The following is a 72089-nucleotide window of genomic DNA, read 5'->3' on the forward strand; positions in this document are numbered from 1 at the left end:
ACACACATATATTTCCTCGTGCTATCAGCTGAGAGGGCCTGGAGGCAATGACACCCCAACAGCAATGAGCACACCCAGTGCCCAGATCTTGGTTCCTAATACCACTCCCCAGGAAAAGGAACCATCGCTCGTTGGAGAAATGGCTGATTCTAGGACTCAGGCAGGAAATCAGCAAGCTGAACCTGGAGCATCTTGTAGGGCCAGGAAGTAAGGAAGTGCTATAAGCAAACAAACACCCCACAATGACGGGGATGTCGAAGGCCAAGGGCATACAGGTACCAACTGAAAAAGCTTCCAACAGCCAAAGCTGGAACAATTTGAGTCAAAAAATGAATACTGGTTTATAACCCAAAGTATAAGATACATTATCAGTAAGTTCATACTGACATAAGACTGAATAAATAAGCAAATGGGGGAAAACCAGACAAATCTTCCATGCATAATTCCAAATATTTATGTAGCTACTCCACCCCAAGGAGGTGGAACCCACCTCCCATTCCTGAAGTGTGGGCTGTGCATAACAACTTCCTCCAGAGTACAGAACAGAAAGGGAGAGAAAAGAGTTAATTTCAGAGTGGGGAAACCTGACACACACTAATTCATTCCGGTGATCGAGGTAAACATCAATAATGACAAGTCATGTTCATAGTACGTGCCCTTGATAGGCAGTAAAAATGGCATTACACTTTTGTGGTCTTCTCCCCCCACCCAGCCCCCAAATTACCCAAGTCTAACCATGAGAAAAACATCAGATAAATCCCAACTGATGACTGTTTTACAAAATACCTGACCAGGAGTCAACTGTCACAGTCATCAAAAACAAGGAAAGTCTAAGAAACTGTCACAACCAACAGGAGCCTAAGAAGATAGGCTAGCTAAATGGAAAGTAGTATCCTGAATGGGATCCTAAAACAGAGAGAGGATTTTAGGTAAAAACTAAAGAAATCTGAATAAATTACATATTAATAATTTATAATAATATATAACCTATAAAGAACATAGTAACCTGTCAGTATTGCTCATTGTGATAAATGTGCCACACTCATATAAGGCATTATTAGTGTATAAGCGGGTGTACAAAGGAACTCTGTACTGCTGTCACAGTAATTCTGTACATCTAAAATAAAAAGTTTAAGAAAACTGGGAGAGGAAGAACTAATCGAGCTGGGGAATCAGCTAGCTCAAGGTCAGAAGGCCGCAAGGCGCCATCACTTCTCTGTCCTTCCCCTGCAGTTCTGTCTGGGAAGCTGTCCTCTTGTCTCTCTTTCCAGAGGGCAATCGTGACTCTTCCTTCAAGATCCACAGCCCAAGTCACCTCTTCTTTAACTGCAGTCTCAGACTTTGCCACTCCTAACAGATCTGCTCAGTCATCTGTGATCTGTGGGCTCACAGTCAGCAAATTCACTGCCAATTTATTGTTTACCAGATACGTGCTAGATGCTGGGACCAGAGAGGACAACATTTAACCTCAAAGAACTCAAGTCGAGTGACGTATCTTATCTCAGCACCATTCACCTTGCACTGTTTTTGCTTTTGTGTGTGTGTGTGTGTGAAATAAACTGTGAACTCTCTGAAAGCAAGGATTACTACCGTGTTCATTTTTTCATGCCCAGTGCTAAAAACAATACCTGCACCCAGCAATTGACAAAGAAATGCTTTTTGCAACAAAACGAAGAACTAAACTCTTTCGGTTTAGATAGGGACTGCTTCTAGGAAAAGCAAACTGAGAAGAATCTGCAAGGTTTTATACTAATAGGTGATTTTTAATTATCTGCAAAAAAATTTCCCCCGTTTTTAAAAATATCACTCACATTTTGCGAACAGACAGATTGTATCAGCAAGAAGTGAATGCACCTTCAAGCAAAAGAGAAACAACTGTACAGAAAAGGCTGTACAGAAAAGCGACACGTCACGGACACGACCAAACTTTTCCTCCCACCCTCCTTGGCACGTTGGCTGCTCATCTGGACCAAATGGCTGCCATGGCTCCAATGGGAAAGTAAAAAGCATTTCTAAAGCTACCGAAACGCACACTCCATTCCCACTTAGAGCTCACGGGCCAGAATGGTCACAGGGCTGCTCCTGGCTCCAGGTTAAGAATTTAATTTCTCCAGCTTTTAAAAAAGAGGCCTAAGGGCGCCTGGGTGGCTCAGTTGGTTAAGCCACTGCCTTCGGCTCAGGTCATGATCCTGGGGTCCCGGGATCGAGTCCCGCATCGGGCTCCCTGCTCAGCGGGGAGTCTGCTTCTCCCTCTGACCCTCTTCCCTCTCGTGCTATCTCTCATTCTCTCTCTCAAATAAATAAAATCTTTAAAAAAAAAAAAAAGGCCTAAGATAGAAGTTTGGGAATAGGTACTGGGATATGCATTGTTGCCAGTCGACCGCTTTGGTTCCCCCCCCCAAATACTCATTGTTCTTCCCATATGTACACTTTAAAAGCATTCACCCGACCTAGAGACAACGCCAAGTCTCTTCCAGTTGCTGATTCCAGCCCAAATCTTGGGAGTTAAAGGCAGTTTTTTCCATCAGAGCCAAAGGTGGCCGGACTTGGTAGCCACACCTCCAGCTACACTGCCAGGTGACCTGCCCTGAACACAGGACCTAACACACAAAGGCAGACAGGATGTGGAGAGCGGCCCGTTCCAGGCCCAAGCAACGTGCCGACGAGCGCACCTACGGGCTCTCTCACCTGAGCACTGTCTTACTGCAAGCGGGTCCCCGGGCGTGTCTGTCCAGTCCCCGCTCCCTTGCCTAGTAATTAAGGCTGTTGTCTTGAGCAATTGAAAACCATCCTTTCAAATGGGAAAGCAGCACCTCTAGTCCCATTTTCGCAGGACTACAATCTGCAATGTGAACTCCAGCTAAGGCTGCTCCCGGGGCCCTTGGCGGAGCTTCAGCGACCAGAGGTTTCCCTGCACCAGCCGGGCTCCAACTCAGAACTCTCGGGCCACTGAGATGCAGGCGGCGAGCACAGGAGTCTTCCCTTAGCGAGGCCGGCTTTATAAATCTTTTGCAGGACTTTGCAGCTTGCACTGACTCAACACTTCTGGGATACTGCTTTCCACGTATGACTGACTTCATCTCCCTAACAATCCTAAGCAGGTGTGATTATCATTTCCATTTCCGGCCGAGGCACCTGGACACACAGCAAGCAGAACCGGGGTTTGAACCCACGCAGCCTGGCACCAACATCACAGCTGCCTAAGTGGTGACCAACACATGCTAATGCTCTGTGGTTTCCCTCTTATTTCCCCTCACACCAGTCTGGTCTGTTACGCTAAAGCACAGTAAGTTTGGCAAAATGTCTTACCACCAAATAACTAGGTTCACCATTTTCGCCAACTAACTAATCCTGTCCTGTCCCTTCCTTAAGATCTGTCATTTGTGGGGCGCCTGGGGGACTCGGTCGTTGAGCACGGTCCTGGGGTCTTGGGATGGAGCCCCGCGTCGGGCTCCCTGCCCCGCGGGCAGCCCACTTCTCCCTCTCCCACTCCCCCTGCTCGTGCTCCCTCTCTCGCCGTCTCTGTCAATTAAATAAAATCTTTGAAAAAAAAAAAGATCTGTCATTTGTGATTCCAGGTATCAACTTGTTTCTCAGTCAGTTGTTCTTACCTGCAACTGAGAGAACACGCTCTGGCTTAAGAAGGAAAGGAATTTACAAAGCAAAAACAAACAAACAAAAAAACGAAAAACTAGGTAGGAAACAAGAATCTCCAGACTGGCCCCAGTCATACTTGTAGGTTTAAACAGGCCAAGAACACTGCCAACACCGCCAGACCACACCTCGAAACTGCTCCAGAGCCTGCCCTGCCACTCCAACACAAGGTCTCTGGCACCGCTGCCCCGAAGGCCACGACACTGGGCCTGCCCCGCCAGGGCGAGGACGGCTTCTTCAGAGGCTGCCACACGTGATGGGCAAAACAAGGCCAGGACACTGCCCCAGCTGCCAGACAGGCTGGGAAGGCAAGTTTCTGGTCTTGACCTCAGGGAGGTGGATGCAGGCAACTCCCTGAACACAGGAAGAGCTCGCTGATCACAGGCAGACCAGGAGTGACAAATGTCTGGGAGGCTGAACCTAATTATTATAACATAGCTTCAGTGATATTTTAGTTTATATGGAAATTTTGACCTTGCAGTTAATACTAGAAATTAACTTCAAAGTTCTCAAGCACTATCTTGCAGGAGACAGAAATATCAGAAATTCACTGCCAATAACACACTGACTAATGCAGTCATGGAGAAGTTCAAAATTAATAATCAGAGAGGTTGGGGACAGAGATACTAAGTTGTGCCCATACTAACAAAAATCGTAGGCGACTACACTTCTCTCAGTGGATCATGAAAACACTGAAAAAAGCCACCTGAATGCAAATAATGATGTTACTATAAAGCACAATTATACAGGCATTAGAGGCATTTTCGAACTTACACTTTAAGAACATCAAGCTGTCATCATAAATACAGATGGTCTCATCAGTTTTTCACCTTCACAATGGTGTGAAGCGTGACACACATTCAGTAGGAACTGTACTTGGATGTGGATCTTGTCCCAGGCTAGTGACACGCAGTCGGATCCGCTTTTGTGATGCTGTGTGGTGAGCTGCATCCAGTCAGCCAGCCGATCCCACCGTTCTGTTCTTCACTCACGTGGCCGTCCTCAGGAGTGACACGAGACACTCAACACCTGATTATCCAACAGGATTCCTGCAAGAGGACTCGGCCCACCTGGAGGCTGATGGGAGTGTTGTGGGCATGTTTAATTAAGGTGGGCCAGGCTAGGCTAGGCTGTTCGGCAAGTTAGGTGTATTAAATGGATTTTCAACTTACGGTGGGTTTATGGGCATGTAACCCCATCATAAGTCGAGGGAGGTCTGTACATAGCATAAGCACGTTTAGGTACTTGTAAGCCCACGGTGGCATCCACATTCAGTATTTGGTCCAGGTGGTCAGGTCCACAGGAAGACCTGCTCAAGTCTCAGGGCTGCTGTTGATTTTTATTCCTGCAAAATACTCAAGTATGTAATTCTTTTACCTTATATTCTTTAACCCAAACTTATTTTAGAGAATATGTGCGCCTTTATCACAAAAACCGAGTCTTAATTCAGCTTCACTCAGTAAAATAATACCACAAAAGAGAAAATGTTATTCTTTTATTTATGTTAAATAAAAACATGAGAAAATCCTTTTGTAAAAAGGGTCAGAATATTCCTTGTCTCCAAACCATGGATGCAAAGAACTGTTGAGTGCTTTCTTCCCCCACAGGGTCATAACACACTTCCATGTGGTAATCACCTAGAGACAACATAGACGTGTGTGCTCTCCAGCTGCCACTCTGGGAAAGTCACACGCAGTACGTGGGCAAGCAAGGAACAGAACACAGGCACAGTATATTCTGGAAACACTTCCTGTGCTGGCAATGAACCTCAGTACCAAGTATTGTCATCTGGCTTTGTTTTTTGGGGGTTTTTCTTGTGGTCCTGCTACATTTTTAAGCCACACATACCACCACACTTCAATGGTACAATTTTTCACAATTCCAGAATTCTATCAACTGGCAGTACAGGTTAAGTAGCTTATGTGGAAACATTTTATAAATTTAAAAATTACATATGAGAACTAACACTACTGCGAATTTTGCCAGTAGAAACGTGACCCCCAAGGAGCCACAGTTTCCAAAATATTACCGGACACACGTTTACAATGTACCTGTGAATTCTAGAATCAACATGTCATTTGTATTTCAGAGACTATAGGTGAGTCTCTGAAAACAAATGCTAGATCCATGGTTTTTACACCCATCTACCCCTACACCCACCACATATCCCACAGTCTAACTTCACCAAAGATGATTTATCCAAACAGTCATGGTAGGTTGGCAATTCTTCAACCTTAGCTCATGTCACAAAGAGTTTTCTATGACTGGAGTCAATAAGAACTTCTCTGTTAGAGAAAGCAAACATTTTCACCTTTGGCAGACTGCCAAGATGATGCTTTATTATAGAATTTATGAAGCTACAGTTTAGTAACTTGCAGGTTTTATTAAAATGAATCAAAAAGAAAGAAAAGCAAAGGATAACAATACAACCCCATATCCCAAAACTTTCTAGGTTTTTTAGTGCAAGAAATGCTGTATCACTGAAGCACTTGAGAATTATCATGAAATCCTAGCAAAAAATGTAATCACCTCAGAAGTGGTAATAAAAAAAGAGAAACAACCAGAGAGGCACACAGATTGTTTTTTTTTTTTTAAAGGATTTTTATACTATATTTAAAAAACCACAAAATAAAAAAGGGATCAATCAACATATATCTTAGAAGTCCTTCCAAGAGTCTCTGTACGCGGCAGCCACACAGGCCAGCTGACGTCTTTTCCTTCTCTGCTCAGCCTGCAGCTCATTTAAGGATTGGAGATGACTCGTGCTCTAGTTCTTAAAATCAGACTTGTTCCGCCAAATCCAAGACCCTGAACTTATCCAAATTGTAGAAACATGCTTTTACCACCCGTCCACCAAAATACCTCCCATTCAGATCAACAACGGCTAAAAGACAAACAGAAAGAGTATCAGTTAATACAGGTATCCTTTAAGGCATTACAAGAACATATTTTAACTGTAAGGATCAAGATCACAAATTCCACTTTTTTATTCTTTACATTTAGCTCTACCACTTACCTTTAATTGCTGATTCAACCCTCTCAAATTCTAAAAATATTCGTACTGCTTCATCATCAGGGGCACCAGGAATCTGGGAAAGAAACAGAAAGTGTCGTATGTGAAGTTATCAACTGAGATAGAGTTGAGTATGTTTTCTTCCTTAATTGATCTTTGTCACAGTAAGTATTGCAATGATCATCATATACAGACAAGTCAAATACTAAGGAAATAAGTACGATTTGTTTGTCATCAAAATTTGTTAATGTCTGGGGTTTTTTTTTTTTTTGAATGTCTGTTTATGAGAGGCACCATGTTAGGTGCAGACAACACAGAGCTAACTAAGCTGGGCAGTCTTTGACCCTGAAGAGGTCCTATGCCAGCCGACACCTAAACAAATCATTATGCAGTCAACAAACAGAACATGGAATAGAAGAGAAGCACTAGTGGGATCAGAAATTTAAGATGAAGAGATCTGTGTTCTAACTGCCTCTCACATTCACTGAAATTCCTGTTGGGCTTTTCAAGCCCTGCATTAACATGGCCCAGGTAAGCACAGCGCCGCGTTCCCCCCCGCCCCGCGTTCATTCCCAGCACACCCAACCATTCCACTCGGTAGCCCTCCTTAGTCTCCCAGAGGCTGTGACCCCATCAGGATACCTTTTCCTCCTATCCAAATCCTACCCATGCATTTCAAGTTCAGCCTACATCTGATATTGTTCACAAAGCTTGCTCTATTTTTAGTGATCGAACCCTTTTCTTGACTCCTGTATTTATAGTGAATACTACAGAGTCTAGCAACTGCACATTCCCTATTTTTACATGTGCTTGTTTTATTGTTTCTTCAACTTAAATATCACTGAGAGCGCAGACCACGTTTCCTGTCTCCCAAATGTATGTGGGAGGCACTAAATATACACTTGCCAAATGAAAGAAACCAAAGACATGTCCAATTAACTGAACTATTGAGCACATGACAGTGAGTCTTGAATCACCAAACTAAATGTCAATCATAAAATGAAACATTTTATTCCCCCACCAAATAAAATTTGAAGTCCTTCTTGTCTTTACGTTTAAAATTGTTATAACCAAGAGAAGTGTGACTAAGTAACATCTGTCACCTTTGGTGGTAAGAACACACTCACAGCACACTTATCTCTATTTGCAGAAAATGTTTGGTAATCTGTCAGTTACAACTTAGGTTACAAACATCAAAAGAAAACCCTCTTACTTCAAATATCACACATTTTCCAACTTTGCCATATTTTTCACACTCTTCCTTGGTTTCTGCTTCCAAGTCTTCATCTACCTCTCCTGCACCAACCATGTTCTATGAAAAAAAATGAAGAAGTTCAAGTATAATTTACAAATATACAAACGAGATGAGTAAGTAACTTTCTTTCATGATGGCAAATGTTCTCAATCCCAAACGACACAATGAAAATTTTCATCCTTATAGTACCCAAGAGTTGGTATTTCTTAACAAAATAAAAATATGTATTTATGGTTTTTAACATATTGAATTAAAGCAAATTATGACCTCACGGCACGTAACAGAGGACAGATGTACACTCTTATTCCATTTACTCATCTAATTGAAAAATAATTTTTTGAGCTTATGTTCTACTTCAAGTGTAAGTTGAAAAAAAGTGTCCTACACGGACAGATCCACAAGTTAAACATGGCTTGCTTTACTGCTCGAGGGAAAAATAAGTATTTCAGGTGTGAATAATGAGCCTAAGTGCATGAATGCATTGATGTTGTAAAGTTAACAGGTGAAATCAATAAATCTTTTGAGAAACACTAAACATAAAAACACAAACACACACATTAAGCTTCACAGAGTGTCACAAGAGCATCTATGTAAGCACCAAAATACCTAAACTAAGCTCAACTTGTACTGACGTCAAATATTTTAGAGCAGTTACTCACTGTGGTCTTAAATATTATATTTAGCAAAAAAACACTAGTGAAAAAGAATCTAAAACATCAATCTTAGATGGAGTCTATCCAGAAAGATCATTTGCAAAGAGAATTATTTTCCATTTTCTTTAACTGTTACCATTATCAGTAGTGTTAAAAGCATGCAAAGATAGCTCAGGGTGGACTGACACGCAAAACTCAAGGTAGGAAAACCCAGTTTCTTCATTTCTGCTTCTTACCCTTAGGAGGACCACTTTGGTAGGACACTTAAGTATTTCAGTTAATGGATTTGAATCTGACTTCTTGGATGCATCTGTAGCAAAACATTTAAACGTAGGCGTGTTAGAACACCGAGTCCAAGTTACAACGACTAATTTAATTTCCACAGTACTTCCCACTATTTATGTCCTTAGAGTCATCTATAAGCATTTATGCAATCTGTCTCTGAGCAAAAATGTAGCCTTATCTGTGATGAAAATATCTGCTCTGCTTTGGTATAGGTTTTTACCATGATTCCTACAAGTTTTTAGCTTCCCTAATTACCTGCGATTTTTGCTTCGTTCACCTCCTCAGTTCACACAGTTGACAGAGCACAGACCACAAACCTTATAGGTCAGAGTACTGGCACATGCAGTGTGGCCAAAGGTCACTAGCCTAACGTAATAAGCAGTGAATTCGCCAGCCACTGGCTGACTGACTAACTTCACATACCCCCCCCAAATCAGGGCGACTGCTGATTTGGGGTTTTGGCCTGTCAGCCTGACCAGCTGCTTCCTCAAGCTACGTGTTGACAGGGCTGCCAGCAAAGTTTTCTTCTTTCTTTAGGAAAGGGAGCTAAACTAAGATATTCAAAATAAACTCAATTCTGCTTAAAATGTGAAGCTATGTTTGTCTCATTCCAATACGCCCTCAGCACAGAAAAGAATAATCACATGAAAATAAAACACTAAGCAGGCAACATCTATCAAACAGACTGAAATAACATTAGATCTCACAGAGCAATCAATCTGTAAGAAAATGAGAAATCACTCTTAAAATGAAAGGGCAGGAAAAAGAAAAAAGTAAAGAACTCTTACAGGATGGAAATACACAGACACGATCATGGACACACTATACGTGGCTCTGTCTTTCGTGCTCTAAAAACCTAGCTATGACTTCACCAATTTAACAAGGTCTTTGCCTAGGAGAAATGGGCATGAAATCACTTCTCTGAGTGCTGTTTATTTTCTGCCAGTCTCTCGTCTTTTCTCCCATGAACCTTCCTATCTCTAGATCCGTTCTAAACAAATAGATGCGCCTCTGGAGTCTCTGTGTCCACAACACAGAACTGGAATGCATCATAATTCCAAGTTCTTGTTCTGCTGCAGAGAGGGCCGATCCTCTCACGCTGGACCACACCTCCCCCCTGCTCCCACCCTGGAAGGTCCGCTTGTGGAGGAGACCCACCTTTCTCTGTGGCATCACCCACAATGATCTTGCCTCCTCGCTTGCTTGTCTTCTCCACGGACAGTGCTGTGCTCAGGCCCTGCTCGTGCTTCCCCAGACCCTGGCCTTCCCGGAAGCCGTACTTCTGCATGATTTTATGTGCTACTGTGCCACTGGAAGGAAGGAAAAGAGAAGGAGCTCTTGGACTTGAAGTCCCCAGCTACAGCATAAGCCAATTTTATATCACAGCAATCGCCTTCTAAAAAGAGAAGTGTAAATCCCACATGGGCTTCGATGTGGTCACATATAATACCAACAGGCCATTCGCTAGAAGCTGTGGGGATGTTCAGGATGAAAAAAATGGAAAAAGCTAGTGCTGAAATCCCGGACATCCCGAGATTATCTCTGAGGCAAGGGAAATATCCGTTTCCTACAAAATTCTCCCAGTACCCCTGTTAGAAAACACTAGAAGTCTTGTGTGCACCGCTATACAGTTTACGACCGGGGTTCATTTCTGAGTGTGCCTGCCAAACGGCAAGCATACATTTCACGTTATGAAGAGAACCACATTTTTCTAAATAGTACAGGAGAGCTTCCGATGACAGTCTTTATAAACGAAAGAACTCTTAGAGACCATCCATTTAACGGGAAAATCTTCCGAGGCCCAGATTAGCTGACCAGCTTAAGGCTGACTAGGAGCAAAGCAAGACACCCAACTCAGAAATTCTTTCATAGGTGCTAATGGTCAAGTCAAACTGGAACCTCCAACTCTTGATTCCTAGCCCATAGCTCTTTCCTTAGTACTTAGCGTTCAAACTGCACTTGGAGGTGCCTCACGGGTCTCTAGGGGGGCCCCCCAGCGACCACTGCTATTTAGGGCTTGAATCACAAAACGCTGCTTCAAGTAACAGTGCCAACTACATCATTTTCCGTATGTAATTTCCTTACAAATTCCATTTGAACAAATCGACCTAGAGCAGAAAGGCCTGAAGATGGCTGAGCTACGCCACCCTCTACCTTCCTGGGGTATACGGTGAACATTTAATCCCTGTTCAAAAGGGAATTCAGCAGAACAAAAACCAGCTTCATGTCTGTCCACACTCCAGCACACAGTCTAGGGCAAGAGCGGACATGTTCTCTATCTATGCTGCTTGTGTGGTTTCTGGCACCAGAAAGGAGACTACTATGACCGAGGAGCTACATTTTAAATTGTATTCATCTTCAAGGAATTTACTAGCCAGCAATTACACCACAGAAAGCCGCACAGGTCAAGGAGAGGGATACCAACAAGGCCAGACACTGAACACCCTCTTGCAGGGCTGAAGCCCAGCCATGTGCTCCCACAAGGCTTCTCAGAATCAAAGCACATGCGCACAGGGGAGGGCAGAGCAGGGTCACAGGCAGAGTGTAGGCCTAGTGTAATGTCGCCCCACGGGATAGCTCCTCATAGGAGGAGACACACAGTCAACGCCGTAAAACATTCTTTAAACCAAAATGCAGGCTGAACCCAGTGGGGGTCAAAAAAAAAAAAAAACAGAAACAAAAACAAAAAACCACACAAATCCACAAGCCCCACCTGAAAGTCAACATTAAAACTGAATTTTATATGCTGGCAAACAAATTTCTAATTGGGAGTCAGAATGACTACGTGTTTTAAAGCCCAAGTGCAGAACCATGACCTTAAAGCAAATGGCTCATTTTATCAAGAAAAAAATGTCATTCACCCTTTGGACGTAGCCTTTGTCAGCTCTAATTCACATGAACTATTTTGTTTGCAAATGTTATGAAAATCAATGTAAATAATTATCAGAAACTGTTCCTACCTATAGACTATAACGTTCAGTATCTAAATCATTCAAAACTTACATCAGAAGGCTTTCTGTTTGGTAGAAAACCTAGCAGTGTCAGGCTGGAACGCCCTCCACATGACTCAAGCACTGATTCTTAAGAAGGACGCTTTGTAACTGAACACACCAAGTGTCTCCCCCATAAACCCGAGAGTGCCCTCATTCCCCAACAAAAGCTGCATCGACTGACAAGGCCGGCCACACTTCACACCGAGTCTCGTCCTTCTTACACTTGCTGAGATGAGAGCACTCAGAACCATTACCCCATGTTGGCAAGGAAGGAGTTGCCAGGTCCAGTCGGAGATCTGGGTCTGTCTTGTTCCTCATATACTGGGGGAGGGATAGCAGCTTTGGAAGACTGAGAGCGAGGTCTTGAATCCTCTTCGTAAGGGAAATCTCTGGGTACTATTGGATAAAAATAAAACAGGTTTACCAAAGTACTACAAAAGAATTCTGAACTATATTTACGCAGATCAGCTGCCTACAAGGAGTAAGAAAAAAAACAATCTTACAGCCACTACATGACGTTTTTAAAAATCAGAGGTAGAATGCTATTTTCCTGATTCCTGCTTTGCTACTCCTGTTTTTATCTCCTCGAATGTCTTTTTTTACATCTTACTGAAATGTTATTTACCCTTTAAAGTGCTCTTAAATGACAATCTGTGTCTAAAACTTTAAGACGTTCTCTATGTTCCAAGTAGGTCCAACTAACTCTCTTTTGATGCCCACAGCACTTTGTGTACCTGTCTTAAGATTCTAATCTTACTACCTCGTTAGCCTAGCAAACAATAAAGGTCTCTGAGATTAGGGACCATGTACCAGACCAGTGAACAGGGAAGCTTTTAAAAGATCTAGATGCTTGGGCCCCACTCCCAGAGACTTCTTTCAGGTGGGGCTTATGGTGTGTCAGGTGTTTTCACATAAAAGATATTTCACAATATCTTTTGAATTATCTTCTTTAAAAAGATCACATAAAATGGGCAACAGGTTATCAAAAAGCACTAGGATGATTATATTTTCTTAGAACAATTTAGGTGTGGTCCAACGCAGCAGATACAAAAATGATCTAGATGCTGCAACAAAGTCCAATTCCAACCCAAATATTCTAGAATAGACCACTGGGAGAAGAAACAGTGGGTGAGCATGTTTTGGCAATCTAAGTAAAGATACACGACGTGTGTAAGGAAATAGAAACGAATTGCAGAAAAATCTAATTAAGGAAGGCACCGCCACCTTGTGGAAGGTCATGAATTTAACAGCTTCTAAACCACAGAGTATGAAAACTGTAAACTGAGCGACATTTGTTCCAACCTAACTCCAACTATGAAATGTTAGAGAAAATAAAACAAATTACTGAAAAGAAAAGAAAAGCATATCGCTGTATAAAATCCAAGCCTCAGCCTGGCGTGAAAACTTCTAAAGCACAGGAGTGAAGGGTGGTCTCCCACTTGGCCTCAGTGGGGGAGCAAGAGGCTGGGTTTTCGGGCCATGACGCTTTACATTCAGCACCGCTGGCTGACTCAAGCCAAGACTTCCCCTGCCTGGGCCCAAGATGTGGGTCAGAAGAAAAAAGGACAAGAAACAGATACGTACACTCTTTGTCTTTCTCTACAAGAGAAGTGGGTGGCGCGATGGCAGCTCCGCCCATACCTGCAAGACAGGAATGAAGGCGCCGTTAGCGGAGAGGACACCCGGCGCCCCGTGCCCTGTGCTGTACTGTGCCCCTTCGCCCAGGGAGGGGGCAGGAAAATACCCGCCACCTCATCCTTCCTGCTAACACTTAGGAATGCATCTCTGAGTCTAGGATTAAAAACACAGAAAATGGGCAAAACAGAGGCAGACAAAATTATCTTTTTCATAGCAGGCAGTCAAGAGCCCCAGAATGCAGTTAATGAGCAAACTGCAAGGTGAAAGGACACAGCCCAGAGAGTGAGCAGTTACTTAGGAGGCAGTAATAGAACTCTCCTGAGAGTCTGTTGCCTGTGAGGAGTTTTCATACGTGTTATCTCGTTCAGGTTCAATAAACCTCAGAAGGAGGTCTTACTGCTTCCATCTTTCAGAAGAGAAGAGGATCAGAGGAGTCAACGGGCAGCGACAGGATAAAACCCAGCTGCCCACGGCACCATCGCTCGCGCCCACGATCCGCACACTCCTTTCCAGGGTGTAACCCCTGGACCTAAACGCCTATCTGGAAATGTGGGTACTTCTGGCCCCTGTGCTGCCGCCATTCCTGCTCCTGTTTCCTGGGCCATGACGACACAACCAACCAAAACAGACCCCACTTGCTACCCAGCAACCCGAGGGAGAACACACATGGAGGACATAAAGAATTTTTCATTAGACACAAGCCCTAACATATGTATTACAGCTTGATTGCCAATGAAACGATCAAAACAAAAAAATGTAAATTAAAAAAAAACACACACACAAATGGATTACAGACCATGTTGCACCAGCATACATAAGGTTTCACAAAAGCAACTCCTCTAAAGCCGGTGTACGTGCATCACGATGAACACGGCCAGACTAAACATACTTACGGAGACATACGAACCTGAATAAAATTTATATTTCTCCTGAAATACCTATTATCGTTCCTTTTTTTAAACCTGGTCACTAAGACCTAGGTGATTACTGACTGATTCTGAAAAAAATCAGCTGAGTTTAGTATAAAGAATTCAGGTGATTACTGGAAATCTGCTACTAATCTGGTTAAAATATGAACATCGATCTGTTAACAGCAGCATGCAGAATGGATATAATGCCATTGTTTTCCTAATACTAGATTGTATGGCTCTTGTTAACGTTAAAAAAAAAAACGTCCTCAATATAAAAGCACAGCTCCTTATCCAAAGGGCAGCCAATCTGTAAGCTGGAAAGGTAAGACAAATATTCAACCTATACACTGGATTCTAAAACAAGTCAATTAACATTTGTTAAGTAGTAAGATAAAGGATATGGGATGTTTAACATAATGCCTGACATACAGAGCACACGCAAGTGTTAACTCTCCTCTCCGTTAGAAAGACAACGTAGCACCTGACAGTGCTCAGCACGTTTTTTTTTTTTTTAAATTGAGGTATAACTGACATATGACATATTTGTTTCAGGTGTACAACATAGTGATATGCTATTTGTGTATACTGTGATCACCACAGTTAAGTCTAGTTAACATCTATCATACAGTCATAAATTTTTCTTATAATGAGGACTTTGAAGATCTACTCTCTTAACTCTAAAATATGCAATATAGTTTTATCAACTACAACTATGTTGTACGCTACATCCTGATTTATTTTTTAACTGAAGTTTTGTACCTTTTCATCCCCTTTACCCATTTTGCCCACCTCCCACCCCCATCTCTAGCAACTGCCAATCTGTTCTCTCTGTATCTGTGAACTTGGTTTTTTGTTGTTGCCTATATTAAGTATCCTATAAATACATTTATTTCATATCTGCACTGAAAGATTAAGAGTTCTAAATTACTATAGACTTGTTCCTTTCCAACTCAATTAGTATTTTAAATTTTAAATTAAACCCTAAAGCAGCTTTGGCTGTACACTGGGGAAGACCAGGCTTGCCAAACTGCTAGTCATACAACTGAGTTCATGTATGTGGAAATATACTGCAGCTTTTTTTTTTTTTTAAAGATTTTACTTATTTATTTGACAGAGAGAGACACAGCGAGAGAGGCAACACAAGCAGGGGGGAGTGGGAGAGGGAGAAACAGGCTTCCCGCCGAGCAGGGGGCCCGATGCAGGGCTCGATCCCAGGACCCTGGGACCATGACCTGAGCCGAAGGCAGATGCTTAACAACTGAGCCACCCAGGCAACCCCTATACTGCAGCTTTATGGTAACATTATTCTTAGGTCTCATGTTAAAGATGACAATATAGGTTTTTTGGGCATATGAAGATCTTGGATAAGCTGGACAGTGGACCTGTATCCATAAAGCACTTATTCCCTCTGTGCCTCAGATCTCTCACCTTTAAAATGGGGATAATCATAGCTCCTACTTTGAGTTGTGTGATGTAAAGTAGATAATCTATGAAAGTGCTTATTAGAACAGTAGCTGGTATCTAGTAGACAAGTAGAAGATTTAAATTTCTCACTTAAATAAATCTCAACCTGTCAACCAAACTGGTCAACTAAGCCAAGGAAATCCCAGCAATTAAAACACAATGAAGCTAATGTAAGAAGCATTCCATTCTCTCAAGAATGAACACTACTTAGCTATCTAGAGATCACGAAGAAGCCAGCTCTAACACAAGTACAATTCTGCTTGTGAAATTTTAGAGATGAAGGGGCCTTATGAAGTACCTGGCTCAAATTCTTGTCTCCCTGCTCTCCACTGACCCTGAAAGAAACCAATGTCCAGGGAAACTAAGGGATTTCCTCAAATTCATGCATGTTAGTGGGCAAACACTGTGGAAACGAGTGCCTTGACTCTCTGGTCAGTGCTGAACAGATACGCAGCTGGCTACAGGGAAGAGGGTGCTGGTCAATGTGCTGGTCCTGTGGGTAAGGAAACTGTGGTAGTAGGTATTTAAGGTATCCCCGAGGTCTCCAAGCAACACATGTGAGAAAGTGATCGCGAAGCTCACAGGAGAATACGCGTGAAAACAGGATATACGTTAAAACTGTTACGCAAACATGGACTGCTGGGATTCCAGAGAGAAAATTACCCAAATCAACATCGACTGAACTATTTATCAAGGTGAACATGAAAAGCAAACAGGAGAATGTCACCGTGTTTGAAATGTGACATTTATGTTTCACGCCTTACTTCTTTTCCGCCTCTCTCGCTCGTAATCTTCATCTTCATCAGAATCTGGATCTGGTCTCCTCGAAAACCCACTAGCTTCATGTCTGTCCTTACGCCTCCTGTGATAACAGAGGAAGCAAATATTCATTACAGATGAACCAATTTAGAGATGTGAACCCAAGGATGTCACCTTGACTTGCTCTTGGCTAGAAAATATTCAAACCCTCTCTTTCCCACTAAACTATTAATTGGCAGGTGGGAGGGTGGGAGGGGGGCACATGGGCAAATAACTGGTTGAAGACTAAAGTAGCAAAATTAAGTGAGAAAAATCCAAAAGATAAACTGAACAAATTTAACAGGCACATGAATATAAGTAGCAAGAAAAAAGTTTCCTTGATGTTTACCTTTTTTCAATTTTAAAGCATATCAACATAGATAATACTTTAATAATTGAGTCTCTAGAATGTGCTCTCACTTCATGAAAATGATTCAATAAATAATGAGAAGTTATATAATATTTTATATAACTATTGAATAATTAACATTCAGTATTTTCAAAATAAGAAATACAAATAAATTCTTTTCACCCATACCTTTAAAAAATATAAATAAAAGATGTATATAAGCTTTTCAAAATTCCATCTGGCTCAAAATTAGTTAAACATTGTAAGTATTTTATTTTTTAAACTAAGCTCTACTGCCCAACATGGGGCTTGAACTCACAACCCTGCGACCAAGAGCCAGACAGGCACCCGTAACATTTTAAGTATTTTAAATAGTTACGATTCTAGAAGAATAGGAAAAAAACCAATTATTCAACTTCAGATTTTTAGGTTACTTCTCTAACAACTCATCCAAAATGTAGACTTCAAGTTTTCTGCATCTAGACATGAAATCTGTTCCTAGCATTTGTTTTCATGCTGGAACTTAACCACAGGCACACCTCTCGGAGATACTGCTGATTTGGTGCCAGACCACCACAGTAAAGCAAATATTGCAATAAAGAGAATCAAATGGAGTTTTCGGTTTCCCAGTGCATAGAAAAGATATGTCTACACTACACTGTAGTCTATTAAGTATGTAATAATAGCACTATGCCTTAAAAAAACCCAATGTATATACCTTAAAAATACTGCTAAAAAATGCTAACCATCCTCTGAGCTTTCAGCAAGTCATAATCACTGATGATAAATCACCAAAACAAATAATGAAAAAGTTTGAAATACTGGGAGAATTACCAAGTAATACAGAGACATGAGGAGAGCAAATGCTGTTAGAAAAACGGCACTGAGGAACACCTGGGTGGCTCAGTCGGTACAGCATCCAACTCTTGCTTTCAGTTCAGGTTGTGATCTCAGGGTCGTGAGATGGAGCCCTGTGTCAGGCTACACACTCAACATGGACTCTGCTTGAGGATCCTCCCCCTCTGCCCCTCCTCCCGCTTGCGCACGCACTCTCCCTCTCAAATAATCTTAAAAAAAAAAAAAAGAAGAAATGGTGCTGATAGACTTGCTCCATACAGAGCTGCCATGAACTTTGTTTTTAAAGATTTATTTATTTATTTGCGGGGGAGGAGGGAGAGAGAGAGAGAGAGACTCTCAAGCAGACTCCACGCTGGGTATGGACCTGAGGCAGGGTGAGATCATGACCTGAGCATAAAGCAAGAGTCGGATGTTCAACCAACTGAGCCACGCAGGCACCCCACCACAAACTTTTAGTTTGTAAAAAATACTGCATCTGCAAAGCACAATAAAATGAGGTATGCCTGTACAAAATCTTAAAAACAGATTGATTCCTTCTGATGACTGCTTAATCAACCATGAAAACTAACTTCAGCCTTACAGACAGCACCAAGGTTCATTCATTAGTATCACAATGACTATTCCAAATGTAAAATAGCCTCGAATCCAAACAGAGCCTTACTTTTCTCTCTCTTCTATTTCTTTTTGTCTTTCCAGCTCCCGCTGTCTCTGTCGTTCCTCTCTTTGGCGCTTCACTACTTTCTCATAATCATTAGGAAACATGGGATCATATTCATCAGCTAATGGAATCAAAACTTCTCCTGCAGAAAATCCACTGGGAACAGGATCCTGAGGAAGGTAAAAATGCCAAACTATGTATCATCCTCATGTTTTAGAATTGTATTCGTAGAATTAAGGTCAAAGAATATGAGCATTAGAAGGGGCTCTGCAGACCATCTATCTGCCTCCTTTGTTTTATAGGCAAGGAAACAGAAGCCTAGGGAGGGTTACTGACCTGACATGGCCACACACTATGTAGCTATGGAGCAGCTGAACCAAGATTCACCTCTCAGTTCAGTATTAATTCATAAATACCCTAGGGCATCTTCCTGGAATTCCTAAACAAGCTGCGACCACCTAAAATTTCAAGCAATAAATTTGACTATTCATAATAAACAGTGAATACCTCTGTTTTAATATGTCTCTATGAAAACTTAAAAATAAACAATCCATGAATAACAATCATTCTTGTGGTCATTTAACAGACTAATTTTGGATTCTGCTTACATGGAAACATGATATATTAAGACTTCACAATAAAGGCAGAAAGCATCCTCTCAGGCTGTTTGAAACCCTCTGGAATACACATCCCTTTCCAGGAAGGTTGCATTTCAGGAACCAAGTCTGGCACAGGTGGTTGTAAACTCCCTTCACACCATCATTAGTTCTTTTAAGGTCCACTAAGATCAGATCAGGTTCAGATAACATTTTGCATTTTTCTGTACATTTAGAAACTGGGCTACTCTTTGAGAGAAAAGAGGCAGCCTTAAAGAACTCAGAAAAACAAAGAGCAGAGACACAGCACAGCTGACCTGAAAATGGGGACCTAAACCTCCACACTTTCTTGTTAGTTTTCTTAGCATAACTCCCCCTTAGTATCTATACGAATGAGATGCCTTAGCTGGTCTCCACAGCTACCCCCAGCATGCACAGTTTGGGACCAGAGTCTCAGAGGGCCTGCTCTGCACCACCTCAAGAAGGACACTGTCCATACGAGCAAAGGCAGGACAGTTGTTTGTCGAATGTATTGTGTATCTGAACACAAGACTGACGTGATACAGAGAGCTTACGTTCAATGTCAATGGATCTAAATCCCACAATTCCTGCATTACACCGTTCCGTCTCATGTTCTGCATTGTAAAAACAAACATTTCAATGCTTCTTTAGAACTGAAAATCAGGAAATATGATGTCCAATGAATATAAGAAATTAGAAAGCTATAATCAGCTCCCAGGCCTGAACAGTGGAAAGTTTATACAAATCTATTTAAGGAAAGGTTCCCAAAGGGTAGTTATGAATTTGTATTCATATAAAAGACTTTTTAAAAACACAAAGGCACATGAACAAGATTTCCTTTCAGTTATTATTAAGACAGGAGAGAAACTAACAATCAGCTACTCAATTTACATAATACTATCACCACAGAGTTTCTGACAGAACCAACTGTCAATATCAAGGTTAATTCTTTGTCATTTCAAAATCTGAAAGTAAACAACTTTTACCACATAAACCCTGCTGAGTGGAACAATGAGCCATCATCTGTAAATGCTATAAAGAGTAAAGCAATCTGTTCAATTTTAAAAAATTAAAATGTTAATACCCCAATGCTGGGGAGGGTGGGTAAAACTAAAACACTTATACATTGTGGGGATATTGTAGAGTCAAGACACAGTAACAGAAGACAGTGAACCAGTTTTTGATTAGATGTGGTCAGGGAAAATTAGGTAGATAATCTGTGGGGAAAGAATGTTAAATGATGAAGAATCCCCCAGAAACATCTCCACTGGGAGATGCCTTTCCTCCTTGACAGACCATCAGCCCGCAGGACCAACGGCAGTTCTTCTGGCCAAGAAATCTCAGAATAAAGGCAAGTGAGGGGAGCAGATTCCAACCCAGAACAGTTTTGACTGAAACTAAACAAAGAAGGGAGGGGGCATGCAGTTGGGACTGTGTCTCAGATTGATTTGGGTTCTTTCTGATAGGGGTGGGGGTGGGGGATGGGAAGAGGATCTTGCTAGAAACAGCAATAATAGCCTATTCTATTTATTAACCTTTTGGTCATTTTTCATCAAGCAATTTGTGTGCACGGTGCTGCTTAAACTCTTGCAGTCATATTACTTGACTGCCATCTGTAGAAGAAGGAACGTCACCTGAAGAATGGGTGTGATTTTAACCACAGTTTACGATGAGTTCATTTACCCCTCATTTTGTACCGTCTGAACTATGATTCTTAGTCTTCCTTGTCCAGCTCCTCCTCATCCTCACTAGGCCATTTACACAGCTGACCATGTCTCTTTGTTTTTAAGATGATGTAAAATCGCTGAGGTAATAAAGGTTAGGCTGGTAGAATTTAAACCTTTTCTCTACTTTCATCCACAATAAGACAATAAGCACTAATGTTCCTTATGACAGAAGTAATTAGAAACAACCCATACAACCAGCTGTAAGTGAACTAAATAAATTACAGTACACCCATTTGAGGAAGTACAGTGAACCCATTAAAATGATCATACAGTCCTGACTTTCTAACACAGACGGTGTGTTCTCACAGCACATAAAGTGAGAAAAGCAAGTTAGAGAACAGAAGATAGAGGAGGCAGAGATGGAAAGATATTCCAAAAATATAAAGTTTTTAACTTCTAGACAGTAGGACTGAAGTCCTACTGTTTTCCTTTCTGCATCTCTCCAGTTTCTGATTTTTCTACAATGCACTATTTTATTTTCAATACTAATTTTTACAATTCAGTTGAAAAGGACACTGCTAGCCTACAGTGACCCACTGAGGGGACCTTGCTCTGAGGACACGTGCATGAAACAGGAGAGCCCGTCAGGCGGGGCTGGGGCTCACCTTCAGGCCAGCTGCGACGTGCGGGGGGGTGTCCACGATCTGCCGGTCGTCTGAAGAGCCGCCTCGCTTTAGGTCGATTACTGGGGCAAGTACTGTACTCTGTTTTGTTCTCTGGCTCTAAAATCATGGAAAAAACAAAAGAAGGACACTGAAGCTTCAAATTAAAACTCATACTGTTTATAACAAAGCTTCGTGGTCTCTGTAACAAACCTTTCAGATAGGAGAAAAACAATCTTAAAACAACAGCTTTCTAATTATTATCATTACCATATACCGGTTTCTGTAGTCTTTTCTTAACACAAATTTCCTCTATTTTTATAAAAGGTTTAAAGTAAGCTTGGTCTCTTTTATGTAAATTTGCATATAAAATAGTAAACGAGAAAAGCTCTAACACTGGTTTTCCCTCTGAGCACAGGAGGGCAAATCTGTAACAGCACAACACACTTGGATTAGTGGGAGTCTTTCACCAAGGAATAAGGTATGTTTTTATATCCTGAGCAAAAGATACTTGTGGATTAGGAGTTTTTCCCTCCCAGGAGAATCTAAACTCCTACCTCTTTTATTTTGACCCCAAAGAAAAACTTTAAACAGAGAACAGTACTCATTCACGAACCAGCCACCACTGTTCCCATGTTATCACATTTTCTTACCATACACTGTATTTTGCACTGAACCATCCAAAAGGAAGTTGGGAGACTCATGACACTTTCCCTTAACTTCCTAAAATTACGGACATTCTCTTACATAAGTGCAGTACTATTACCACACCTAATAAAATAAAAAAAATCCCGTTATCATTTCCTATCCAAGTCACACTCAGATTTCTAAACTGTCCCCTAAAATGCTTAAATAGCTGATTTATTTTGAACAGAATCATACCAAAGTCCCACAACGTGTTTGATTGTTAAAGCTCTCATTTTAGAAGAGATTCCTTTCCCTGCTGTCGTCAAAATCATCATCACCAGAGCCACGTCTTTGTCTCCTTCTCCTTTTCCCGACACTTGTAAAACGCTGCACGTTCTAGACCCGTCTGGTAACTTCCTGGCGGTCTAGTTTCAGTTATTCCTCTATGCCCTGTAATTTCTGAAAACTGAGTGCCTCCCAGGTGCAGTGCTGTGCTCCGTTTGGCATCACCACTGCGGCACTCAGGGGCAGGCTGTCTGGCAGCAAGGCGAACGTCAGATGGGCAGGCCAGTGACCATCTGGTCTTGTGGTTACAAAGGTTTAATTCCCCCTTTGCAATTTAAAGTGTTATACGTTTTCATTGTTAGTACTACAAAAGGCTCAAAATAAACCCACCATCCCTCTTGAATTTAACAGTGCTTATAATGTTAAGGAAACAAATTTAATCCAATCATTAAATATACAAGCCACTAAGTGAATACCAAAGTTGAGAGGACAATGGGGAAGATTATCAGAATCATATATTTTTCTATTATTCCACAGATAAGACCACAGCTCCATCTTTCAGCTGTAGGTAAAGTTTTCTCTACCAAACACTTTTACAGGTTTGGTTAGGCCGACCTAGAACTGAGTAATTAATTAGTCAGTTAAACCTAAGAAAATCAATGCAATGTACCTTCACGTCCCTTCAAGAAAAACAAAATACTAACTTCACACAGCAATCTCAAAAAGGTATTAGAAAGTTAGCAGAAATGATTTCACAGGCCACTTTTTATTCTGACCTATCCTCTAAAAACCCATCTGAAACCTCAAGAGATGTCCTAGTAGCTGAAATTATTGTACTGAAGAAGTGAAAACCTGATAAACGTAAATTAAACAGACTGAAGCAGATACTAAAGAGGATGTCCAAGAGTCTACAGACTTCATAAAAAAAGCCTATTTCCTTGCTTATCAGCATCTCACGCTTTTTCATGTGAGTAAAGTAATAGTACAGAAAAATCAGTACGTGATGAATAAATTTCATTTAACTTTTTAATGTATTTTTTTCAAAGGATCTGTTTTCTCAATCGTATTTTATATAAGCTAGTTTTTAACAGACAGGTTATTAAATATGCACTGACTGGATAGAGAAAGCGATCCTGAAGTTATACCAGGCAGGAAGAAACAAATTAGGATTTTTAAAATTTGGCTGCAAGTAATCCACGAAGCTGACAATATTTATGCTGGTAACTGAAGAATCAGCCCAGTTTTTAATCTGTATATATCTAGTATATTTTGACTTCTGCTCTTCTGCTTTGTTATCTCCCATTGACCTAAGATCGTCCACTAATCACATCCACTTAAAGTCCAACTGAACTGATGTTATTAAGTGTGAGACTGCTCCTTACAGCCAGAGCCATTTTACAAAAGGGAATGTTAGGCCTTGAAGAATAATACATAAAATGGTACTGGTATGGGAATATAAAACCTTATTCCCAGATCTCGTGTGCAAAGTAAAAGTGACATGAAATTCAAAAAGATTTTAAAAACTAACCAATTTTTAAAAATTAAAAGGAAAAACAAGACTTGTTTTGCTAATCTTCCCTTCAAGTGGGGTGAAAGCTTGTTTTAAAACAACAAAATTCTCTTTAAAAATACTGGCATAAAAAAAATTTAAATCTCATCATGATGAATTTGAAAAAGACAAAAACCCTGATCAACAGAACTGACAAGACAAACTAAAATTTTCAGACACTGTTGTTTTACCTGTGGGTATACTAATCCTAAAAACCTTTTATAGCACTGAGCACTCACATGTAAGCACTTCAACAGAAGCACCAATTGAGGAGGTAGTACAGGAAAAGAAAAATAATTCCAACTTTAAAAAAATGTTTTTGATGTAAAATTCCAAACACAAAATGTAAAGAGAACAGATTCATGAATCAAATCTCTATGACCCAGCGTCACCAGCTTCCAACTCACGGGGAACTGTGTTCTGTGTGCCTCCTCACCTCCTCTGCCCCATAATGGATTATTTTAAAGCAAATCCCCTAAATTCAAACATTTTATCAGTAAATATTTCAATATATCTCTAAGGCAGGTTTTCTTAACTTGTTTCATTATTGCTTTCCCCTCAAGAAACTTTTTAATACATTCCCTGGCCCCCCCACCCCATAAAACTTTACCACAGATATACTACATATCTGTTTATGTACCTAACAGTATCTTGCACCACACATACAAAGAGCACAGTTTTCACCCAGGTAGGACAATATTTGCCCCATTTAGGGGGATATAGCCTCCACTGGGTTATACGCTCTAAAATATACGGGCCCTTAAAACAACAAGCAAACCAGATACCATTCTCATTCCTACAAGTATTTGACAGTAGCATTTTACATCAAATATTCAGTGGACAACTATGCCCTTAATGTCTTGTATGTTGTTCAATTTCAACAACGTCCCCGGTGCCCAACATGTATACAACAGGAACAAAACCAATTACTCCCAGACTACATATGCCCGACACATTCAGAACCAATCTGAGCCCTCACTAAGGCATACAAATTATTAATTCCTGCCGAGCCTCACTACTCCACGTGCTGCTTCTAAACCCCTACAACGAACAGCAGACTCCAGGCCCCAGCCCAGGAATATGGCTAACAAAGCAACATTCCAACCAAATCCTCGGCCAATCTCAGACATACTAAAAAGCCTGTAAACCAGCGTCACTGCTGGAAACGGACAGTCCTGCTTTTTCTTCCTTCTGATTCCCTGCAATAGTTCAATTCCCAGGACTCACCTTAACCTCCTTACTTCTCTCCACGCAGAGCCTCTCCCCCTATACATGCTTAACCCTACATACTGATAAACAGGCAGAAGAGCAAGCTGAAACCAAAGCGCTCGGACCCCTCACGCGGAGCCTGCTTTGTAGATTTCCACTTCCACACATGGGCTCACCTTACCTTGGCTTGTGTGAGAGCTGCCTTCTTGACCTGAAGCTGAGACTGCAGAAGTTTGAAGTTTTTGGACCAGCCTTCTGTTTTTGAATCACTGGTCTCTACTCCCAGGTCATCATACAGGGACATCTTTCCAATTTAATGCTGAAAGGCAAGGGGGATGGGGTTTAAAGAATACAAAACACAGGAAGGATTTCACATCTTTTCGTGTTAAAAGAACTCAGTATCATGGAATTTTAGAGGTGAAAGGTATTGGAAGAGATCACCTCGTCCAGGAAGCTTCAGCAACAGGAGCTAAGGTGCCCGATACTGCCAATCAGTGCCCTAACACATGACACTAGATCCGCATATTGGTTTACAAATAAACTTGCAGTATTAATTTTTCTACCTATAAGATCATGTGGCCAAGTAATTCATGAATGAAATCATTCTGTGCTATTGCATATAATGATTATAATTACATATTGTCAATTATATGTATCCAATTTTTCTTTTAAAGATTTTATTTCTTTGACAGAGACAGAGAAAGAGAGAGACAGAGAGGGAACACAAGCAGGGGGAGTGGGAGAGGTAGAAGCAGGCTCCCCACCAAGCAGGGAGCCCAATGCGGGGCTCCATTCCACGACCTTGGGATCATGACCTGAGCCGAGGGCAGACACTTAATGACTGAACCACCCAGGCGCCCCTACATGTATCCAATTTTTTAAAAATTCTTTTTGTCTCAACAACAAAAAGTAGAAACTACAACAACCCCCTTAGTACCAGGTTGATTTAGCACTATTAGCTACCTTTTATAAAAGAAGAAATCTAAACATATGCCTAGAAATTAAAAAACAAAGCATATCATGGATGCTGTATTTTAATAAATTATGATTATTGAGAGCAGAGAGGCAGATCATAAACATCCTGACTTCTTCATATTCCATCAAGTTGAAATTTGTAATCTCTAATAACATCATTACAAAGATAATCAGTAATCTACATGTAAATGATCAATACATAATATCCTCGCAGAACAGAGAACACAAGACAACAACAGAAACAGCAAGAGTTCACACTTAGGAAGCCGTATCAAGCCAGGCTGGTAGTACATGCAGTATCTGCTGGAGAGCCTACTAGAGGCTACCATTAAAGCTCAGCCTGCTACAGAACTGGGACTTGAGGAGATAAATCTGCCCAAGGTCGTGGTGGGAAGACCCATTTCCAACCTAGTAATGGGAACAACACAACCCTTTACACTAAATCCCTACTGTCACCTTCTTATTTGCTTTTTAAGATTTTATTTATTTATATTAAGATTTTATTTATTTGAGAGAAAGAAAGAATGAGAGAGCGAGCACGAGAGGGAGGACGGTCAGAAGGAGAAGCAGGCTCCCAGCCCGATGTGGGACTCAGGCTCCCCTGAGCAGGGAGCCTGATGTGGACTCGATCTTGGGACTCCAGGATCATGACCTGAGTCCAAGGCAGTCGCTTAACCGACTCGGCCACCCAGGTGCCCCTAACTGTCACCTTTTTAAAAACTCAACATTCTGGGTGAGACCACAACAGAGACCCTTCCCAAAATTAAAAAAAAAAAAAAAAAATCAATCTCTTTCTCAAATGGAAAGAGGAAAAAAAAAATTGAAATCCCCAAATTGCAGAATATTTAGCATAGGTAGTTTCTGACTTATGGACACATTCCAAAAATATCTGTCAGTTCCCAGGTCCAGATAGCATTCTACCATAGGAACTGTGTTAAACAAATCCTGTTTCGCCTGTGTTGGTCTCTCAGGAAGAGAAGGTAATATAGACGAGAAGGAAAATATTTTAACCGCCCCCCCCCAACCCCCGGCTGTGTCTGACTCAGGGCAAAAACTTCTCTCTGGTATATGCTTACTTCTCCGCCCTTCTAGGTTTGGTATTCTAAGACCCCGCCACCACAACATCCTGGCTGACCCTGGTTCACTCTGTGTGGGGTGGGTACCACCCCACGTCCCCCCTCCCCCCCCCCGGAAGAGCTGGTCTGGGTCTGAGCAGGGGCAGTTCTCAGCCTGGCAGTCAGAGCCCCACGCAACTGTTGCTGCTTTTTCTGTTTCTTCTACCCTTAATATTCCAGCCCTCAGATTACCTAAAAGCTCTCAGGTTTGATTTCTAAATGAAAGGCCCCCAAGGCAGTACAGACACAGGGAAAATAAAGGAGAGCCCAGGGTAGTGGTGGCTGACTGCTCTAATGAATCACCTAAAAATCGAGGAATGCTCGCATGTTCTCCTCAGTAAGGCTTCTGTGACAACTCACCAGCTCAGCTGATAGCATGAACAAAGAATTTCCTAGACAGCATATCCAACAGGGAAATAAATGCCCACTGCCTGCAGTGCCAAAGTGAACATTTTATTCAGGAACTTGGCGGCCCATTGTCACATTAAGCTCAAGTCACTGAGGCAATAAAGAAACAGTAAGGAAAGCCCCTGGTGTCCACTTCAGAACCTGTTTTAATCCACACTATGGTAAACCCCACGAAAACCTAAATCCAGTTTGCTGAGTTCACTGCGCTCTCCCCAGACTAGGATTACGTCTGACCCAGAGCTGAACAGGAAGGTAGGCCAACTGCAAGGTTAATGCTCTATTTGCAAACCCCTCCCAAGCCATCTTTTCAGAGACTTCTGGCCAATGATGAGTGCCCAGAAGGAAGAGCAATGTACCAAAGAGCTTCAGAGGCTTTCATGCACCTTCCTCAGAGCCCACATGGGTATTCAAAACTAACCGTTCTTATCTAAATACCTATCCTTAAACTTTAAATTTCATGGAAGAACTCAGCAACAGCAAAGGAAAACAATGCTGAATGTCCAGCTTACTACCGAAAACGCCCATGCACCTCTCACCTAACCTAGTTTAACTGTACAGGCTCTCTTCATTCAACTAGTCACTAAACCAAAGCCTAGTTAAACTATGGGTTCATTTGTTTTTCTTCATTCTCATAAAGGCAAGGGAAGACTAACACATTCTGGGAAGTAAATATAAACAATGAAGCTTTCTAGGACATTATAAACAAATTTAATATTTATTTGCAAATTTGTTTGTAACCCAAACTCTACTTCTCCCAGTACCCTCTTCATAAGAAACTTAAGAACCTCACCAAAAATGGATTTACAAATACGTTGGTGCCAATGGAAATAGGCTAACCAAACACCCACTGAACTATGAAGGAAAAAGATTAGCTTATCCACCTGTGCATCTCCAATTTCTGGCACAGGGTAGGAATTTAATAAACAAACATTTGCTGAGATATTAATAATTAAGTCTGTGTAGCCACAGGAATCAGCAGAGACATGACACAATCCTGAGGTTCCACTAGAAAGTTAAAGACAGGCGAAAGGTTCTGGAGATAGATGGTACTAACGGTTATACAATGTGTATGTATTTACTGCCCTGTGGTCCCACGCACTTTAAAATGGTTCAAATCCCAGGTTGTGTGTTCTGTACATTTACCACACACAAACAGAAAATATTTAAAAGAGGGAGGGAGAAGCAGCACCTGAGGAACAGGCTGCTGTCTAATTAACACTAGTACATTTCCCTACCAGGAAGAGTAAACTTTCATGGAAATATTTTCCCAAATTTGGGGGTTAAAAGAAAGTCAAACAGTATAGAGGATCTCTTCCTCCACCAGAGTTCTTCTGTCCAAAAATCCAGTATTTAGCAAAGATTTCATGGCTGAATTAATGAGGTCCCCATGGGGGCCATACTTCCAATGATTCCATTTCCAAATCGAAGATGGTCTGTTGACAATTCCATTTGATTTGCCCCCTCTCCTAGTTTCGAAAATCACTACGCAGGCGGAATCTTACGTTCATTTAAACCACCGTTTCTGTTTCTCAAAACCTTTGAAAACACACTTCAAATATTAGAAACTGATGTCATTTCACCAGCATCTGCTGGTTTTCTGTGACACAGAGCTTATAGATCAGATCTGCCCATCACAGTAAATGAGGAAGAGCTTTCTTCACTTTTCTCGCTTGAACGGACGTTGAATTCACAGAACTGGATTAATCACAGCAATGACACAATCATTATCCATCCACACATGTATGGCCTGCTTTTAATTACTGTAATGCGACAGCACCAGTGAATTTACCCCAAGAGTCAGAATCTGGACAAAAGAACCACATTAAATCCCGATACCCACCCCCTCCCCATCCCATTCATGTGATTTCCCCAGCCCAGGGGTGGGCAGCACCCTGAATTCCACTCCCATTAATTCCTTACTATCCTCCTTTATATAACGTGATTTCCTCAAAAGGTGTGCACATTTTGATTTTAGCTGTTTGAAGCACTTCTAATATACCAGAGTCGATTCATTCATTCTCCCCACTGCAGTCACTGAAATGTAACAAGCATTGACAAGACTGCCATGAACTTAACCTAATTACTGCTGAGATGTTACTTAGATGACAGAACACATTTATTTCATGAAGTCTAGTGGCAGGTAATAAAAACTAGCGCTAACATCTGGATACACTTTAGGTCAGGGTCAAATACAAACACAGACATGTGGCTTTTAGAACTTTAAAATACCTGCTCTTTCTGTTTTTTATGGTAACACCAGACTTTGATCAACACATCTTTTATGTATGCGCCATTTTTGTTCTTAAGAAGAAACACAGTCAACACGGTCTGCCAGAAGAATGATGACTTGTTAAAATTCTAAGCTGGCAAAGTATTTTTTTTAAGCATGCAACTAGTAGAGAAAGAACATGGAACGAGTCTTCTCAGAAGCAGCCCACTTCTCTCATTTCTCAAGTGCATCTATGAAGCCTTCAGCGACTGCCACCCCCACATAAAACTCTCCATCCTCAACTTGTTTCCCCCGAACAAACTCAGAGCAACTTCTTCTATAGGTTACGGTGCCTCCTGGTTGACACGCTTGTCTCTTCCTCTGTTACAAGCCCCTTAAAGGTAAGGGCGGATTTTGTCTTCATCCAGCTGAACACCATGCTATGAACACTGTAAGCGCTTCATATTTTCTAAATGTTATCAAGTGCACCTACTTAAATCACATTATGAAACAATAAGATCTTCAGATCTGCTTTTAAGGACACAACTTATTGTAAATGGTATTTGACATAAGTGTGCTAAATTTTAAGTTGTACACCATCATAATGGGCAAAAAACCACCACCACCATACAACTAACAATGAGTCAAAGTCTGAGTTCTGAGCACCTAAAGAAGCAGCATGGTAAGAAACTTTTTTTAAAAATCACTAAATAGATACTCATGTATCCTAAAGCAAAAATGAAGCCTAAAGAACATGGAAAGTATATACAGACAGAAAGGAAGGAACTATGAGGGCGGTGCATGTTGATGTTCACAAAAAAATACAGGTAATAAGCAATAAAAGGCATCTGCCCCATGTAAAATTGACAACGACTTTTTAAAGAATGAAAACATTTTTTTTCCTGTATCTCCGCCGGTCACATCCCTTCTTAGGCGGGGTGTACTGTCACGAAGTCCAGAAAAGTCACCTGGAATGTGGGTGGATAACAAACGTCCTTCACTATTCACTGCTATGACAAGACTTGAGGGATTGCTAGCCCTGGATGTTCCCTGAAGGTAATTTAAAACAAACCAGGTAAAAAAGAAATCCATTCTGTACACTCACAGTTGGGAATACACCAACAATTCCCCTCAAATTCTTATTTTCCATAAAGGGCTATCTTTAGTTATTACAGAACTCCACCATCACAACAGCTTTCCACTGATAACACGTCTATCACACCTTGCTACATTCTTGTCTCACGAACCTACTCGTTCGAGGCTGTAGAGCAGGTAGCACGTCTCTTAATAAAATTCCAAACACATCCTCTGCTTACGTTACTAATGCCTTACCCCCCAATTCCTCAAATATCTCTATTACAGTAAAAATGGCGGTGGCCTTTATCCCCTAAACGTGTGGAAACTGAGGCGCATCCTTTAAAAACCCCACCTGTTGCCAGGAGACACAGTGCTCACCGGAGTATACGCAGAATTCTGCCCTTCTCCAGGACAGCTATTTTCCATCGCTGGCTTGGCTCCAGCACTAAGGACCTTCAGCGTCCCTCCTTTACTGCCTTCTCAAGAGCCTTCTCGAGCTCCCCCCGACCACCCGCCTCTCAAAACTACCCTACCTGCCGTTTCCAGAATGCACTATGGTGCTTCTCGTCTGCTACCTTTGCACTTCTTTCCTCAGCAGGGAGCCTCCCGCCGCCCGCCCCCGCACACCTAACACAACACCTCCCAGACTCAGTTAGAAGCATCACCCCCTCTGGGAAGCCTCTGGATCAACCCAGGGATGGGTAATTTTTAATGCCTGTTTCCCTAGAGACCAAACTCCCTGAGTAGGGACCCAATCTTACTTATTTATTCCGCGTCTGCTGCCCAGGACACACGGTCTGGGAGGGGAAACGCTCCGGGAACATGTTTGGTGACCGAGCATCAGCGCTACAACACCGCCCGCCAAGGACGGGGACCGAGGTGACGCCGGAGTTCTGCCTCCCATCACCTGTCTAGGGACCTGCGCCTTTCGGAGACGTCAACATCCGGAGTCCCCCGTCCCGCGGCCCGGGAAGGAAGTGACTTGCCTCCTCTCCGCTCCCCGGGCCCAGGAGGGGGGGCACAGGGGTGCTGGGCCACAGGTGACACAAACCTGGCTACCAGCGTCTAGGGACGGAGCAACTTTTTCAAAACAGGACCGACGGGGAGGGGAAAAGAAAAAACACCACAACGTGCCCGGGTCCAAGAGAGGAAACACACAGACGGGAAAGGGAAGAATAGGAAGAAGACAGGAAGAACTCGAGGGCCCGGTGACCCGAGGCAAATAAAGGAAGGCGGCGGCGGGCGCGAGGGGAAACACGGCGGGTCGCCCGCAGCCGGGGCCGCGGGCCCGCAGCCCGGGGGCCGAGGGCGTCGGCGGCTCGGGGGGGCCGGCCCGGGACCTCTCGCCCCCCTCGCGGCGCGGCCTAAAGCCGCGGCCTCGCGTCCAGCGCCGCCCGGGGAGGCGCTCCCGCCCCGGCTCCCCGCCAGGCCGCCCGTCCGGACGCCGCCTCGGGCGCCACTTACCCGGCCCCCCCGGCCGACTCTCCCCATGGGCCGCGGCGGCGCACCGGGGCCGAGGCGCCGCGGAGAGGGCGGGCTGGGCGTACTCAGCGTAAGCCCGCGACCGCAAGACCTGAACCGGCGCCAACCCCTACGCCCGAGTCCGCAGGGCGCGCGGCGGCGCGGGGTCAGGGGAGCGCGTGCGGCCGGGAGAGAGGCACGCCTGCGCCTGCGCCGCGGGGCCGCTTTGCCGCGGCGACCCCTGCCGGCGGGAGGACCGCACTGCACCTCCCCTCCGCCGGCGTCCTTCTCTCCCGCCATGAGGGGTCGCAGTGGCCCGAGTTTGTGAAATTTCAGACTCGGGAGAGCCTAGCAGTGACCCCAGATGGTGAGGAGGAGAAACGTCCAAAGGCTGCAAAGACGGTCTTTTGGAGCCCACCGCGTTCTAATAGGATAGGGGGGGTAGAATCCCTCCAATCCCTTCGTTCTCACGCATTCCAATCCGTCCATGTCTAAGCACAAAGCTGAAAATAAATCGCCATAAGCGAGATGTATGGGAAAGCTGCTGCCAAACGGATGCATTGAATTAAGTGTCCGGCTAAGGCGAGAGTAGATGAGTTGAGGCTTACACAAGAGAAGGTAAATGTTATGAGGCCTCACAACTTAAAAACGATATAACAAAAAGTGGGAGGAAAGAGAAAATGGGATTTGTGTAAATATGATTTTCACCTCTGTAATGAGGGATAAGAAATATTTCGAGCTGATAAATCAAAGAAGAGAGATCAAAATACACATCTTCCTATAAAGGAACATACTAAGAAGAGGTATAATCAACTAAAATCTGGTGAGTAGGAAAAGGGAGAAAAGAAAGAAATATAGTAGGGAGGTAATAGACAACCTAAAGAAAGAGATGATTAAAGACATCAAGTAACGTTGTCATTATAATCACAGAACCCAGAACAAAAATGCAAACCTTTCAAATGATCAAAACACATACAACTACAAAGTCAAACAAGAGCAGAGTGAGCTGTCTGGAAAAGTGACAAAACAGAAAGCATAACAAAATAACATGCGAGAACTAAGACGGAACACCTTACGTGAGTAAATGTTAAATAAGCCCAAAATACTTGTCTGAAAAATGCAACTCCAGATTGGGAGCACCAGCCGTAACACAACTCTATGTTACGCACAAGAACATTCATGAAAAAGTCATTCTGAAAGTTCAAAAACACAAGAACTTTGGAAAAGATATACCAGGAATATGCAAACATAAAGAAATCAGGGATCACAAACTTACTGATTTCAGGGCAGAAAGCATTAAATGAGATTGAGAAGGGCATTTTACAATCACAAGAGTTGCAATTCACAATGAGGAACAAATAGGAATATCTATGCACCGAATATCATAATTTCATTATTCATAGCAAACACTATAGGAGATATAAAAAGAATAAATAGTTAGAAATAATTGATAGTCCTTGCCAGACTAAGGGCACAGGAGGTACAAGAGGATAGAGAAGACCTAAAAATATATTCTATTATATTAATTGGACATAATTAATTTAATATTAGTTATTAGATAATATATTATTAACAATAATATATTGATATGCTTAATATTAGATATTTGGTAATATATTATTAATATGTCAATAATATATTATTAATTAATATGGTAGATCTAATATGTAAAACTCGGTATCCTGAAACAGAGATTACATCTTTTCAAGTGTCCTTGGAACGAACATTCGCGGCTGGCCGTATTTTAGGCCACAGGCAAAATCTTAATATATCTCAATAAGTAGAACCATATGGATAACAATGTAGGATAACAATTCAATAAAACTAGAAATTAATGACAAAACAGAAAACAAAATATTCCTATTACCTGGAAATTTTTAAAGGTCACATAACATTTGGATCAAAAAGAAAAACAAAAACAAAATAGAAAATACCTGCAAGAGTATGAAAGTGAAAATGACCAATCAGAACCCGTGGGATTTAGCTACATATTCCTAAGAACATTATTTTAAATGATCATGTTCATTAAAGAGTTAGGATAAATGAAATGAATTAAGCACCCATGCAAGAAGGTAGAAATAGAACAAAATATACCTTTGAAAGAGCAGAAGGATGTAATGAGTAAAGATAAAAGCCTAAAATGATGGTGTATAGAACAGAAAAATATATAACTAAAAAATAAATCCAGGAGCTGATTGTTTGAAAGTAAATAGGTAAGCTGTTAGCTAAACAAGAAAACAAGAAGAAAGTACAAATATACAAAGTATGGAATCAAAGCAACGAGCTCCAGACACAGAGGAAAGTAAAGTTATATTAAGAGAAGACTTTGTTGAGTTTTATCAAATAAGTCAGAAAATCTAGATCAAGGAGTTAATTTGGAGGACAGTATAATTTCTTAAATGGGCTTTGGACAAGTTATAAAATTTAAACAGACCACAGTCAGAGGAGAAATAGGGCAGAAGAGCAAAGACCTACTGTCCAAAACAGCAGCAAGTCCACAGGGGAACTGAATCCTAATGTGCTGGTTCCAGGGCATAGAGAATGAAGGAAAGCTTCAAATGTCTTGTGTGAGCCAGCACAGTAGTGATACCTAATAAATACACCCCAGAGAAAACTATAAGCCATTCTCATTTAACACTGTCAAGGCAAAAATCCTAAATAAAATATAGTATGGCATTAGGACAGAGAGCCTCAGTCCTAGGGTAAGGCCATTCCCAGAGCTGAGGCGATCAGCCCTCACTGAGATGGGGAACCTTCTGGCAATAAGACAAACGTGCTCAGGGTTGCAGTGCTCACTCAATTGTTTTGAAGGAACCAGTCCTGGCTTGGGAGGGTTCATTTCCAGGGTTGGCTTGGGGACCCAGGTTTGTGGGGGTCAGCTCCATTTTAGAGGTGAGGATTTCCAAATCGGGGGAGCCATTCCTACTCCAGATTGCTGGTTCAAATGTAATCAGGCTTAGGTTCAGGGTCACACATAGACCTGATTCTCAGGTTCACACTCAGCTGTGGAATCCGAAGAGTTCTCCAAAGGCATATTGCTACTTGTAGGAGCCTGCGGTCAACCAGGTAGCATTTCAGTCTAGCAGAAGGAGAATGGGGGAGGAAAAAATGGACCAGGCATATTGAAGACTGCTAGAGGTAGGTAACATAACTAGGAAGAGATGGCCAGGGCATGCACCAAGGCTGTGTACAACTCTAGGGTCATAGGCCCTTCCCAGGGGCAGGAAGATGTGCAGTGATTGGGAGGCGGTAAGACTGAATTCTCAGTAGAAGGAACTTTGGTTTAGACATGAAGGCAATGACTCAACCCAGCAGGAGATTAAGATCTCATTGGAGGGAGACAAGGTAGATCTAGGGCTGTCTCTCCACCCAGTTCGTGGTGGGAGGTGGGTAAACCAGATTGTAGGAGAGAGCACTCCTCCCCAGGGGGCAGAGAACTCGTGAACAGATAAAATAGATGTGAACAGATTTATTGGTTCAGGGCCTGGGTGAATTTTGAGAAGAAAACCCAAGCTGGGCCCATGATGGTCTGTGCACCTGTCGGTGCAGCCATCAGCCAGCCAGCCATTCTCTCCATGTTCCTTCTTCGTATTGTCTTCTTCTTTTCTTATTTGCCAGTCTGTTATTTATTTGAAATGCACCTATAGGACCATGAAGCTACCATGTGAATAAGCAAGGCCTGCCTGATGTCTTAGTCTGTCCTCACGTCAGAAGAGGGAAAGGAGCTCTCCGGGTTCTCTTTTATAAGGGCATCAGGCCTATTCATGGGGGCTCCAACTCTCATGACCTCCTCACCTCCCGAAGGCCCCACCTCCTAATACCATCACTGGGGATTAGGATTCAACGTTTGAATTTTGGGAGGACACAAGCATTCAGTCTATAGCACATGGTATTTTGCAGGCTATATTAGAAGGAGCAAACCCTGTAGAAATCATTTGAATATCACTGAAATCACATTGAGTGCTCAAAGTGAAAACCGAGCCGGAACATGAGCAGAGAATGGGAGTGACCTGCCGCTGGAAATAAGGGCCTGGAAATAAGCACATCTTCCCATCCTGCATCCTACAAAACTGGCACCAAGCAAAGATCCACATAACCCAGGAGAGGTAGATTTCTACAAGGAAACAGATTGTTAACCAACCATGGTTACCAACTCTTTCGTTTTTTTTGACAAGTACTAAATCTGTGATCCAGAATCCAGTCCTGCTTACTATTTACTTATACAACTCGCATTCTACTCACATTAGTTGACCTTAATACTCATGTAACATGGTGGAGAATTACATTCATCAGATACTCCCCTTAAAAGATTGAGAAAGAAGCAGTCAGAGTGTCTTAGTCAGCCCAAGCTGCTGTAACAAAATATCACAAACTTGGTGGCTTGAGCAGCAGACATTGATTTCTTGGTCACAATTCTAGAGGCTGGAAGGCTACCATCAAAGTGCTGGCAGATTTGGTTCTTGGTGAAAGGGCCCACTTCGTGGTGTGTAGGTGGCTGCCATCTTGCTGTACAAAGGAGCAGGCGAGCTCTGGTCTCTTTCTCTTCACATAAGCATATTAATCCCATCTTAGGCGCCCCATCCTCCTGACCTAATCTAAACCTAATTGCCTCCCAAAGACCCCACCTCCTAATAGCATCACACTGGGGGTTAAGGCTTCAACACCTGCATTTGGGGACACATAAACACATAGTCTACAACAGAGAGTGAGAAAAGAACCACACTTCTCGGGGGCTATGAAAACTTGAGGATGCTGCCTTTTCAGGAGAATGAGGGGGAAGTAGGAAGCATGAGCTGGCTCGGCTGCTGTCTGTGTTCTCGAGTGTGATGTGTCCCAGGTGTGGGGGCTGAAGTCCCATGGAGGTTTCCAGTAGGGAGACAGGGCCAAGATTAGCACAGTAGTGGGAGAAGACAAGATTTTAGCCTGTTCTCTCTCACCCGTGGGGTGGGTGGGAGTGGTATCCATACTAGAGCCTGAGAAACTTTCCACCTGAATCGCTGTGTAAAATACTGCAATATGCCCTTCAAAGGAGGATATGCTAATGATCTATTTTTTGGGGAGGTCAAAGTTTCTAGAGTCGGGTCCACTGGCCTTTTGTTACCTCACACATAAACCAGGCAGGGGAAGGGAGGGACTGGCTTTTATTTGAATAAGACTTTTAACTATTCTTTGTGGTTGTAGTACAGGGAACCCTGAACAGCCTGAGGTTTAGGGGCGCCAACCCCACCCTCACCTCACACAAGATGGAAATCCCCATATAACTTTGGACTCCCAGAAAACTTAACTTCTAATAGCTGACTATTGACCGGAAGCCTTACTGATCACATAAACAGTCAATTAACACATACTTACTGTATTCTTACAGTAAAATAAACTAGAGAAAACAAAATGTTATTAAGAAAATCATAAAGGGGGCATCTGACTGGCTCAGTTGGTAGAGCATGCGACTATGGACCTCAGGGGTCATGGGTTCAAGCCCCACGTTGAGTGTAGAGATCACTTTTAATGAATAAATAAATAAATAAAATCACAAGGAATGGAAAATACATTTACAGTACTGTACTGTATTTATCAAAAAAAACAAATCCACGTGTAAGTGACTGACACAGTTCAAACCTGTGTTGTTCAAGGTCCAGATGTATTATCCCTTTTCCAAGTGGCCCTTCATGAGGTGAAATGCCTTTGTCATGGGCATGGTTAGCAAGTGGTATAGTCAGCAGGTGAACACACACAGAGTGAGTGCAGAGTGAGTGCTCTGTCTCAGCAGCACCAAGAGAAAAAGGAGGCTTGGGCTAAGCTTTCAGGTCGAATTAAAATGTGGTTCCTGAACAGGAGAGGGGAAGTCGTTGATGAAATAGGATATGTTCATTGAACATTTAAGAAAGAAAATGACGAGGGCACCTAGGTGGCTCAGTTGTTAAGCGTCTGCCTTCAGCTCGGGTCATGATCTTGGGGTCCTTGGATCAAGTCCCGCATCAGGCTCCCTGCTCAGCGGGAAACCTTGCTTCTCCCTCCCCCCACACCCCCTGCTTGTGTTCCTCCTCTTACTCTGTCTCTCTCTGTCAAATAAATAAATAAAATCTTTAAAAAAAAGAAAGAAAGAAAGAAAGAAGAAAGGAAAAGAACGAGAAAGAAAGAAGAAAAGAAAAGAAAGGAAGAAGAAAGAAGAAAGAAAGGAAGAAGAAAGAAAGAAAGGAAAGAAAGAAGAAAGAAAGAAAGAAAAAAGAAAGAAAGAAAGAAGAAAAGAAAGAAAGAAAGAAAGAAAGAAAGAAAAGAAAGAAAGAAAGAAAGAAAGAAAGGAAGAAAGAAAGAAAGGAAGGAAGGAAGGAAGGAAGGAAGGAAGGAAAGGAAGGAAGAAAGAAAGAGAAAGAAAGAAAGAAAGAAAGAGAAAGAAAGAAGAGAAAGAAGAAAAAAGAAAGAAAGAAAGAAAAGAAAGGAAGGAAGAAGAAAGGAAGGAAGGAGGAAGGAAGGAAGGAAGGAAGGAAGGAAGGAAGGAAGGAAGGAAGGAAGGAAGGAAGGAAGGAAGGAAGGAAGAAAGAAAGAAGAAAGAAAGAAAGAAAGAAAGAAAAGAAAATGACCCTACGGAGTGCCTCTGATATTCTCTGGCTCTCTAGCAAGCTCTGAGCGGGGGGAGGGGCCCTGGAAACAAAGAGTCTGGGCTGGGTCTCTCCACCCCCGGATCAAAGCACCGGTGGGTGTGCAAAAGCCCTGAATCTGAGGTGTGGAGATCTCAGGACGCTCTGAGTTGAATCTGCTGACTACCAAGCCGCCCTAATTGGCCAGTCGCGTCTGGTTTGCTGCTGGGTACTACCACTCCCCTCCTTCTTTTTGGTTGGAGTTCTGTGCATTTTCCCAATCATGACAAACACATTTACAGACAACTTGTTGGCTTATAGACCACGGACATGATCACCTCCATTGTTTGAGAGTTTTCTAGTTTAAACTCCAGGAGGAAATTTTCTTTCCCTCATCGCCGAGTATATTAGAAACGTCATTCTTTCTGCCACTTCCTGTCAAAGGTAACTGATATGACCTTTATTTTACAAACGGAGACAAGAGGCTTGTCTTGGGGTAGAAGGTATGGGTGGGAGGACAGTCCAGGCTAGAGAGCAGTGTTCAGGAGGCAGGACGGAAGGAGGGCAGAAAGCAGATGGTAGAGTTCACTGAAAACTAGAGATTAGCAGGGCAGATGTTCTAGAAAGACAGGAGACGAGGGAGATGCTTGGGCTGGCTGGAAACACAGTACACAGGATAACGGAGATAGGGGAGGGCCAGGAGGTGAGGAAACAAGGGCCTGGGTGCCCTGGAAGGAAAGAAGTTGGTAAATTGGCCGTTTGATCAAAATTATAATTTGATCAATAATAGTAATTTCCAGGGGTGCCTGGGTGGTGCAGTCGGTTAAGCGCCCCACTCTTGATTTCCGCTCAGGCCGTGATCTCAGGGTTGTGAGGTGGAGCCCTGCATAGGGCTCTGCAATCAGCAGGGAGTCTGCTTGAGGATTCTCGCCCTCTGCCCCTCCCCCAACTCGAGCACATGCTCACTCTCTTTCTCTCTCTAAAAAAAAATTGAAATAATAATAATTCCCAAGGAGTGGGTGTGTAGTTATACTTTTGGTCTACCACGGAGGATGACTTCTGTTGACATTTATATATCTCTAAGCAGTTTTGTCCATTTTGTAGAAACTTTTTTGGTTTTTTTCCCTACATTTTTTTTCAAGTCATTCTCTACAGCTATTTCTGCTCTGCAAAGTTTATAATAGTGAACATCTAGAAACAAACTACATATCAATAATAAAGACTCAATAAAATTGAATTATGTTGGGTGACAATTTATATGGAAGGATCTCATTTTGGTTTTAAAAATAAGTAAATATATACAGAGAAAGCATCTAAGGGTTATTTGCCCATCTGAGTTTCTCCAGATAGGCGGGATCACAGCAGCTCTTTATTTATATTTTTTGCTTGTTTGTATGTTTTCCCAGTAAAAGATTTTACAGGTTTGTAGAATTTTCTGAATTAAAGAACAATTTTTTAAAAAGATTTTGTTTATTTATTTGAGAGAGAGAGAGAAAGGGAGCACGGGGGAGGTGCAGAGGCAGAGGGAGAAGCAGACTCCACGCTGAGCACGGAGCCCTATGTAGGGCTCAGTCTCAGGACCCTGAGATCATGACCTGAGATGAAACCAAGAGTCAGACGCTTAACCGACTGAGCCACCCAGGCGCCCTTAAAAAGCAATTTTAAATTTATTTTCTACCAACTAATGTTTGTTCTGTTTGTTTGACCAGATTTTCCATAAGTTTTTAATTGTGTCAATAAGTTGAAAACTAACCCTTTCAATAAGAAATTTACTTTTTTAAAAAACATAATTTTTGTGCACGTTTTATGACTTTCATGTGGATATTTTTTAGATGCTGAGTTTACATACGCATTCACGTAAAACAGCCGATGAAACTATGAACAGTCAGCGTGCCTGGGTGGCTCAGTCAGTTAATCTTTCCACTCTTGATTTTGACTCAGGTCATGATCTCAGGGTCGTGGGATCAAGCCCCACCTCGAGTTCTGTGCTCAGCATGGAGTCTGCTTGTCCCTCTCCTCCCCTCTCTCCCTCTCTCTATCTGTAAAATAAATAAATAAACTCTTAAACAACAACAGCAACAACAAGTATGAACTGTCTTTATCACTTTCCAACACTGAGCTTCCCACTCTTCAAGCAGCCAGAACAAGAGCTTGATCTGTGAGCAAATGACTCGGTGGGGGTCTGTTATCTTTTCCATCACGTCGTTTGGTGCCATCCCCACAGTGCGTGGGCAGAAGCAAGCCTTGCTCCAGAACTTTGATCATGAGTACAGCTTTGAGTTACAACCTTAATGTGGTCCTCAATGTGCGATCGGGTCGTCAAAAGCAGATCAATGGCTTACGTGGCAGGATTGGGAAATGAGTTTATCTGTGATCAGAGGGTTTCGAGGGATTAGTAACCCTTTTAAATTATGCTCTTCCTCCATGGAGAAAAGCAGTGCAGAGAGGAGTGATGACAGCCCAGGAGGGACGTAAGACATCCACAGAACCCTAGAGGGCCAGTGCTGACCTATGCTGGGAAGTGTAACGTAAATCACCTGTCTTTGATCTTGAAATACCCCTTGAGACAGGTGTTATAATGTCCCTCTCAAAGAGGTCAAGTAATGTGCTGAAGTTACACAGTTAGTAACTGGCTGGACTGTGATGAGAGTCCAGGTCTATATGACTCTGTTGAAGGTTAGCATGCTTTTTATTATTATAGTAAGCTGCCTCGGGACCAGAAGGCAATTTAACTAAGAGCAAGACAGTGACGCTACACCAGATATGCCTCCGGAACTCTACAGTTTCTGTCACTCTACGGTTTCCTCTCCACATTCCACTGGAACTCTTCCGTTCTTCCTACTCTGGCAGATGATGCCACTTAGCAAGCACTTCCTATGTAGCCGGCTCCGGGCTGAGTGATTTGCACATATTATCTAAATTTATTCTTCCTAAGAGCCCTTAAAGGTCGTTATCATCAGCCCCATTTATGGATGAAGAAACGGCAGCCAAGAGAAATTATCTTCCCAAGGTTCTAAATATAGAAACCCAGAGCTCCCTGATTCCAAAACTTGTTCTCTTAAACTCTGTGCCTTACACCACTAATCAAACATGCACAGAGACCAAGCTCACTGAGACATACCATGTCCATATAGCGAAAACGATTTTTAAGTCTGAGGTAATGTTTTATTTCTAACATTGCAGGAGGACTTAAAATTCTTGGCTGCCTCCCTAGATTTTACTGAGTTCCATCTTGGAATTTCTGAGCCCAGTTTCTTAGAAATTCATCCAAGATCAGTATTATGGTTCAGAAACTAGGAACTTTATCTAACTTTGAATATCAAAGCCAAGGCTGAACAAGCCCTCCAGTTTTAAAAGGGAAAGGTAGAGTTGGTACTGCTCTTTTGTCTTCTCACATGTCTACCTAAAGCTGCAGATGGATCAGAAATAGAAACACCAACTCCGTCTTTATGAAGAGTGCATCTCTGACTCTGGACTCTGGGGAAGGGTTGCTACATTCAGGGAAGGAAAAACAGCACAAAATAAAGTTCCTGGCAGCCTACCACCTCATATACCAAGAGAACACAGCTCTCCAGAGTAAGTGACTTACACCAACGAGCAACACCAACATTCCTGTGTTGGAACTGGTAGAAATAAAACACAGGAGCAGTAGAGGGAGTGGGGTGGCTGAGGAAAAGCACTTTTGCAGGAAGCTGTCTGCAACTGAGGAAGGGTAGAGGGAAGAAACCGCAACTGTGAGTACCCTTGCAGCCACTGACTGAGAGAAATAGAGGTTAAAAGAAAAGAACGGACTCCAACACCTATTCCCCATGCCTAAGAAGTTCTGCTACTCTGGACCACGACCCCAGGATATTCCCTACCCAAGCCCCCTGCAAAGGTCTTGTTTAAAAAGGGCTTGACTCACTGAAATTTCAACAAAAATGGAAAATGTTCCCAGCACAGATCAATACCAAGTCATACCAAGAAAAAAGGGAAGGAAATAAAATTATCCGAGAAAATATTGCACCGTCACAGATGAATCCTGGGACCAAACATATTGCCATGAATTTTTAAAATGTAATGAAGCGGGACATCTGGGTGGCTCAGTTGGTTAAGCGTCTGCCTTTGGCTCAGGTCATGATCCCAGGGTCCTGGGATCAAGCCCCGGATCGGGCTCCCTGCTCAGTGGGGAGTCTGCTTCTCCCTCTCCCTCTGTGCGCTCACCCTCGCTCTCTCTCTCTCTCTCTCTCTCTCAAGTAAATCTTAAAAAAATAAAAGGTAATGAAGCGTTGGCCTCTGTAAGTAGAAACTCAAAGCAGAGATATCAGGGAAGATAGGATGGGGAAACAGGGGTGAAACCTAGGCAGCTTGTGCTCAGGAAATTAGTGCAAAGGTTTCAGTGGAAATGGGACATCTGATAATAGACACAGCTGAAAACACGGCAAGGCTGAGAAAAGTTAGCAAACCTAAATGGACGTGAGCAGAGTTGTAATTTTAGAGCGCTGTCTAGGTGAATGGGAAGGGTACACCAGGGGAAGGAAATGCACTAGCTGCCATGAGGGGCCAGGTGTTTGGGAAGTTTGAGGAAATAGGAGCTGTAAGGACAACGAGATTGTGTCTAAGGCCATTTGAGCGACTAGCACAAAATACCATAGACTGCGTGCCTTATAAAGAATGGGAATTTATTTCTCACAGTTCTGGAGGTTGGTAAGTCCAAGATCAAGGTGCTGGCAGAATCGGTGTCTGATGAGGGCCCACTTCCTGGTTCATCAGCAGCCCATCTTCTCGCTGGGTCCTCACATAGCAGAAGGGACGGGGGAGCTCTCTGGGGTCTTCTTCACAAGGACACTGATCCCATTCATGAGCGCTCCACACTCATGACCCAGTCACCTCCCAAAGGCTCCACCTCCTAATATCATCACCTTTGGGGTTAGGATTCCAACATATGAATTTGGGGGTATGGAAGATGCAAACATCCAGACCATAACAAACGGCTATTCCTAGGTTCCACTGATTTTTTTTTTTTTTTTTTTACAAAGAACAAATAAAAGCCTGTGGGCATTTTATAGGGAACTGAAAGCCAAGTCTGAAAGCCAGAGAAATTCCCTAGTAGCTTACGAAGGGGCTCTCCTGAGTAAGTTAAAGGGAGAAGAGCCCTGAAAACTCTGCCCAGCTAGCATTTCCCCTTGTTTTAAGACAATACAAAAACCTTTTCTCCACAGCACAGAATCGTTTCCCTATGTCCCCCCTAGCCATTAGTCTCTACCTAGGGTTGAGGAGCAGCACAATCCAGCCAGGGGCTTTGCCCCTAGGGACGTCATATTCCAGCAACCATCTCCATAAGTCTTTAGGTCAGGCTTGCACGGCTGCCTGTCCATCCACCCTGCTCCTCATTGTGATCATCGCACCCCCTCATCCCATACTCCCCTTGCCCCTTGTCTTCTGGTGCATAAGAGCCAGCACCTGGCCTCTATTACAGGGGCTCCCGTTGCTATGAGAAAGCCTAGCTGGGCAGCCAGCAAGGATACTACTCAGTTTGTAAACATCGGAAGAAATGAAGGCTGATTGACCAGGTGGCTGAGAGAAGTCATCCTCATAAAAATCCATCATCCCTTGCCCAATTTCCAGACCTGAGTCAGTTATCAGACCCAGGACCCATCAACAGAAGAGGAGGCTCATTCCCCAGGAAGAAGAGGACACCTCTGCAAGTACACATAATAATAATTCGCCAGTCCGGACGAACCATGAGAGACAATGGACTCTGAGACAAACTGAGGGTTCTAGAGGGGAGGGGGGTGGGGGGATGGGTTAGCCTGGTGATGGGTATTAAAGAGGGCACGTTCTGCGTGGAGCACTGGGTGTCATGCACAAACAATGAATCATGGAACACTACATCCAAAACTAATGATGTAATGTATGGTGATTAACATAACATAATAAAATAATAATAATAATAATAATTCCCCAGTCCTTCACCCAAGGGACCTGTGGCCCTGTACTTAGGCAACTGTACTAGGGAAAGAGAAATAACAAAAAAAAATTTTTGAGGATTATTGTTGACATGGATACCTGGAGACCTGAAGGGCTATCATGCCCCCTTGTGCAAGTTGGGGTGCAAGACAACAGATAATAAATGGAGTCCTGGCCAAAGTCCACCTACATGGACCCACCCAGTGACCCATTTTCCCAATTTCTGAATGTGCAGTTGAGATTGATGTACCAGAGAACTGGCATAGTCCCCACCTTGGTTCCTTGGCCTGTGCATGAGGGCCATTATCATGGGAAAGGGAGAAAAAACGTTTCTGAAGCTCCCTCCTCCCAGGTCAAGATAGAAAGCAATACCATGGCCCAGGGAAAGGGAAGGACGGCAAAGTTGAGTGCCATGTTTAAGGATATAAAGCAGGAGTTGGTGAATATTTTAGGCTTTGCAGGTCTTACGGTCTCTAACTAGCACAACCATTTGTCTTTGCTATAGCAATGAAAAGCAGCTATGGAAAATATGTCAATGAAATAACATTTCTGAGTTGGAATAAAACTTTACTTATAGACACTGAAATTTGAGTTTCATATAATTTTCATGTGTTATAAAATATTCTTCTTTTGATTTTGTCCCAGCCATTTAAAAATGTAAAAACCATTTTTAGCTCAAAGGCTGTACAAAACAGGCAGCAGGTCAGATTTAGCCACGGGCCAAAATTTGTGGACCCCCGATCTAAATGATGCAGGGTGGTAGTGCTTATCATGTTTCTATTAAATTCACCAGTCTGACCTTGGAAAACATCATGCAGATCCTGAAAAATACTAGTAGACTACCATAAAGTCAAACACGTAGAAGCCTCAGTTGCAGCTACCATAATAAATATGGTATTTTTGCCAGAGCAGATTAAGGCCGCCTCATGGACATAGCAGGTGGCATTATGATTTGGCCAATGAATTCTTTTCCATTTCAATCAGGACTAGTTACAAGAGACAACAATCTACATTTACAGTTTTGGCCCCAGGGCCATGTTAACTCTCCTCTCTCTGTTATAATTCGTGAAAAGATCCGGATGGCTGAGACATCCCGCAGAACATCCCATGCATATTTTTATTATTATTATTACGTTCAGTTAGCCAACATATTTTGCTAATCAGGCCAGGTGAGCAAGAAATGGCTGGACTGCGGGAAGACTTTGTAAGACACAGCCACAGAAGGTGGGAGATAAACCCTTAAAATATTCTGGAGCATTCTATAGATTCGGACAAATGAATAAGGACATGACCATTATAGTATCACACAGAGCAGTTTCACTACCCTAGAGGTCCTCTGTGCTCTGCCCATTTCATCCTGTTGCCCACCCCCAATCCCAGGCAAACCACTGATGTTTCTACTGTCTCCATAGTTTTGCCTTTTCCAGAATGTCATACAGCTGGAATCACACAGTATGGAGCCTTTTCAGATTGGCCTCTTTCATTTAGTAATACGCATTTAAAGCTCTTCCATACCTTTTCATGGCTTGTTAGCTCACTCGTTTTTAGTGCTGAATAATATTGCATTGTTTGGATGGACCACAGTTTGTTTATCCATTCACCTACTGGTGGACATTTTGGTTGCTTCTAAGTTTTGGCGATTATGAATAAAGTTGCTATAAAATATTTTGTATGCAGGTTTTTGTGTGCACATAACTGTTCAACCCTTTTGGGTAAATACCAAGGAGTGTGATGGCTGGTTTGTATGACAAGAGTATATTTACTTTTTGTAAGTGTGAGTTTTGGCAGGTTATGTCTTTCAAGGAAGTAGGCATAAAATTTGTGGGCATAGGGTTGTTCATAGTATTCCTTTATTATCCTTTTAATGTTCATATTGGTAGTGATGTCCCCTTTCATTTCTGATACTGAATTTTTTCTTCTCTTTTTTCTTAGCCTGGATAGGAGCTTATTGATTTCATTGATCTTTTCAAAGAACCAACTTTTGGTTTCACTGATTTCCTGTTTTCAACTTCATTGATATCTGCTCTAATTCTTATCATTTTTTTTTCCTTCTGCTTATGTTAGCATTCAGTTGCTCTTCTTTTTTGAGGTTCCTAAGGTGGAAACTTACATGGTTGATTTTAGATCTTTCTTCTTTTCTAGTATATCCACTCAATGTTACAAATTTCCCTCTAAGCACTGCTTTCTTTGCATCCCACAAATTTTGATAAGTTGTGTTTTCATTTTAACTTGGTTCAAAATCTTTTGAAATTTCTCCTTTCAACTATGTGCTGTTTAGAAGTTTATGGCTTAATTTCCACATATTTCAGGGAATTTCCAGTTATCTTTCTGTTACTGATTTCTAGCTTAATTCCATTTTGGTGTAAGAGCAGCACTGTATGATTTCTATTTTTCTTTTTTATTTGTTAAGATGTTCTATGTCCTATAACATGATCTATCTTGGTGAATGTTTCATGTGAGCCTCAGAAAAATGTGTATTCTGCTCTTGTTGAATGAAGTGGTCTACAAATCCATTACATCCATTGGATTGAAAGTGTTGTTAAGTTCAGCTAGGTCCTTGCTGATTTTCTGCCTGCTGAATCTGTCCCTTGCCGAGAGGGCGGTATTGAAGTCTGTAACTGTGATAGTGTTTTAATCTATAAACCTCATAGTTCTATTAGTTTTTGGCTCACATAGTTTTGATGCTGCTATTAGGGGTGTACACATTAAGAATTGTTACATCTTCTTGGAGAATTGACCTCTTTATCATCATGTAAAGCTCTTCATCCTGATAACTTTCCTTGCTTTGGAGTCTGCTCTGTCTGAAATTAATACAGCTACTCCTGGTTTCTTTCGATTAGTGTTAGCATGGTGTATTTTTCTCCATCCATTTACTTCTAATCTGTATGTGTCCTTATATTTAAAGTGGGCTTCTTGGGGCACCTGGGTGGTTCCGTCTTTAAGCGTCTACCTTCGGCTCAGGTCATGATCCCAGGGTTCTGGGATCGAGCCCTGCCCTGGGCTCCATGTTCGGCGGGAAGCCTGCTTCTCCCTCTCCCACTCCCCCTGCTTTGTGTTCCCTCTCTCGCTGTCTCTCTGTCAAATAAATAAATGAAATCTTTAAAAAAAAATAAAGTGGGCTTCTTATAGACAATATAAAGTTGGAAGACTTTTGATCTAATTTGTAAAATTTCAAAGACACAGAAGTGTTGGAAATATTTAGGAAGTAACAGAAGAGAGCTGAGTACTCTCACTTTTGAGTGCTCCTGGTGGGCAGGCAGTGAGTCCTTAAATTGCTTCTGGTGCTATAAAAATGGCCCCTACTGCATTTTTGGACATTTTAAGACAATGTGCACACATTTCAACCATCCAGGATTTCATCATCATCAGTAGTAACTTATTTGCACTGTGTATATGATTCAGCTCTGGGCTGAATACACAGCGGGAACTTGCAAGGGGCTTTGAGGTACACAAAGGGGACTATGGGATGGAGGAGGCCCAGGTGCATCACACCGGTCACAAGAGGATATGTCACGACACACAGGCAATACACCAAAATATAGACAGACTTCCAGGGATGGGGACTAGCTATGTTTTCACTTACTTTTCTGTCAAAAGAATAGCCATATATAGGTCAGTCAAAGTGAAGTTCTAAGGATAACTGCAGTCTAATTTAGGGAACTGATGAATGCTGGGATCTTTGTAACTTATTACTTGGCACATTTCTTAACATGGGTAAAGACCTGCCAGTGTGTCAGGACACCACTGTTTGAGATCATCACCTAGATGACCCCTTGTACTTCTGAGGATCTACTTCTCATTTCCTTTTAAGGGACAGGAAATGAGAGAAGGGTCTAAGAGAGACATTTGGAAACTCGGGGAGGATAAAGGCAAGGCCAACCAGTGGCCACGTTACCTCGAGATGATTCTTACAGTACCGTCTACTAACCCCCCTCATCCACAAAGGAAGCATGCGCGTTGGGCGGATAAAGCACTCTCTCCTTGGACAACAAAGTCTTGTTCTGGGGGCTCCCTTTAGGAAATTCGGGAGACAATCTTCCTTCTGCTAGCACATTCTTTCCACAGGCAACCAAAAATTCGTCAGATTTAATTTTTTAAAAATTACATTCAAGGGAGTTCTGCTCACTTATACACACATCATCCTCACTGGACATGTGCTCCCAGATTCTCCCAGAGATTCATGGCAATCATTGCGGTTTTACCTCAACGCGGGCTTGCATTCCCTTATTAACTTTCATTTCCAAAGGTAATTAATTGCTAAGCTCTAGGGATTTGTGTACTAGCCACATGTATACTATTTAGTATCTTATATAAAAATGTCTTTTGCAATAAAGATTTCAAGAAATTATCATTTCTTATATATTTAATTACAAATTCAATGATAGGTTATTGATTATTTTCAGTGGTTTATTTGTGATCCTATCTGAATGCGGGATGCATTTCAAATTCTTTTTCTAGCCTAATAAATGCAAATAATGATTTCCCCACAGTACACTCTCCTACTCTAAAACGCACATTCTTAAACCAGAGGATCGTTTCCCAACAGCAAGCAGGAACATCAAGATGCAAAGTGTGGGGCACACATACAGGTGGGGTTAGAAAAGTGATCAAAAAAGGATAAGAAAAGAAACGACAAAGATGGGCCTTGGGGAAAATGAAAAATGTTTTCTTCTGTTTCCCCAACCTTCTACCTTCCGCTACGTTTCGACGTAAGGTGACAGCCCTGACTAAACAGTGCCAACTGTAACTTCCCCATCATATGAAAAGACCACAAGCATTAAGGAGGATGTCTTTATCAAAATATCTGTAACTGTGACCTTCAGAGAAACAGAACCAGAAGTACTAGTGAATTTCTTGTTTTGTTCATGGATCTCCCTCCTCCCTTCCTTTCATTTCTTTTCTATCTAAGACTTCTTCCTGGAGCAAAAACATAGTTTCTGTTACCAAAAAAAAGTTGAAAAACAGAGTTTAATTTGTGTCCATCCACTGGTCCCTCTTTTCTGGGATGGTCGGGCTTCCCTGCTCTAAGAGGAGACATTGTGTTTGCTGGGTCTGAATATCATCTTAGAGGAAAAAAAGCAAATCTGAAGCAGGTTTTTTAAAGCTGATTTGGGTCCTCCTCCTGTCAAAGGCCATGCAGTGACTCCTGCATACCTCTGCTTGCTTGTGTGAGAGACTGAACAGTATTACAGAGCCATAGAATCAGAGGGGCTGAAATAACCTATAGACCCCATTACCATATTCAGTGCTTCAATCTTCTCTGTTGTACTCACAACGTTGAGATTTCACGGTGCTATTCACTCTCTCTCCCCTCTGAGTACTGAACCTGTTGAGGAACAAAAGGAGTGTGATTTCGTGACTTAGGGTAAGAAATATATATTTGGTCTTCATCTCTGTTTCTGGCATAGAGCTACTAAAACCCTTGGAATCTCCCAAGTGAGGAGAGTGATCTGTGTATTTTGTTATGTTAACGAGGGTGATTTTCGGAAAGCACCTACTGATGGAGACTGGTAACCAGGGGAACCAACCATCTGATTTGAGCGTTGGCACTTTCAGTACTACCCCTCCCCCTGACCTTTGGAGCCTGGAGAGGTGCTGCAGGTGGAATTCAATCACCGAAGGCCAATGATTTAATAACTAATGCCTACGTAATGAAACTGTCATTAAAACCCAGAAGGATGGGGTTAAGAGAGCTCCCAGGTTGTGAACAGGTGGAGATTCAGGGAGAGTGGCATGCGCAGAGAGCATGTGACCTCCACACTGTTTCCCCATACCTCGCTCTGTGCATCTCTTCCATCTGGCTGTTTCCAAATGTATATCCTTTTATAACAAATCAGTGATCCAGTAAGTAAAATATTTCTCTGAGTTCTGTGAGCCACTCTAGCAAATTAAACAAACCCAATAAAGGGGTCTTTGGAACCTGTGATCTATAGCCAGTCAGTCAGAAGTACAGGCAACAGCCGAGACTTGCAGTTGGCATCCTGAGTTGGAGGCAGTTGCCAGAACCCCCAGTTTGTAGCCAGCTGGCCAGAAGTACAGGGAGCAGTCTGGGCTGGCAGCTGGTATCTAAAGGAGGGGGACAGTCTTGTAGGACTGAACACTTAAACCTGCAGGATCTGATACTACCTCTGGGTAGGCAGTATCAGAATTGGGTTGAATTGTAGAACACCCATCAGGTGTCTGAGAATTGTATGCTGATGGGGAGAACCACCCATCCCCATCCCCTCTACATTGGAATTGATGATCAGAACACATATAAGAAGGAACACAGGGATCAAAATATTAGCTTTACTGAGGTAAAGCGAGTTTGCAGTGGGTGGTAGGCCCAGGCATAGGCCTTGTAATGTACATGGAGAGGATTGGGGTGTGTAAAACAGACACTTGCCCAGCCCTCTGCCTTGTATCACTGAAGACAACCCTTGACATGCTACCTGTTGCACACAGAAATAGAGAACATAAACATCCACTAGACTCTTGACATTTCACCAATCAGGGAATTATGCCCCTCTCTCGGGGGAAAAGGCAGTGGTGTGGGGGCGGGGGGGAGGAAGATAGGAATTTCTACCCAATACTTCCGGTAGCCAGACCGTCTCCAGAAACTGTCCATACCTGGACAGCAGTGACTTCTAGAAAAATTCTTATGTACAACTAAAATCCATATTGCTGAAGCTTCTGCTCTACAGCACCTGTTCCATTTGGGGGTCTTTTTAGAATAAGACTAATTCCTCTTCCACATAACAGCCCTTAAAACGCTTTGAAACATACTTTTAGACAGTATCATAGCTCATCTTCTCTCAGTTGAGCATCTGTAGGTGTTCAAAAGATAAACCGTTGATCCACTCACCGTCTAGATCTGCATATTGGATAACTTTATGGTAGCTATGTTTAAAAATCACATTCATTTATAAGGGACAAAAAAATAGACGAAATGGGAAAAAAATAACTAAATATGCAAAGAAAACTTACTGAAACTAATAAACTATTACAACGAATGATAAAATAATAAAAATCTCTCATCAAAATCTAGGAATTAGACAGGTATGCCCACGCTTATCACTGTTGTTAAGTATTGTTCTGGAAAGCACTGACGAAGCAGTAAGATGGGAAAATGAAATAAAGGGTATGAATCTTGGAAATAAGACACAATCGTTTTAATCTACTGATGACATCATTACATTGCTAGCAAAACAGCCATGACTTATTAAAGATTTGTGATATGTTTTAAAATTTTCTTTATTAGCTCTTGCTGGAATCCAGGAAATTTTACTGTGTTAAGAGATGTTTGGTGCTATCTAACAATCACTTCCTCTTAAAAATACACAAAGTGATGTTCATGGACAACAACAACAACAAAAACAAAAGCAAGAAGAATTAGGCTCACTCCATTCTCTGTACTATTTGCTGTTCATTGCAAAGCTGTTCTGGCCATACTTTCTCTTTTCTTTCAAACTTCAGCTCAATTTGGATTTTAGCTTTATTACACCATTAAACGGACCTGTGGTTCATCTTACAATCACCATGGTTTTACGTTTCTCTCATGCACTTTTGAAATCCTAGTTTTTCAGAATCCCATTTAAGTTATTTAATTTCCTTTCTCATTGGCATCATTATTTGCAACTATTCTATCAGAAATTAAATGTTCTGGCTTTCCAACTTTCTCAGGCCATCTGTCCTCTCCAAGCCTTGTGCTGCCTAATCCTGCCTGCCTTTTTATGAACTTCTGCAACATTCCTTTCTAATGGTAAATGTATGTGTCTGATTGCTTCCAGACTTTCCCTTTATGGTAATCACAAATTCTAAGAAAATAAATGGAAATATGGCTGTCCCCCCCCACCCCAAATTCCTGCTACTTTTACCATTACTCATTTTTTTTCCTTCTCTATTAGAATAATGTAGAGCAAAGATTCCCTAAGTGTAGTTCCCAGGCCAATGCAAATTCTCCGGTCCAAGCTCTCCAGGCGTTTGCCACACCTAGGGAACTAGGAGCTCTGGAGATGGGATCCATCAATCTGTGTTGTAACGAGCCCTCCAGGTGATTCTGATGCATTCTAAAGTCTGTGAATTGCTGACATAAAGGACAATAATTATGTCATTTATCTCACTGAACATTTTTTTGAATTGTGAAAACTCTAAAAGATATACCTTTATCAGAATGTATCTAACCTCTGTGTTCTGTAATTTATGTTAGGAATGTGGTTTTCTCAAGTCTTCTTTTGAAAATTTCCTGGCTGCTTCTGTTTTCAGGGTGATAAATGTTCAGGCAGATCTCTATCCTCTCGACATGCTACAATAGTCCCTCTCATCTCCCCAGAAGCCTGTTTCTCTGAATTGGGCAGGCTCTTTCAATGTTATATTCTAATCCTAAGTACCTATCAGTTGACCTTCAACAGCTGCTTCTGCATTCTCCACCAAGCGAAGCAACCATGCTAGATTTTCAAATGGTCCTGCTGTGCCCAGGGTTCTGTGATGGCATCTAGGGTCCCTGGGCCCACCGGGGCAGGGAGGGGCTAGGGAAAGACCCAGCGGGAGCACTGGGGTCCCCCACCCCCACTTCAACTGGAGTGTCTCTGCTTTGGTCAATTTTAACATGTGGTTTACACATTGAAAAAATTTAAAAAGAGAGGAAAGTTTTCATGCTTTAAAAAATATTTGATAGTGACTGGGTTAAGTAAGTAAATACATGTCTGTCTAGAAATGCATAGGTAGGGTCCAGAGACAGATACCAAATGTCTGAAGCACAGCTGTCTAGTCATTACCATCATTATCCATCAGAAGGCAATCTCATTGCCATTCTTGACCTATAGCCACACATGGAGAACTGCCTAGCAAAATGGCTGTCATTAGACTCATTCTTGGCCCTCTACTTCTCACTCCATCAGCCCAAGGAGTTAGTTATTCTGATAAACATTTATTCCAAAATTTATTTATACTGATAAGCATTTACTGAACAGTGACCACCGCCCTCAAGTTAATCCCAGTCCCTGTGACTTGAGAAAGGGGCTCCAGACTTTGCTTTGCTTTCCATGCACACGATGCAACCAGTGTCCATTCTCTTCTTTTGAACTTCCCTGTGCAACAGTGTCAGAGCCTGGAAGCAGGTTACATGTATGAATGCCTCTTTTATTTAACAAAAGAGAAAGGTCTTACATTTCATACTGATGGGCTGGAGTGAGGAAGAAGTGTGCATAAACGAACAGGGGAACAAGTAATACAAAACAGGAAACAAATCATCACAGTGGGTTTTTGATGTATGTATAAATATATTATTTTGCAGCAGTTTGAATTCTCATCTATGTTTTTATCACGCTTATTCAGTTAGTTTTAAGTTTTCTCTGCTCAAAATAATTGACTGCAAGAAATATAGTCTTAGAGAAGTATGCTTTAAGACAGAAAGAAGCCAAGTTTCGATTGTAAAATTGTGGTAAAAATTAACCAAATGGAGACTCGACAGTTGTTGATAACACCACATATTCTAATTATTTCATTCTTTCCATCCATATTCTTCCTTTTAGATTTCTGGGTTATCCTTATTCTCTTTTGTGTGCCTACTCAGCCCAGACTCACTGTCCTTGAGAACTACGCCCTCAACACACACACACACACGAATGGGTTCCTGTAGCCATAACCATATCATGTGGCCATGGCCCTTTGGCACAGTTGCTTGGACCAGGAATGGACCTCTGCCTTAAGGAAATTCAATTCATTGGTTGTGTATGGCCAGTCAGATGCTCTCTTGAGGATGTGAACTGATGCACAAGAAGACTGAGTGCTCGTGGTGGTCATCTAATGCTGGCCCGTTAGAATGACAGTCCATACTTTCCTACAGAGCCATCGAAGCTGCCTTGGCCAATGAATTCTTGAGACCTAGCTCAGCTTTCCTTGGATTCTGTGATATACCCCATATCCTTCATAAATACCCATTCTCTGTTCTCTCTCTCTCTCCTCTGTTTACTTTGAGTGGGTTTCTGTTAAATGCAACTAAATACTCCTTAAGACACTCTATCTTTGAGAAGGTTTATTTATTAGCCCCTACTGTTCCTCTGAAACATCAAACCATATGCCTCCCCTACTTCCAAGCTCTTTTTTCTAAAAGATTTATTTATTTATTTATCTATTTATTATTTATTTTAGAGAGAGCAAAAAGGAGAGAGAGAGCATGCACGAGCAGGGGGAGGGGCAGAGGGAGAGGAAGAGGGAAAGAGAATCCACAAGCAGACTCCCCACTGAGTGTGGAGCCCCACACAGGGCTTGGTCGCAGGACCCTGAGATCATGATCTAAGCGGAAATCAAGTCAGCCGCTTAACCGACTGAACCACCCAGGCACTCCCAACCCTACTCCCAAACTCGAAATCTCAAATCTTAGTAACCATGTAAACCATGCTTCTCAATACAGGCTACAATTGAAATTTACTTGGAAATTTTATAAAACCTTCCAGTGCCCCAGCCCACATCCCACACTGATTGAATCTGAAATTCCTGGTGTAGGTCCTTGATGTTAAAAATGATATTAAGGTTCCCCAGATAATTCTAAGAACCAGCCAAGACTGCATACCACTGGAATATGACAATAACCACCCATTCTGCCAATGTATCTAGTGAAGTTCGTACTCACCATGAACGTGGTCTGGCAGTGATGTCTACTCTAAGAAAATCAGATATAGAAACATGATTTAGAAAAAAAACAGATAAATTAACAAGTAATTCTTCTCTTTAAAAGGAGATTTATTTCTCTTTCCAATATGGTATTTTTTACTGTTTTCTTAAATAACTGTTCCCTATTGACTAAAAATATGTTTCAATTTGTTCAGCAACCATTAAGAAAGTGAAAGCCACAGACTGGGAAAAATATTTGCAATATATACATATATATCTGACAAAGAATTATATAAAGGATACAGAATATACGAAGAATTCCTAATAATCGTTTTTTTTTAAATAAAACACCCAACTTTAAAAAAATGGGCAAAAGATTTTAATTAGACACGTGACAAAAGATGATATCCAAATAGCCAATAAATATGTGAAAATATCCTCAGTACTATTATTTAATTAGGAAAATGCAAATGAAAGCCACAAGGATATGTGAAGTAATAAAATGATATATGAAGAACAAAGTAATTAGAATATGTGTTATTATCAACAATTATTACCTGCAAATTAAATCCAGTAGAATATCTAAAACTAAAAAAGACAGCGGCCCCTGGGTGACTCAGTCAGTTGAATGGCTGACTCTTGGTTTCGGCTCAGGTCGTGATCTCAGGATGGTGAGACTGAGGCCTGGGTCTGGCTCAGCAGGGAGTCTGCTTGAAGAGTCCCTCCCTCTGTCCCTCCCCCGACTCATGCACGCTCTCCCTCTCTAAAATAAATACATAAATCCTTAAACATAAATAAATAAATAAAATTGAAAAAGACAGTAATGCATGTTGGTGAGTATGTGAGCAACTACAACTAGAATCTATACATCTGTTGCCAGTATGGGTATGAAACAGTCACTTTGGAAAAGTGTTTGGCAGTTTCACATAAAGGTAACATACACCTACTCTATGACTTAATTATTCCACTTGCATGTAGATACCCAAGATAATTGTGTGCGTCTCCACAAAAAGCTGTGTCCAAACGTGTTCTTAGGGGCTTTATTTAATGGTTTGGCAGTTTCATACAGTCAACATACATCAACCAATGACCCAGGCATTCACTCCTACGTATACCTGGGAGAACTGAGTGTATGCGTTTACAAAAAAAAAAAAAAAAATACACAGACACACACAATGTTCATACAAGATTTACTCATAATAATCAAAAACTGGAAATAACCCAAATGTTCATCAATAGAAGAGTGAATCAACATTTTGATATATTTATATGATGGACTGCTACACAGTAATACAAAAAGAGAAAAACCTATTGACATATGGGATGACATGAATGAATCTCAAAAACATTATGCTGAGCGAAAGAAGCCAACCCCCCTCCCAACCGAAAAAAATATATATATATACCTTACTAGTTACATGAAATGAAAGAACAAGCAAAACTAGTGTATGTTTAAAGAAATAAGAGAAGTGGCTATCTCTGACAGAAAGGAGATATTGATTGGGAAGAAGCAGAAGGACACTTTCTAGGCGGATGGAAATGTTCTATAACTTGATTGGGATGGTGGTTACAAGGGTGTGTATATGGGTTGAAATTCATCAGGCTGCACATTTAAGACTTATGTATTTTAGTGTTACATACACTAAAATTATAGTCCAGTAAAAATGCATTTTGTAAATATTTACCAAGCTTCTGTTATGTGCCTGGACCTGTATGAGGCATTTAGAATTCAAAGATGAATGAGATAGGAAGGAAACTTCTGCCTAGAAGCGATGTTGGAGTTTTAAGCAATGTATTGATAACCTTCCCTTTCTCTCCTGGGTTCACAATTAAAGGCAGGAAGGAGGGAAAAGAAAGAAAAAAAAAGCACAGGGACTTATAGGTATCAGAATGCCAGCATTGTTACCGACATAAGAATTGGAGGGAATGGCTCTAGATTTAACACCCAAATCTAGACATGATTTGGCAGTCCCTGGACTCCCAAGAGTCCATCCAGGGAGAAGTTTGGGTCTACAGATCAGACTTCCTAAGGTTGCTGGCTTTACATCCTGACATTTGCGACAACATGGATGGACCTTGAGGGCATTATGCTAAGGGAAATAAGCCAGACAGAGAAAGACAAATACTGAATGATCTCACTTATATGTGGAATCTCAAAAACTGAACTCACAGAAACAGACAGCAGAGCAGCGGTAACCAGGGGCTTGGGGGTAGGGGATGTGGGGAGTTTTTGGTCAAAGGGCACAAACTTCTAGTCATAAGATGAATAAGTTCTGGGGCTCCAGTGAACAGCATGGTGATTATATTTAATAATACTGTTTTACATACTTGAAAGTTGCTACGTGAGTAGATCTTAAGTGTTCTCACCACAAAAAAAGAAAAAAAGAAGGTAATTACGTGACATGGTGAAGGTATTAGCCAAGCTGGTGGTGGAACCATTTTGCAATACATAAGTGTATCAAATTAACACACTGTATGCCTTAAACTTACACAATGTGTATGTCAATTACATCTCAATAAAGCTGGGGGTGAAAAAAAAAAAAGATTCCTGGCTTCTTAAGATCGTTGCAAAGTAGACCCACTTCCTGAGATTGCTGGCTTAGGGAATGGTAACAGAACAAGAGTGAATCTTTGGTGCTTTTGAATTTTCAGGAGATTAGCCCCACCCAGTTGAGACACAGAGGCCAGTGGATGTCACTCATCAATCCGGATCCTCCTCCATGGAGAGGAGTAAGTCAGGAGTGGAAAGAGAGGCTGACTGCATGTTCCAGCAGAAGACCTTCCAAGTGAAAACATGAGGCTGGAGAAGGGCAGGATCACCCAACAAGCCCCAAACTAGGGAGACAGAGATAGAACAAGCAAGTGCAAAATGTTTTGTAGATGACAACAACAAGTTTACAACAGGTACACAAGAGAATGGTCTACTCTATTGGGGGTGAAAGTCATAAAAACTTCAAGAAGGAGAAAGATGAGTTGACTTTGAAAGAAAACGGGTGGAGGGACTTTTCAGGCAGAGTTTTCCCAGAATATGAGAAAAGCCATGAAGATATGAAGTGGTCTGACATACTTAAAGAACTTTGGGGACTAGGTAGTTGCTGTAGATACTTGCTAAGACGAGTGTGGCAAGAAAAGAGACTACATTACAAATGCCCTCGGAGGCTGTGCTAAGGATTTGGGGATTCATTTCCATGTAATAGAGATGATCATATAATGAGATTCCTATTTTGGGTGGTTGCATACATGATGGAAGGTACTTCTGAAGCTCAGGGTAATAGTCAAGGAGAGAGACACTGAGGATCTCACATCTTTGAAGGAGATGGAGATTCTGGGAGAAGGACTGAGGGGAAAGAGAGAGTTCAGCTTGGGATGTGTTGAGTTTGAGAGATTTACAGGACCTGGGCAAATCTCTCAAGGTAGTCTGATGTAGCTAAGGGGGAACACTGAGGCTGAACGTATAGATTTATAAGCGATCCAAATGATTAAAGTTGTGGCTAGATAGAGTGAAAATTGAAAAAAGCACTCCTCTTCTTGGTGGAGAGTTCTATATTTCTACATGCCCTCTTTCTCATGAGTTGTATTGCCTCCTGTGGTAAGAGTCTACCTTCCCATCACACTGGTGTCATGCTGGGCCATGTGGCTTGCTTTAGCCAATGGAACGGGATGCACACTGCACTGAAAAAGCTCTAAGAACTATTCTATGTTTCTGTAAGCCCTCTTGTTTGATTCCTTGTGTCACAAGACTGGTACATGCCAAACAGGGGCTGATTTTCTTTTCTTTTTTTTTAATATTTTAGAATATATTCTTTTTTCAGTTAATATCCATAGGCTTTCTTTATTTATTTATATTTAAATTAAATTAATTAACATATAGTGTATTATAGTTCAGAGGTAGAGTTCAGTGATTCATCATCTTATGTAATAGCCAGTGTTCATTACATCATGTGCCCTCCTTAATGTCCATCACCCAGTTACCCCATCCCCCCCACCCCCCTCCCCTCCAGGGGGATTGATTTTTTTTAATAATTTTTATTGTTATGTTAATCACCATACATTACATCATTAGTTTTTGATGTGGTGTTCCATGATTCATTGTTTGTGCATAACACCCAGTGCTCCATGCGGAATGTGCCCTCTTTAATACTCGTCACCGGGCTAACCCATCCCCCCACCCCCCTCTCCTCTAGAACCCTCGGTTCGGTTTTCAGAGTCCATCGTCTCATTAATGGGGGGACTGATTTTCTAATTGAGATCTGCGAATGAAGAAGACCAAGACTGAGAAGAGTTTTAGTCTACTCACTGTCTGGAGCAGAGCCATAGCAGAGCTGTAGATGATCCTCAGCTGACGTGTAGCATGGGTGAAAATTAAACTTTTGTTGTTGTAAGCCACTGAAGCTTTGGGTCATTCATTATGGCAGCGAAACTGACTAATACCCATTCTCACCTCTCACACTTTCTTGAATCTACTATAATGTAAATTTCATGAAAGGCACAGATATGATTTTGTCCACTATTGTTTCCCTGGGTCCCAAATGGTGACTGGCATGTAGTAATTGCTCAATAAAACCTGTTGCATAAGCCATCTCCTCTAACACCCCTTTTCCTCAGGTGACAACCTTGTTTCTTTCATTTCGCTGAGAAAATTAAGCAACCAGAAGACCCATCTCACCTCTCACCCCCGCATTTATCAGCAGACCAACTTCTGACCCATTATTCACTATCTTCCACCTGTTATAATGGAAGCACTGTCTATGCTGGTATCTCAGGCTGGTTCTTTTGTCTACACATCAAATCCTTGGTCTTTCTCTTACTCAAAAACTTTGTGCCTGCAATTCTTCTCTCTCTCCCTTTCCAGCAATTCATCAGCACACTACTCTACTACAGTAATTCCCTTCTTAGAAAACAAGCAAAATAATTATTAAAAAGTCACTAATTGCCAGGGACTAGAGGGAAGGAGGGAATGAATAGGCAGAGCACAGGATTTTAGGGCGGTGACAGTACTCTGTATGATATTCTAACGGTATATACATATCATTGTACATTTTGTCCAAATCCCCAGAGATACAATCCTAATAGTGAACCCTAATATCAACTATGGACTCTGGGTGATAAGGATGTGTTGATGTAAGTTCATCAGTTGCAACAAATGTGCCACTCTAGTGGAGGATGCTGATAGTGGAGAAGGCTGTGGGGGGACAGGGGACAATGGGCAAATGGGAAATCTCCCTACCTACCACTCAAGTTTTCTGTGAACCTAAAACCACTCTAAGAAATAAAGTCCATAAGAAATCAACTCACTAGCCCCCACTGCTATCACGTCAGGCCAAGCCACCATTGTCTGTCTCATTTGGAGATAGATAACTGTGATAACCTGATCACTTTACTCCTCTGCTCTTGGCTTTCTCATAGCTTCCATCAATTAAGAAAAATAGCCCAAACTCCTGACCTGGTCTACAAATCCTTAATGATCCAGCCCCTCCTTACTTTTCCAACCTGAATCTCTTTCTTCTGTCCTCTGGCTTGTTCACTCACACCAGCCAGATCGTTGATCCTAGGACATCGAGCTCATTCTGCCACTGGCGTCCTGCTCTTCCAAATAGCTACAATGGCTGTTCCTTCACTTTACCCAGGACCCTGGCCAAGTGTCACCTCCTCAGATGGGCTTTTCTTGACCTCTCCACTCCCATCCTGGCATGTTTTACTTACCTGCACCAGTTTCCATTGTAACACCTATCACCATGGAACATTACACTATCTATTCATTTGTTTGTTCGCTCATTGTCTATCTGCCTCACCAGAACTTAAGCATCACAGCAATGGCAAAAATTTTGTCTGTTTTGTTCCTGCTATAAACACCAGCACAATGTGGATGGCACATATTAGGTACTTGATAAATAGTAGTGGAAACAGAGCACCAAAAATGAGCTTGGCAGAAGATGGAGAATTCCCTTCTTTGTATAAAACAGACAGATAAATCACCAAGGTGGGGGAAATTTGGGTAATAACAGGAGAGATGTGGGTTTTTTCAGAAAAAGAGAAGTGAGAAAATTAGGACATAGTCCTTGTCTACAGCCTGGATGAAACCAACCTAATCTCAACAGATCTCAACCTCTTCATTTATCAAACAAGAAACAGAATATTTCACAGTAGTTTGGGGAGGGGAAAAAAGGAGGTAACGCAAACAAAAAGTTTTGAGCTTTTCAGAAAAAATGAATTTCATCAGTTTGAGGTATTGCTAATCCCCCAGTTGGTCATGACTGACGGAACAGATGTTTGGATTTCATGAATTTAACAACTTGCTAATGTCACTTCTATGTTCTTCCTTTGTTCTGTTTTAATCCTCCAGGTTCATATAAAATACAAACTTTGCCTATTAGGAAATAATCCTCTTACCTCCTAACCCAGAATGTTCCTGTTTTGGGTTTTGCTTATTATTTTTATTTATTTTTGTTTTGTTTCTTTTCCTTTTCTCAAGCTCTGAAACTAGAAGTTGCTAGTAAAAATTATAGGGAAAGTTGTGAGTTTTCATGAAAAGGCAAAGTTGCTTAGAACCTAAGTAAGCAAAAATATTGTACTCCTCCATTCTTGCCCTCCCTTGGTCCAGCTCAGTTTCTGGAGATCGTTTGGCTCTTAGGGAAAGACAGGTCTAGAGCCAAAAAGAACACACTCTGCCCCTAAAATAAAAGAACTTACATCAGCTGGCTAATTGCATCCAATTCTTTGGATTCATGATTGAGAATACTGACCATCCTTCCTACTAAAACTGAAGGTGTGAGTACAATCAAAGCTTTGTAACCTGTTGCATAATTGTGGGCTCAGATATACTACAACTGAATGATTTCTCCTCAAACCCAGTTCCATAGAGTAAATGAAATGAAAGTAATGAAAACCAGTTAAGGCTAATACTGTATTGATCTTGTCTCCCAAAACCAGAGCTCTAAAAGGGCTCTCCATGTAGTCATTCATTTAACAGACACTTACTGAGTACCTATTATGTGCAAGGTAGTGCACGAGGCACTAGGAATAAAAAGGTGACTTAGAGGCATTTCCTGCCTCTAGAAACACATAGAGTCTGGTTGGAATGAACAGATATGTCTCCAGAGACCTGCAACACATTATAAATTTGAAAATGCCCTGAGAGTGATGGAACAGTGGCACTGTTTAAGTGGATAGACTTAGGTATCTAGACATGACACCACCCCTAATTAATCGTGCAAGTGTGGGTGTTTCACAACCGCAATGAGACTCCATGTCTTCATTTGTAAAATGGAAATTGTGATAGTGCACTGACCTTATCCAGTTGCTGTGAGAAGGCAACGAGATAATACACATGAAATGCTTAGCACAGTGCTCGCCTTGTAGTGTGTGCTTAATCAATGCTAGTGATCATGATTCTCACTGAGATGCAGAGGAGAGACGGTACTTCCAGGATCGAGGGCTAAGGTGAGATTTCCATTAGAAGGTAGCATTTGAGCTGGGTATTAAAGCATCAGTTAGATTTGAGCCAAGGAAGGAGGAGGTTATGTTGTGGGATTGGTGAGCAGTTGATGATTTTTTGTTTTATTTTTTGTTTGTAGCAAAGCCAGCAGGAAGGAGAAAAGTGGAGAATTCCTATTGAAGAGCTAGGCTAGGGCAGATAAGGAAGGATCTTGAGTGCCGGGTTGATGAATCTGGGCTCAATTTCGAAGACATTATGGATTCCTAGGACTCTGGGTTTTGGGTAAGGGAAGGGAAAAATGACTGTACTTCAGGAAGATTAAACTGGAAGCAATGGAGAAGAATGATGGAGGAGCAGACATGCCCCCTCCAAATAAATCCCTACAGCCCCCTGAGCTCTGATGGAGCCCTGGGACCGGCTCCAGGCAGCCATTAGCAATTGATCGGTGCTGGTGTGAAGGAAAAGCTGTATGATTACCCATCCCTGAACTAGAGCCACAGTGGAAGAGGTGATATCCATCTAGCAAACACATCCTGTTCTCATATGGAAAGGGGGAAAAGGAATCTAGCTTTTTGGCCATCTTTGCGAGATCCAACAGGACTGGTCATCATAAGCAGCAAAATGAAAGCAAGGTCAACGTTTCAGCTGTTAGAGACGGAGAGATCAGTTTTTGATTCATTCAAACCAGCTGTTCTCTCCCAGTATTTATAGGCAGGGAAATTCACAATAGTTAAATGGCTCCTTGGAAACTAGACATGTGAGGAGGGGAATTATTCAATTCACAGTGGATTTAGATTTTCCATGGTACCCCTGTGCCCCACCTAGTAAAATCTGGTGGAAATTACAAACTGTAGAAATTCAACTCTGTGTCACAATAACAGGATGCACCTGTAGATTTCATAGAATTAGCAGCAGCATTCTCTCAACACCAGTTTGAGAGAAATAAGACTGTTTGCATAGCACCAACTGGGGCAAAATCTGCAGTCGTATGACATACCTCTCAACGATGAAAGCTGTCACTCACAGCAGATACTGACTACACATCCATCCCCCACTTAACAAACATGTACTGAAGACCTCCACCCCCCGCTCGCCCAGCATCTCTTGTATTGGTTGATTTGCTATTTGGGGGATTACCAATTTAACAGGCGTGTTTGCAGTTGGGGCTTTTCTGCTCCCAATCCCCATAATTACATTGTGGGCTCTTTGAGAGCAGGAACCCCGATTTTCTTTGTCTTTGCATCTTTCAGATCCTGGACTGAGTGCCTTGTTCCTGGGTTTTCAATCTGTACTCCTTTAATTATAATGAAGGATGCACCCAAGAGCATGTGTGCTGTATGGAAAAAAGTAAACGTTAGGACCTTTAATGGAGATTTCAGACCCATAGCTAGGAGATAAAGGTGAGAAAGGCCCAGGAAACCATAGGCTTGGGAAAACAGCCTCTTGCTGAACAAGAACGTGAGCTATTTATACAGTAGGATCTGCAGCACCTCTGGTCATTTGACTGCTGAGAGCCCTCTTCTCTCTGGATTCTGCTTCTGACGCCACCACTCAGCATGGTGCTCTGCTAGGAGTGTGAGATGAGAGAGTGAGGCTGCTTTCATGTGGTGCAACTAGGAAAGGCAGGGCAGGCCTGCATGCTCAAAGGATCCCTGCAGAACCCACCAGTCATTTCTCTTGTCAAGAGCTCGTTTCTTTCTCTCTCTGAGTAGGTTGTGAGCATTCTTAGAGCAGGTCTGAATTTCTTAGATCTCCCCAGATCCTAACACCATGCTTTAACCGTAGGTATGCAGTCAACATTTTTTGAGGGATGACTTGAAAGAGATGAAATTCTTTTATCCAAGTTTTGCCTTCTCCCTTCCTGAGACTCGCCTGTTGGAGATGTGCGTCCACAATGAAATGGCAATGAGGACAGCAGCAGGATTAGAAGAGGGAGAAACGATGCGATTCCTGAGCTCACTGGCCTTCTGTCTCGCCCCTATCTCACAGAGAAAGCTGTGCTCGGCACTTTAACACACCCTCAAAGTGAAGTCAACTCCAAAAGACATGAGCAAGAAATGGGATTTCTTTACTCACGTTTTTTTTTTTTTTTTTTAAGATTTTATTTATTTATTTGACAGAGAGAGAGAGAGAGCACGAGAGCAGGAACACAAGCAGGGGGAGTGGGAGAGGGAGAAGCAGGCTTCCTGCCGAGCAGGGAGCCCGATATGGGACTCGATCCCAGGACCCTGGGATCATGACTTGAGCCAAAGGCAGACGCTTAACGACTGAGCCACCCAGGCACCCTTTACTCACGTTTTTTGTGGAAATGTTGGGGAAAGGGGTTAACATTGCAAAGCAAATCACAAACTATTATTTGCCAATGATCTTAAAGATCTCTTTAAGCTCTCCATTTAATTTTCCCAAAGTTCCCCTTAATTTTTCACTCTCTCTGAACCCCTTCTCTGCCACTCTCTGTCCTCTCTACTTCTCCATTACCAATCCACCAGCTCTTTTTTTCTATAAAGCAATTTTTTCTTGCCCTTGGCATCTCTAATGTGCATACTCATGCCCTCCCTAGTGACCATGCCTTTGAGAACTGGTGACACCATCCTCAACAAATAGGAGTCAGCAAGCTGTGGTACCTCATCACCTATGGGACTCACCATCCCTCACTGTGATCACTTCTTTCTTTCTTTTTTTTTCCAGCTTATTTTTTTTATGTTATGTCAGTCACCATACATTCCATCATTAGCATTTGATGTAGTGTTGATCACTTCTTTCTTATCTCTTTGCTCCTTATCCATACATCCTTTCTCCTCATTTTTTATTTCTGCTTGCAATCATTCAAGATCTGTCTCTTTTATCTTCCCTTCAAAGGAGAATCTGTGCCACTTGGGACTAGGGGCATCGTTGAAAGGACCATCAAAGTGACAAGCCATAATGGTCAATTAGGGGAAAGTGAAAGAAGGTGATAGATTTCTCACCACATCTTCTCACTTCACCTGCTCCTCCTTTACCCCCTTTCTCCTCTATCTAGACTCTTAGAAATAGTTTCTGCTACAAGCTAACTACTCATTAGTGGGGTGATGGAAGAGATGGAGGAACCAAGGTTTAGGATAGAATGGATGATAAAGGGCAAAAACAGAGGTCCCATCTTCAAGGACCACCCAACAGAGTGGGAATGAGAGAAGAACCAAAAGTGAACAACTAACTATTGTCCATTAAAGGCACTGCCATTCTGCCCCTCGCCCAACCTCAGCCTCGGGCACCTGGATTTAACCACCTGTTGTCTCTTCCCATCTGCCCTTGCTGGGCCCTTCATTCCGTGTTCACTAGCATCTCCACCAGGGAACGTTCAAGGGAGGGAAAAGAGGAGACTCAAATCAGTGAATTTTACCTCTACCAAAGTTCACAACTTCCATTCTTTACTTCTTGCCCCCGTATACCAGGTAACAAAACTGCATTTTTCCTTTGCAAGATGTCCTGACATCACTCCCCCTTGCCATTCCAATTTGTATCACTTCATTCTGGTCCTTATTATTTCATGCCTGGGGACTATCTTAGCAACTCTATACTCTCAATCTCCCCTGCACCTTTACTCTCTCCTGTTGGGTGCGCCCAGCTCAGGCATCACTTGGATTATGTCCCATCCCTTCTTTGACATCTTCGGTGGTTAAAGTCCAGATATCTTATATTGGCCATCATGGTCCACCCCAGTTTGAATCCAACTGACATTTCTACCCATAGCTTCCACCACCTGTCTACCCGGCTCTGCTTCTGGCCAACTGCAGACCATGCCTTGTTACCTCAGTATGTCCACCCATCAGGGCTGCACTTATCCCTCAAGGACAATTCTTAGGCCTTTCTTGATCATACCAACCCACTGAATTTTCCATTCTTGACTTTCTGCTGTTCTTCTTATCATGACTGTTCGTATTTGTCCCTTTTTACCATTAGAAAATTATCTCTCAAGCCTAAGATAAGGCAGATTGGTCAGAAATTTGCTGTCTGTAAGGAACAGTTTCTTCTGGGAAGTACCAAGCTTTTCTGGTAACAGGGTTGAGCAATTTCCTGATAAACTGAGACTCAACCTGCACCGTTGACCGTCTGTCCTGTGAGGAACTCAGTTACCTTTAACCAAATGTTCCCTTCTTGAGCCTAATCTATCAATGTCATCTAGCTACTTTTTCTTCCAAAAACAAAACAAAACCCTCTACTAGAAAAAATATCTTTGAACTGGACTCACTGGAAATTACCTCCTTGCAGCAGGCTTGAAACAAAACTTTGACATGTGCTCACAAAAAAATTTGTCTGTGGTTGCTTTATCATATGCTGGTTATGTTTTTATGCATAATTGCCTTCACAAATAGCAGTATAACAGCATATAAACAGTGGATTATGGTACAGCATGACAGGTACGGTGACAGTGAGTAGATAGGATTAGAAAAGGCCTCTTGGAAGAAGTGATACTCATGTGTCTTTCCATCTCAATTGTACATTCATTAAGCGCAGCGGTTTTGGTATGTAGAGCACTGGTGTGAGATGATATATAATTCATGACAAAATGGTTCTGCTACCTTCTCCTCTGCCTAGATCTTCTGTGTCTGCACAGTGCGGTGTGACATCAACTAGAAAGCTCAAGGGCAGGAAACAAGGACTGAAAGTTCACTCAGTGCAAATGGTAAAAGTCAACTAAGTTATTTGTTTTATATTAATCCATCTTAGTACCAAGAGTTGGTCCTCTTATTTTGTCAGAAAAATTGTGGGGGCTTTGTGATATGGTATTATTTTGAAATGTTTTGTTAATATGAATTTAAATATTTTATAAAGACAATCAATTACTTAAAGGCATTTTTTTGTGCGGCTCTACTAGTGGTCCTAGGGGTTCCTTAGCTCCTTGACCTTCAACAACATCTCGTTTCAAATGTCAAGATACGTTCATGTGAAACTTTAATATTAGGAAGAAACTTCAGATTACAACATGTCAGACAATGGAATCATTTAGATTTATTGTTTAAAGCAAAATGGCAGAGCCCGCGTATTTGGGAAAGATAAGGTAAAAAACATTTTTGCTTAGAAGCTAATAAAATGCTGTGTTTTTTTCCCCCATTTATGGTGAGTTATGGTTGTTCTTATGTGATTGGAAAATTGTTGAGCCATTCTTAAGCAAGCCTGCTATCCCCTGGGAAGTCACTAATACGGGAACATGTGATGTTTGATCTGTCCATTGAGACCAATTATATTAGTCAAGGTAAGTTAAGCTGCTGTAACAAAAGACCCCACAATAATGTGGAATAATGTACAAAAAATTTTACTTACAGATAGCAATTTGAGGTACATATTCCTCGTCCTATGCAGCTGCGTCCAGGCATTCAGAAACCCAGTTGGAGCACAGTGCTGGGCTTTTCAACACCCGGCTTCCAAAATTACTCTGGTCACATCATTCCAGCCTGCAGGTAAGAAGAAATACCAGGGTTTCCAGTAAAACAAATGAGGTGGAAGTCTTAAAACATCACTTCCACTAACGTTTCTTGGCAAGAAGTTCATGCCAGAACCATACCTAGCTACCGGAGGCTAGGGAATGTATTCTATTCATTTGCCCAAGAGGAAAGGAAGAATGATTTTGGGAAAGTGCTGGCGGTCTCCATCACACTGTCATGTTGTGGTTGTCAATTTACCGGTCTCTGGTCTGTCACGTAGCTGAGTTTTAATTTCATCATGTGTTTATGACATTGTTCAGTTTGGTGAATACCGAACATTTATATCACAAAGTCCTGCTAACTCACCTCTGTGACTAAAAGAATTTTACATGGTTCTCCCACTGGGACTGACATGAACAAGCAACAAGCCCTAACATTTCCAAGTGAAAATGAAAAAATGCAACCTGAAATTTCTTGAAAATGGAGGCAAATCAGCTGATATTTTTTTTTTTTTTTGGAGCAGTGTGCAATGTCTATGCTCCTCTCTTTTCCCCAAGATACCAGTGTAAGACAGTGTGTAAGCACTGTCAAATGTGGCCTCTGTTATGAGGATCTAACTAAGCCAACACACCTCATAAAAATTACAGCTATATGGTTTAAAGGCCCTCTGAATCACTATTTTCATTTTAACAGTTTGTATATCAGGGCGCCTGGGGGCTCAGTCGGTTCAGCGGCTGATTTTGGTTTTGATTTGGGTCACGATCTCATGGGTTCTGCGATGGAGCCCTACATCAGCCTCCTGGCTCAGCGGGGAGTCTGCTTGAGAGTCTCGCTCTCTATCCCTCTTCCCCTCCCCCAACTCGTGCACACACGTGCTCGCTCTCTCTCAAAATAATAAATAATATATCTTTTTAAAAATCATACTTTTTTAAATAATAAAAATGAAAAAAAGGTCTTTAATCTATTTTATTAATATTTTATCACTTCGTTACTAATAAAATAAAATAGATTTAGCTCTTCTAATTATTATGAGGAGGAGCTGAGGGAGGTTTTGTTGTAAAGCAAAAAAAAAATCATGCTTCAAATTTTGATTATTTTATAAAGAAATTAATTAATTTGTGAGATTAACTTTTGCTGTCTACTTCAACCCAAGTGTACATTATGAGTCCTGGTTAGTATTTCTTTGATCCTCAAACAATTTGTAAATAAATATCATTAAATTTAATTTTCCTTTAACTTCATAAAAGAAAAAGAAACTGACATAAAATTGAAGGTATTCGTGAACTTTAGGTAATTGTTACTTTCCATCAAGAGATATTAATCCCTTAGACCTTCTAGAGCTTAAGAAAAACATGAAGCACATTAAAAATCTTGGAGGTAATCGTGGTTTTATTTGCTTCTTCCTTACATATATGCTCGTTCTCTGAGCTTATCCGGATTTCATGTTGTGGCCTGATTTTCCTTTTACCACTTTACTCTTGCTGGTAGCCTCTAACCTGTCTCTTCTTCCTTTTTTGAACATTTCAGTCCTAAAGCTTTCAGGGAGAGCAAAGCAAGGGAGACAAATGTGGTTTCTGGTGGAAGGTGGCACAGTAGCCCAGAATGGTGGTGGGGTCACAGCCCAAAGGTAGTGAGGAAGGAGCCTCCGTGGGGAGACTGTCTGGAATGAGGAGTCAGGGTCCAAGCAGAGTGGAACAGGGGGTCCCCACAGGGAGCGGCCCAGTGGAGGAAGTTAGAGCCTGATCGGGATGAGAGGGATCCACTAGCACAGGCAGACTGGCAAGGGCTATCTGAGCCCGAGCGGGATGGGAAGGAGGTTCACACACGGGGCTGGTGGCAGAACTCAAGCAAGCACAGAAGATCATCCCCAAAAGGGAGGGCCCAGCAGAGTGGTGCAGCGCCCAAGCAGGGTCAAAAGGACATCCGTGGAGGTGTGGGGGGCTAGCCTGGTAAGGGGTGTCAGAGCCTTTTCAGGAGGAGGTCATTCCCTCAGAGTTTGGGGGCTGGCTCAGAATAGGAATTCAGCATCTGAGCAGGGAAAGAAGGGAATCCATGTGGGGCAAGGGATGGTGGCAGGGATCAGAGGCTGATAACATAAAGGGGGATTTATAAAAAATTAAAGAGACTAGAGATAATGGAAACCAAATTTTCCACTGTCAGGGAAGGGAGTTACAAATATAGGAAAGGAAAAAACTAGAATTCAGCTCTGTGGTATTAGACTGGAATTGGGATGTTGGGATTTATCAGTGTGAACTCATGATTTTCAGTATGTATTGGGTATAGAAATACATATAGATGTAAAGGTGAGTGGGTGAATGTGTGTGTGTGTGTGTGTGCACGGGTGTGCACATGTATATATTGTACATGCATATATTCCCTAGCTTTGTCCCCTGGAAGAGCCTGGGATTAGTTCTTCCCCAATGGCAATGAGCACATCTTGGCTTCTAAAGATTATTTTCCTCTAAAGGAACCAGAGCTCTTTGGATAAATGGCTGATTCCAGGGCTGGGACAGAGAAAGTCAAAGATCAGCCCAGAAAATCTTTGTATGCCCCCAAAGCAAGAAGTACTCGAGAGGAATGATGGGGCACATCCAAAGGACACAGAAGCTAGCTTGAATGGGCTCCCAACTGACAAACGGAGACAATTTAAGCCTTGAAATAAGTAATAGTAATAGATTATAACCCACTGAATAAAATAAAAAATCATGAGTCCACATAGATAAAAATAAATGAATAAATAATGGATATTTACATCATATCACAAAATATTTATTACAAAGAGGAAAACAGTGTCTCTGAAGTGGGGGCACCTGGAAGATACCCCTTTATTTAATCAAGTGACCAAAGTAAACATCATCAGTAACGGGATAAAAGGGTGTGATGGTAAGAACACAGCACCGCTTCTGTGTTATTCCTGCCAAAGATGCAAAACCTAAATCTAATCATGAGGAAACAATATATAAATCCAAATTGAGGGATAATCTACAAAATGACTCATCTGTAATCCTCAAATATGTCAGGCCTTGAAAACCAAGAAAAGACAAAGGACCTGCTAAAGACACATGACAACTACATGCAACAAATGGTTCTGAATTAGATCCTTTTGCTGTGAGGGACGTTACTGAGACAGCTGGAGAAACTTGGGTCTAAGGATTGAATGGCAGTAATGCATGTTGGTACATGGTTGATACAATGTTGATACATTGTTTCCTAACTGATGGTTGTAGTGCTGTTGGAGAATTTCCTTGTTGGTAGGAAATACCCACTGAAGTATTCAGGGGCAAAGGAACATGGCACTGGCAACTACTCTTACACAGTTTATTGGGAGGAGGTATTTGTATTGTACTTACAATTTTTTCTTTAAGTTTGTTTCAAAATTATACAATGATAACTCTATCTAGCAAAACTCCACTAAGCTGGAGCTTTTAATCACTGGGACAGACTGGGGATAACAGGAATTGCTGCACTGATGCATACGGTTGAAAATGTTTCTAGCAGTGAGGTTAAACCTTCTCTGGAATCTTAAAAAAAATAATCTTGTCACACTTTGATAAGTATCTCACTCCCAGGAAGAGATCGGTTGACTATTTTTCTCTTCAAAGTCTGGTACTCAGCTTGGAAACCACTCTTAGTTCATTTGCAGAATTCCAAGGCTCTCTTCAGAGGTAGTTGCTTTTCTGAGAGAATGTCAGAGGTGGAGATAATACATATTGGAACCGTGAATTGCTTTGGTTTGCCCAGACGG

The 72089-nt window shown here is 41.9% G+C and overlaps 1 protein-coding gene across 1 annotated transcript; it reads right to left on the minus strand.

The window, feature by feature from the left end:
• Positions 1-5944: 5944 nt before the first annotated feature.
• On the minus strand, positions 5945-32552 carry RBM17 (RNA binding motif protein 17). The gene is made up of 12 exons (XM_027594110.2): positions 32394-32552; positions 25327-25464; positions 21479-21595; positions 18533-18699; positions 16631-16728; positions 13438-13494; positions 12108-12249; positions 10019-10170; positions 8812-8885; positions 7881-7979; positions 6671-6743; positions 5945-6538 (listed from the first exon to the last, which is right to left on the minus strand). The coding sequence occupies exons 2-12, from the start codon at positions 25447-25449 to the stop codon at positions 6435-6437; spliced, it is 1206 nt and encodes a 401-aa protein (XP_027449911.1). The 5' UTR covers positions 25450-25464; positions 32394-32552; the 3' UTR covers positions 5945-6434.
• Positions 32553-72089: the final 39537 nt, after the last annotated feature.

Source organism: Zalophus californianus, chromosome 9 (assembly GCF_009762305.2).
Source record: "Zalophus californianus isolate mZalCal1 chromosome 9, mZalCal1.pri.v2, whole genome shotgun sequence".
Lineage (NCBI taxonomy): Eukaryota > Metazoa > Chordata > Mammalia > Carnivora > Otariidae > Zalophus > Zalophus californianus.

Bases quoted from the DNA above. Each gene is read 5' to 3' on its own strand.
- RBM17 (XM_027594110.2), bottom strand. From the start codon at position 25,449: ATGTCCCTGTATGATGACCTGGGAGTAGAGACCAGTGATTCAAAAACA. The intron at 18,700-21,478 runs GTGAGCCCCAGC...TACCTTCCTCAG, and splicing joins ACGTCGCAGCTGGCCTGAAG to GATCCTGTTCCCAGTGGATT. The intron at 16,729-18,532 runs GTAAGGCTCTGT...CTGTTATCACAG, and splicing joins GAAATAGAAGAGAGAGAAAA to GAGGCGTAAGGACAGACATG.